The following is a 69,202-nucleotide window of genomic DNA, read 5'->3' on the forward strand; positions in this document are numbered from 1 at the left end:
TAACTTTCTCCGCACACCTCCTGGTTCAAGGGAGGCAGGACGGAGCCAGCTGCCCCCCTCGCCCTTGGGGCTGGAGGCAGGGTTAACCCCTCAGCTGCTGCTCTGCCATGAAGTGAAGACGGGAACGTGACTCTGTCTCTCGGGCCTGGGGGGCGGGTCTGTGCTGGGGGGGTCTGTGGGGCAGGGGCGGGGGGAGTCTGTGGCTCATCGCCTGCTCTGGGATCTGCTGCATCTCCGACTGTTATCGACGGCTCCATCGATCCCTCCCATTTGCACTGCCTGAAGTTCCCAGTGGGGCTCCAGGGGGAGGGGTTGCCAAAGGCTTTTCTTGAAATTAACCCCTCCCCCCCCGACTGACCCCAGGTGCTGGGGGCGGATTCTAGGGGCTGCCTGGATGCTAAGGGCAGAGAAATGATGTGGGGCTCCAGAACTGGGGAGAGAACCCAGGAGTCCTGGCTCCCAGCCCCCCAACCCCCACTCTAACCACTGCACCCCACTCCCCTGCCAGAGCTGAGGTACTGGGGGTAATGTGCTGGCCTTACCGTGGTTACCCAGGATGCAGTTCAGTGTGTGTGTGTGTGTGTGGGGGGGTGAGATTAGAGCCCCCCAGTGGGTCCAGACCCCTTTGCAGTGCTGTGCTAAAGAGACAGGGTAAACAGCACAGGGCAAGGGTGAGAAATTTCACACGGGGGATGAAGAATTTCACAGGCATCAAATTGACCAGCTCAGCAGGTCCCCCAGGACTCCTGGGTCCCGGTCCCAGCGCTGGGGTGAGCTCGCTGGCATGGAGGAGCAGGGCCGGGGAGCCAGGACGCCTGGGTTCTATCCCCAGTTCTGGGAGGGGAGCGGGGTCTCCAGGGCTGGGAGCCAGGACTCCTCCTATCCCTGGCTCTGGGAGGGCAGTGGGGTCTAGGGGGGGAAGTAAGCCAGGATTCCTGGGTTCTATCCCAGGAAGGGGAAGCGGGTGCAGCTCCGTGCCTCAGTTTCCCCAGCAGAAGGGAAGGGAGCGGGGCTGTATCCGTGTCCCAAGCCCCAGGCCGGTTCATTGATCAAGTAGCAGCTGCTTTCCCGGCCTCTGAATAATTCACCAGCTCCCCCACTTCCCATGGGGGGCTCGTTTCACAGCCTGGCTGGTGAATAATGGATGAACGAGTCCTGGCTAATGGGGGCTGCGGACCCCGGGGAGGAGGGGGCAGGGAGCTTCTGCAAACAGCCCCCTGCCAGGAGGACGGGGTGGGGCAGGTGAGTCCATTCCAGGGATGGGGGGATCCAGTGCCAGGTTTTCCTTTAGTCCCCCACCTGCCCCACCCTATCAGGTCTCTCTCTGAAGCCTGGTGGGAGAGAAAACCCGAACTGGATCTGGTAGGAATCCAGAACCTGTCCCCAAGTTCTAGAGCAGGTTCTAGGTGTCCTGATCTGAATGCAGCCCAGGGACCGGTTCGGCGGCCTGGGAGGTGTGTGTTGTGTGGACGTGCAGCCGGCATCTGTCTGCCTCAACATGCACGTGTGTTGCACTGTGTGTGTGTTGCGCTGGGCATCATCTTTGTGACTGTGTATGTTTCTTCCTGCATCGTTGCGGTCCATTGTGCGTCTCTGGGTTGCTCTGGGCTCAGTCTTTGTCTCACGCCACGTTGGTTTCCTTGCATCGCGTGGAGGTGTGATGTGCTGTTGTGTCTTTCCTGGTGCGTCTTTGTGTTGCAGTGTGTGTGTGTGTCTGTGTGTGTGAGAGAGAGTCTGATTCAACCTGAGCAGCAAAACCGGACAAACCAGAAACTTGGGACTGAAAACAGAGGAGGAGAAAGTGACCGAGATGGGGGTTGGGAGAGAAATGATCTCAGCGCTCATGTGTCTGTCTGTCTGTCTGTGTGTCTGTCTGTCTACCTCCATATACCCTCCCCCCAGCCTGTGTCTATATTTAACCGTCTCCAGCAGCCTGGAATCTGGGCAGATAAAAACCCACTTGTCAAGCAGGGCCCCCGGCTGCCTCCTTTTCTCCACGCCCTGTTCAGACTGGGAGCAGCCCAGTAGCCAGGGCTGGCATCGCTGCCCCGGCACCCTGGGAATGGGAGGGGACTGAGGGGCACCCGCAGAGCTGTGCGGGGGGGGCGGGGGAGCAGGGGGCTGCGGGTCAGGACTGAGGAGCGCTGATAGAGCTGCGGGGTAGCTCATTATCTGCCCCCGGGGACACCGCACGGTCATATTTGTCCCCATGGAGATGGGCACAGACGTGCAGAGAAAACTAATGAGCTCCGGGCGGCGCCTGCTGTCTGGGGAGGCTGTGGATCTGCGTGTCTGAGACAGAATCCGCGCTGTCTTCGGCGGCAGGGAACCAGGGCTGTGCGTCCGCCCCGTATCTCTTTCTCCTTTTCTGCTTCAAGGTCTTGCCTTCTGGCTGGGGAAAAAAGAGTTTTAAATCCCCTTGCTGGAAGATTTGCCCCTTGGGCTGAAGGGACGTGGGGTGGGAGCTTCCTTCCCCAAATCTGCGTCACAATCTCCCCCTCCTGTCCTTTATTTAAACATTAAAATCTTGAAGGATTTTCACTCTCTAGTTCCCTCCTCTTTATGTCAGGGTAAAATGAGTTTCAAATCCCCCTTCTTCCTGGGATAAAAGTCAGTTTCAAATATCTTCCTCCCCCTTCTTCCTAGAGAGGAAAGTGAGCTTCAAGTCTTACCCTCATGCTAGGATAAAGTGAGTCGCAAATGCACCCCCCACCCTCCTTCCTGGGTTAAAAGTCAGTTTCAAAGACCCCTTTTCTTGGACGAACACGATGAGTGTCAGAGATCCCCCATTCCTCTTCTGAGGGAGAAAAGGCAGTTTCAAATCCACCCACAGGGAAAATGTGAGTGTCGAATCCCCCCGTGTTAGCCCGGGCTCGGTTCTGCACCTGCCCAAGTCCTCCCTTCCAGTGGGGTGGGGCTGTGTGTTCAAATCCAGCCCCCCACACCGGACTCTCGGCTACCTCAAGCCCTATTTCCCTGCTCCTCGCAGCTGCGCCGCTATGGGGGGGCCTGGAAACAGACCCAGGGTGCTCCCGGCTCTTTTCCACCAGCCCTGCAGCGAGGAGATTGCACCTGCTGGGGATGGGCCCCCACCTGCCTGGCACCGAACCCGGCACTTTCCCTGGCTATGTTGGCAAAGGCGGCCTGGGCAGAGCCGGGACAGGCCCTAAGCAAACAGCTCAGCTGGGGCCTAAATCTTATTAACCTGCTGTGTGCCAGGACCCTTCCTCTCCCGGGGCACCGCCTCCGATCCCATCCCGGGCAGGGACCTCCGGCAAACTGGCCCCGCCAGCGCTTCTCTCGCCTCCGGCTCTGCGCTGGGCCGCAGGGGGATTGTTGGTGCCTCTGCCGCCCACTCCCGACCAGCAGCCCCCTGCTCTCCTAGCCCGGGGCCCCCTCCAGCTCTGCCGGTGCCCCCCACTCCTGACCCACGGCCCCCTGCTCTCCCGGCCCTGGGCGCCCCCCCTTCCCCCGGTCTGCGGGTGCAGCAGATCAACGCTGCCTGCACTATTCATGCGCCTGGTTCTCGCTGACTTCATTGAAATCTCAGCACAAAGCCGCCGTGTCTGAGACACAAAGGACTCCAGCAACCCGCTTTTCATGACTCAGTAGCTAATCCTCCCATCCCCCCCAGAACAAATCCAGCCCTCGCTTGACTCCCCCCATCACCTTATCCCCAACCCCCTCCCCCCCCACACACTCCCAAGGCACTGCCAGAGCCTCCAGATTAACCCTCTGCTCTCTGGGGCAGGCAAGGTTGGTGTTCTAGGGATGTACAGCACCTAGCGCAATGGGATTGGGCAGCCACACATTGCCACTGGCTTGGGGGAGAAGGGGGGATGGCGGGTAGCCCCCAGGGAGCTTGTGGGGAGACTGCCCTGCCTTTGGTTGCAGTGAGCAGAAACTCCAAAGCCTACAACCCTCCCTCAGTAATGTCCCGGCTGGGGCACTTATGGGCCAGAATCCAGGCCCGCCCTAGAGGGCGGAGGGGGGGCTCGCTGGCCGTGGCCCATTCAGCTCTGGGTCTCTGTGCTGAGGATGCTGGCCATGCAGCCGGGGCTTTGAGCTCAGAACTAGCCAACTCGGGTCCCATAAGGTACTGGGGTACAGATGGAATGACAGGTGTCCGACGGAGAACAGATGGGGGCAGGGCTGGGAGCCAGGACTCCTGGGTTCTAGCCGCAGGTCTCGGAAGGGAGCAGCATCTAGTGGTTAGAGCAGAGGTGCTGGGAGCCAGGAATCCTGGGTTCAAATCAGCTCTGGGAGAGGAGCAGGGTCTAGTGGTTAGAGCGGGGGAGCCAGGACTCCTGGGTTCTGATCCTGTTCTCCATTTCCCCGTCTGGCCTGGTGTGCGTAGGGGAAGGATGACCTCCATGGCAACCCACGCTCCTTATCCCAGCCTCCCCCCACTTTTCTTCTCCTTCCCTAGGAATCTCCCCCTTGGTGGGAGACAGAGCAGCCGGGCACCCCGCCGCCAACATGCCCAGACGGGGCCGGGCAGGGGGAATCTCCCCCACGTGGCTGCTTGGGCGGCGTCTCCTGGCAGCTCCGGCGCTGGGCAGAACAAGTCTCAACGCCTCCTTTCCGCTCTTTCTCTCTTTCTTTTCTCTCCCTTTCTCACCCCCTTTTTCTCACTCTCTTCTTTCTTTCTTTCGTTCCATTCCTCCCTGATCGTTCTGCCCGCCAGCCCCCAGTTTTTCCCAGGCCTTGGCCTCCACAGCCTGGGACCGAGATTTTCCCTCCTCGTGGGGTGTGGAAAAACATTGGCCTTGAAAATCATCTCTCCCCCCCCCCGCACCCCCGTGCTTTGCCCCGCTCTGAGTCACCCCAGCAGCAGGTGCCCGGACCTGCCTCAGCAGAGCTGCCTGCTATGAAAGATGCTTCACATCCCTCTGGAGTTCCCAGCACGTCCCCTGGCGCCTGGGTGGGGGCTGGAAAGAAATGTGTCTTCCACCCTGTCGCCTACCCCTGCCTGGGGCTGGATGGGAGCCGGCGTCCCACTAGAGGGGAAAGGCCCCATGCCCCATCCCCCCCAAGCGGGCCCGTTGGGGTCAGAGCTGGTGCCCCCTAGAAGGGAAAGGCCCACACGGCCGCAGGGGAAATCGCATTCCGCAACTGTGGTTGCTGATTCCAACTTTCACTCTTGTTATTTTCCTTTCTCAAAAGTCACGGGCAGTCATGGAGGGTGAATCACTTCACAGCCAAACTGACGGGCTGGCAGGAACCAGCACATCGGAAGATTGACTCCTGCGTGATTCACACCATGCCCGTTAATTCAAGCTCATCTCCCACAAACCTTGACTCCATCCGTTGCCTCACAGGTGGAATAAATGAGTTTTGGTGCCACGCCCAGTTACTGGGACAATGGGCGTTCCATACCCCAGCGCTTGCCTGGGAAAAATGAGTTGTGATAGGAAATGTGAGTTTCAAATCCCCCTTTCTTCCTGGGAGACTTGTCAGTTTCAAATCGCCCATTTCTTCCTGGGGGACATATGAGTTGCAAATCCCCCCATCTTGTTAGGAAAAAATGAGTTTCAAATCACCCCTCTTATGAGGAATAATGACTTTCAGTTCTCCTGTCTTGCCCGGGGGCGGGGGGGAAATGAGTGTTATGTCCTGCTTCTGGCTGAGGGGAAAATGTGAGTTTCCATACACAACTTCCTAGAACTAGGAATAGAACCCAGGAGTCCTGGCTTCCAGCCCCCACCCCCGGCTCTAACTCATTAATGACTGGCCCCAGCTCCCCACCCAGAGCTGGGGCTGCAAGCAAGGAATCCTGAATTCCAATCTTGTGACTCAGAGACACAACAAGGCTGCAATAAAGAGGGGCTTTTTCCCTAATGGGGGCAAAAATTTGGACTGGGGCAGAACCGAGACCTGCGCTAGTGTGCAGGGGTGACTTGAAACTCGCATCTCCCCCCAGGCAGGAGAATTTGAAACTCTTTTTCCAGCACGCGAGGAGGTTTTTACTCACTTGTCCTGTCAAAAGGGGAGATTTGAAACTCACATTTAGGTCCCCTCCGCCCTCGTCCCCAGAGGAGGGACTCGAAACTCATTTTTTCCCAGCGAGAGAGGAAATTTATAACCCACCTTGTTCCTAGCAGGAGGGAAGAGATGAAACTCAGTATTCTTCTCAAAACCCACAATCGTTCAGATAACAAGGGGAGGTATTTGAAACTCACTTTATCCAGGCAAGCCTGTGTGGATTTGAAACTCACTTTATTGAGTATGTGAAGCAAGTGTGTGTGCATGTGTGTACACGTGAGAGAGAGTTGGGGTTGAAACTCACTCCTTTTCCACAACAGGAAGGGGAAGAATTTGCAACTCACTTGATCCTAGCATGGGGTGCTGGTGGGGAATTGAAACTCACTTTATCCTAGCATGAAGGTGGGGGTCAGGATGGGGCAGGGGGAAAACTGAAACTCACTTTATCCTAGCATGGGGTGGAGGGTGGGGAATTGAAACTCTTACCCTCCCAGGAAGCAGGTGAGTCCAGAGAGGAAACCCTTTGCTGCTTTCTCAAAGCAAAGAGGTGGGATTTTGCAAACGGATTTCTTACAGCTGATCTGGGATTTCCCCACCCCCTTTTCCTTTCTTGTGCTGGGGTGGAAAGCCAGACATGCCCCCGCTCCCTGGAGGACTTTCTCCTTCCTTTCAGCCCTCTGCTACCTAGACACACACACAGCCTGGGCCCTTCCCTCTTCCGAGGGGCCCTCTCTTGGGAAACACACCAGCCAACAGCTGAGAAGCGGAGGAGGAGGCGGGGTGTGTTAATTCCAGAGCTGAGAGAGGCGCTGTGTGTGTGTGTCTCTGTGTGTGTCTGTCTGGGGGCGGGGGGGATCTGGGCTTTTTGCCCAGCCTTTGCCAGCGAATCCTGGCCCCTGGAGAAGGCACCAGCCCGTGGCTTTGCATAAACCCCCGATGAGATCAGGCGCGGAGCAGCTGGGAGCTGGAGCCGCGTCAGTTTCACGCCACCAGGAGCTGGGCTCTTTGATTGCGAATCCCCCCCGGCTTGGAGCCGGCGTAGGGGGTTTCACTCCGGATCGGGGCTCCGGGCAGCGCCGCGGACTCCCCCGGAGCTGGATTTACAAAGTGGAATAAAAACCCGGGTGTCTTTTCTTTCTTTCTTCGCCGCCGAGGGATTTTTTCCACCCCCCTCCCCCGGTTTGCGGGTGGATTCGTTTTTCTTGGCGTCTGCTGGGCGGAGGATCGGAGCAGCCGGGGAAGGTAACGTGTTGGGGTTTGACCTTGATCCGGACCGGGGGGAGGGGGTTGATCCGGGTAGATCTGAAGTGGCACCTCAAAACTTCTGCTGCAGTCCCCGTGTAAATGCAGAGTGACCCCCGACAGGCAGTGGAATGAGGACTGGATCCTGCTCTCAATGTGATCCCTGAAGGGCCCCCACATGCGGGGGGGGGGGAAGGGTACACTTTACCGGCCGGCCCAGGCTGCACCCCCATTACGGGAGGGGGCCCTGTTAAAAGTTTGTACTGGGCCCAGAAGCGCTGGATCCCCGGGTAAATCCAGAGTGACACCCCCACGCCCCCGGCAGGCAGCGGAGTCCAGGCTGGTTCTGATCTCAGAGACCCTGGAGCAAACCTGGAGTAACCGAGCTCAGCCCAGGGATATTGCAGTTCCCAGCCCGGGTGTGAAGTTTCCAGACGCTCCGAAAGGGGCGTGTGGGAGACGCCAGGTATAAACTCCGACCTGAGCCATTTTTAAGCAGCGACTTTGAAATGCACTCGCTCTCTGGAAAGGTTCGTCTTCTCCTTTTGCTGCTTCCCATCTCCCCCCTTCCCACGCAGCCCCGCCACAGGCCGCTGGGAGTTTGCAGGGGTTGATCTTTGGGCTAGGTAGATGCAGCCCAGGAAGGAGGAATAATCAATTAACAGCAATTAAAATAGCAATTAAAATCACCTAGGAAGAGTGGAAGAAAATACAGCAACCATGGGCCATGAATGCAAAAGTAGAATCCCAGGAAACTCTACTGTCAGTGTTGGTGGTCAATGGAAAACAATCCAGAGCAGTGATACTTAGTCATTCCTAGAAACAGCAATGATGAGAAACATCCCTGTCATTAAAAGTAAAATAATAGCAATGCTACTTAATAATTAATAGGAAGAAGTGGAAACATTGTTATATTAAAAGTAAGAAAAAAATCAGAGAATGTTAACCAATAGGTTAAAATAAAACAGCTGTAACAATCCAGGTGGAAATAAATCATCATCATATAATCTACTGTTTCTATTACAATAATGCATATACTTATTTATGTATTGCTTTGTATATTAGCCAAAGCTGAGATCAGGACCCGCTGTGCCAGGTGCTGCACAGACATGGCCAGAGACAGTCCCTGTCCCAAAGAGCTCACAGACAAAGGGTGGGAGGGGAAGCTGAAGCCCAGAAAGGCCCACTCGGCTCCGATTATACAGATAACCTCTCATGGTAGCAATTCACAATGATTATAATGAGTTAATAAACTGTGGGATGAAAGATGGTGCTGTGATTATTTTTACAGAAAAATTCCATTTATGACTGGAGGGAAACGGTTTGTATGGATACAATTCTGGGGTGAACGCAAGGTGTGAATTTGTTAAATCTAAGCAACAGTCTCCCTTTGATTTAGCTCAAAACAATTAGCAATTGATTTACGTTTTAGCCAAATGAAGACACGCTTAAAACACGCTCCTGGGTTGGGCACCCAAATAAGACCATTGTTAAAAGGTGACAGATTTGTGGGCAGAGAAAACTGGGGTTTCGGGGTGGGCCTTGAAACTCCCTTTTTCCCCAGCAAGAAGGGGAGGTTTGAAACTGATTTTTTCACAAGCAAAAGGGGAGTTTGAAACTCATTTTTTTCCCCTCAAGCACGAAGCGGGGAGGGTTGAAACTCACTTTTAAAAGGCATCTAAAGGCCCAAATCCCATTTTATTTCAGCAAGAACCTCGGGCTTTCAGAAACCTGACCTGGCCTGTTACGCTGTTTAAACTTTGGTGGTCTTGTTCTTGTTTCTTGTGAATATATTCATTGCATTGTGGTTGTGCATTGCTGCTTAGTGTTGTTTAGAAGTGTGTGTGTGTTGCTATTCTAACTGTCAAGGGGTATTGTGGTCTGTTGTGTATCTAGATGACGTGTTTGGCTGTTGCTACAGTTGACATGTATCATTGTTTACCTCTTGCTGGAAGTAAGGTTGAATGTTGTTACTTCTTGCTACCACTTGTGTGTGTTATTGTAACTGTACATTGTTATTTACTGCATATATATGTATTATTGGTGGCTAGCATTGTGGTCAAGACACTTATTTCTAGTCTTGTGGTTGTGTTGTTGTAATGGTTCAGGTGTGTGATGTATTTGTGCATTGTTGTTTACTGTGTATACAGGTATTAATGCTGGAAAGTGGTGTGATTAATGCACTCATTTCTAGTGTGTTATTGCTTCTTGTCATGGTTCCTGTGTCTTATTCCTGGGATTGTTAAAGCTGGGTGAGAACTGGGGTTTCCAGTTTGCGGGGATTTCCACAATGTTGAATTTATTTTCCTGTTCTGAAGTGGAATAAAACCAAAAATAAAATTAAATTAAAATGTTGACACTTCCTGGGAAATGAAATTCCAAAAAGAATTTTATTTTCCGATCAATCAAAATATTCCATTTCCATGAAAGGAAACATTTCATTCCTGGTAATGTGTTTTAAATTGTGGTGTGTCTGTGTGTGTGTCTGTCTGTCTGTCTCTCTCTCTTTATATATAAAAGAACTTGGTTTCCAAATGAAAACACAAAACCTTCCATTCTGAAAACGGGACGTTTCAACCTTAGCAAAATGCTTCGTTTGGGTTTTTCTTTCCAAAATGAAATTTTGTTGAAACTGACACTTCCCCCCGTCTCTCTTCCCCCCTCCCCCTCCCCCAAATGCTTTGATTTAGACAGTGGTGGGATTTTTTTTTTTAAAAAGTGTAAATGAAAAATTTGCAGCCCATTGTTGATTGTCCTGAAGTGTCAGGATTTATTGGGCACATGTGAATCGCAGCTGGCCCCACGTTTAGCGACAGGGTTGATAAATGTGTGCGTTGGGGTGACATTCTCCACCCAGTGACCTGGTTCGAGATCCTATTTTCCTATTAGCAGTAGCTCATGTCATTGCAAACGCACGGCTGCCTGGAGGACGATACAGAGGTTATTGCTGCTTGTGCTGGCATTCAGAGGTGTGTGGGGCTGCTGACACGGTGAGTTGTGGTTTATTGCGTGTATACATATTGCGGTGGGCGGTGGCTGTTTGTGTTCTTGCTAAATATCTTTCTCCCTGTGTGAATAGTTGGTTGGTGCCAGTATGTGCGTTGTGGTGTCTTTGGTTAGTTGTGGTTAATGTTGCAGGTGGCGGTTCACGTGTTTGCTGTTAGGTGGTTGTTGCGTCTGTGATTTTGATCCAGATCTCTTCTCTCTCCCCATTCGGCCCCATATGCATCTCTCTCTATCTCAACCCAAGCCAGTTTCGCACCCGGGGCTGGCCTCCCCCTGAAGTCTGTGGCCTCGGGTGACCCGATAGCAAGTGTGAAAAATCGCGACGGGGATGGGTGGTAATAGGGTGTAAGGAAAAGCCCTGAGTATCGGGGCTGTCCTTATCAGATCGGGACATCTGGTCGTCCCGCTGTGGCCAGGCGCCAGTTGCCTGACATGGGAGTTGTCTTGAGCCCCTGGCTGGCCCCGCGCCGCGCAGTGCATGACTTGGTGGGCACCACGGTTGGCTGAGCGTGTCTGCTGAGGTTGGCAGGGCTCTGGGGACGTGTGCACGGACCGTGGAATCCCAGCCGGGAGCGAGACCTGGCATGGTGTGTTTCAGGGTGGCCCAGTGTAATCCTGGCTGCTACAGGAATAGGGGCCGGGTGGACGGTTCTGATCCAGGTCTGGGGCTGAGGGGTGGCTGGAGAGTTGGCGTCGGAGGAAAGGGGAAAGCTCTGATCATGTGTTTAGCACTGAGGAGGTGGGAAATGGGTGGCTATAAATGTCTTGCTTAATAGACCATTAATTACTAATTTGTCTAATGCCTCGATGCACATGTTAATTAACACCGATTATTATGACTCTAGGGCCCAGATCAATACATTGATTATTATTATTATTATTATAATCTAGTGATCGATCGATTATTGGTAATACTCACTCTAATGACTAGATCGATAAGTTATGAATTAGTGATGATCATTTAATACTCATTTACTTTAAGTTGATGAGAGAAAGCACAGCCTGAGTGAGAAATACCTAGATGAAGATATTGTTAATTATACCCGATCAATTATTAATAACTTAATGACTAGATCAGTACATTAATAATTGACTTCTGACCAGATGAATGCTTTATTAATGATGTGAATGAGTGCATTGATACTTGATTGATTACTGATCAATACATTAATTGCCCAGTCATTAGTCATCATTATTGATCATTACATATTGGTCTAGGGATTAGAATAATTATTAATAATATGTAATTACTAATGTATTCGTCATTTAGAGCAACCTTTAATATTGCTGCTCTGTCATTAGAGTAATAATGATTAATTAATGTAATGCATTAATTGAGTGATAATTATTAATGTGTGTATGGAGTCAGCCAACCATTACTGTATAATGTATGTCACCAGAGTAGTAATGATTAATTCATGTAATGTCTTGATCCAGTCATTAGTCATAATTATTAATAAATAAATCACATTAATTAATAATTACTCTAACGACTGGAGGGAGCCGTTGTTAATTCTGACCAGAATGACACACATCCGCAGTCGGCAGTTCCCTAGCGTGGGCTGGGTTCCCGAAAGGCTGGTGGCGGGTGAAATCCCAGCCCTAGGGCCCCACTGGCATTCGCAAAACGCTGCTTCAGCTGCCCCCGCAAGCTGGGCTGGGCGTTCCCTTGGCGCCCAGGTTTCTGCGGAGGACGTTCCCTAGGCGTATCTGGCAGAGCGCACGCGCCCTGAAGCTCTGCCCCGCTGGCGTCTGGCCACCTAAGCCCCCGAGAGATGACCGAAGACGCTCATTCCTCCGCCTAATCCACCCGTGGGCCCGAACCGGCCGGCGAGCTCTGAGCACGCTGGCTGGATTGGGCCGCGATCGACGACCTCGCAAGACGCAGCCCTATCTTGGGGGCGCCCGGCTAGATCCCTCCTGTGGGATGTGGGAAAGCTCAGTCCCGTTCCCCTCTCTGCCGAAGAAGAAGGAGGGATTTGAAGAGGTGAGTCTCTAGTCACTGAGCAAGGGGCAGATGTGGCAGGATGTGATTTTCTTTTTTAAAATATGTAACGTCGACGGCTAAAATCAATGTTTATTTTTAAGCATCTCCCGTCCCCAACTTGGGTTGATTTAAGCTGTCACAGTTGAGTGAAATCCTGAGGTTGTCGGCATTTCCCCTCCCCCCGCCCAATTTTTATTGATTTTCAGATGTTCACGGTTGCAGGAGAATGGTGAGCAGATAGCAAGTGTGAAAAATTCGGACAGCGGGATGGGTGGTGGTGGTGATAGGCACCTGTCTAAGAAAAAGCCCTGAATATCGGGACTGTCCCTATAAATTTGGGCCCTCAAATCACCCCACCGTTACTTCTTGTCCTGCCTTTGGTGCACCTGGAGAAAAATCGATCCCCGTCCTCTGCCGAAGAGCCCGTAACAGATTTGAAGACTTTTCTTGCTGTGCCTAGAGTTTGGATAGTTATCAATGGGAACACTTTTGTTCTTGGTTCCGGTGAAATCGATGTTGGCCAATAAAAATCGAATCTTCCCGAGGCTGCGTGGCGTACGGTTCCCGCGGCCTCTGCTGTTGTAACTTTTCCACCGTGGGAAAATATCTTTAAAAAGATGGCTGGAGTGTGTGGGGTGGGGGAGTGGGAATGGATACCCAGTTTCCCGCGTGAGGGCTCGAACCACCGGCTACAGAATCATTCTCCTGCTTGCTCTGTCTTGGACCCAATGATCCTTTCGTTAGTTCATCCCACAGTGGAACAGCTTCAATGAGAGAGAGAGAGATGGAGGGAGGCCCGCTGCAGTGGACTATCCCGTAGGCCGGTGGTTCAGGCACGCCCTTGAGAGGTGGCAGAGTCTAATTCGAAACCATTCCCACAGAGCGAGGGGATTGAACCCGGACCCCCCAGCTGCATGCTGTGACCACGGGCCTAAAAGTTCTGAGAGGGCATCTCTTCCCGCACCCCAGCTTCGCGCCAAGCGAACGGGTTTAAGCGAGATGCCTCCCTCCAGCCCAGACTTCGCCCCTCTCCTCGAGATAGGTGACCGGGCTTAGCTTACGTCCCTCTGGTCGGCATCTCCCATTGGCTAGTTTAGGTGGCTTCCCGCCTAGCATTTTGGCTTTTGTGAATCCCGGTCCCTCCCCGTGCTGCATTGTACAGCGCGTTGGGGCGCTCAGCTCTGACTGGATGGATCCCAGCGATTTTCTAGGTCCCTAAAAGTTAGGCGTTGCAATCCTGAACCTATGTTCCTTTGTGAATTTGGCCCTTTAGACCCTCTGTGCCTCAGTTTTCCCATATAGAGAACAGGGAGAACAGCACGGCCCTGCCTTTCGGAGCTGTTGAGAGGGTAAATACATGAGTTTCTCATCTGGTGATGAAAAGTGCTGCATAAGGGGTTGGTATTCTAATGATACATACATGTGCTCTCATCGTCAATAATCTGAAATCAATATTATCAACAATCAGACCATCAGCCTACAACTATTAATTGTACAGGATCAATAATTAATAGCAGCAGCAGTTAGCCAAACCACGTTATTATAATCATTAATGGTTTGTTATAATGGGAAATCAGCTATTAATATATTCTAACAATAACTTATTAGCAACAACATATTTTTTTTACTGATTAGCATTTAGTAAATTGATATTGTTATATCAGCTACTGGTTGCTAATGACTAAATATAACATTATTATTATTATTATTAACATTGTAATTAGTAAATAGTCAGGATATACATGTCACAATTTGCTGTTAGGAGTATTTGTTAGCACCAGGGAAAATTCTGAACTCGGTGGCAGCGGTGTGAATCTGGATTGACCCCAGAGAGCCGGATTCTGATCTTAGTGATCCTAATGTGAATACAGTGTGACTCCACTGCAGTCAGTGGGTGAGGGCTGGGCGCGGGGTTGTATCTAACCAGGGTGGGGAAGATATCCGGTGCAAAGGGCTGAGGCAGATTTTAGAACAGGACAGAAACTGGTAAATTTGGATTGAGTTGTTGGTACTGATCTGGTTCTGGGGTGAGGGGATCTATGTTCGACTTTCTTTCTTCAGTACCCCAACGCTCCCAACTTCACCTGGAATCGGGAGAGGGGCAGAGTTTGAGAGTTCCCACACAGTGATTAGCTGGGCAGGTGCCAACCCGTGGGCAGGGGTGGGCGTCTTGCACTGGGATGGAGACGGGCAGGAAGTTGGCATGCACAGGAGGCGGTGTTAGAGAGGTGTGGACGTAGGGTAAAGAGATCGCAAGTGTGAAAAATCAAGACAGGGTGGGGAGGTAATAGACGCCCGTATAAGACCAAGCCCTGAGTATCAGGACAATCCCGATATTACCAGGATGTCTGGTCCCCACACGTGCGTGTGTCTGTGCTTGTCTCTCTGCTTTAGGGCTGGTTGGGAATTTGTGGATAAAACCCTTTTTTTCCCTGCCCGAAAAATGTCGATCCATTGAAACTGATCTCTCCTGACTCGAAACCAGGCGGCATTTTCTTCCCGAAACTTTCCAAAACTCCTCTTGTGATGTTTTCAAAATGCGAAGTGTGGTGTAGAACTGATTTTGTGTCTTTTGAAATCGAACGTCATAGAAACGGACGGGTGACACAGAAAGGAAACGTTTTGAAATAATCAAACCATTTCCACGGACCGGTCCTGACATTTTTTTTCAGTTCCAAATTTTTTCTGAGATTTTTTTGACTTTCTGTCCCCGTTTGGGATGGGAAAAATTGTTCAGAATCTCAGGGTTTTTTTTTGTTTTTTTGTGTTTTTGCGTGATGGGGGGGAAAAAAGTGAGACAAGCCCTTTAGTGTGTGTGCATCTCTTTGTCACCCTCGGAGCATGAATGTGTCTGGTTCCGTGTGTGTCTCTCTGTCCCGGGCGCTGACTCACAGCCCAAAGCGTTTGGCTGAAGGTTAACGAGATACCAGAGGTTGTGTTTGCAGGAGCTATTCAGGGAAGCTGGGGGGTGTGTGTGTGTGTGTGTGTGTGTGTGTGTGTGTGAGAGAGAGAGAACCTGTTGTTGTTTCCTCTGAGCATGCTTGCCCTGTCCCCTCCAAGTCTAGGCTTCCTCCCCGACGAGCCAGGCCTTTGTGCCGGTCTGACTAAGGCTGGGGGATCCGTGAGCGGCATGGCAACGAGACGGAGGGAGGGGAAATGTAACACACTGGAGGCACCGCAGCGGACCCACAGTCACACGCCAACGCAGCCCTGCAATCGCATAGACGCCCAGCCCCGCTGCTCTACCCGCTAGCCCTCACTGCCCTCCCAGGGCTGGGGAGAGAACCCAGGAGTCCTGCTCCCAGCCCCCCCCTGTTCTAACCACTAGCCCTCACTGCCCTCCCAGGGCTGGGGAGAGAACCCAGGAGTCCTGGCAAGACGTCGCTGAAGCCAGGAAAGCGGCCTCTGGGCCCCTTGGCCCGCCCCTGCTGTCTGCTGTGGCGGTGGGGCTGAGCCAGGCACATACCCAGCTGCCTCTGACATTCAGCCCAGCCGCCAGCCAGGATACCTCATCTCATAACTGCCTTTGCTTTTAGAAACACCCCCCAATCCGCCCCCCCGGCCAGTCGCCTGCCCTGGGGCTGGATCAGTGCCGGCGCCCCCTAGAGGGGAAAGGCCCCTTGTCCCAGTCCCCCACCCCCAGCCTCAAATGCAGGCTGGGGTCAGGGCCCCCACATGGGGGGGGGAGGGTACACTTTACTGGGGGCCCTGGGGGGCCCGGCCCAGGCTGCAGCCCCCATTGTGTGTGTGTGTGGGAGGGGGCCGTGTACTGGGCCCGAAAGCGTTGTGCTGGGGGCCTGCCTGGGGTGCAGGGGCGTGGAGGGGGGGGGTCTCAGCTGGTGCCTTTGGCAGCTGGAAGATCCCTGCCTTGCTCCTCGTAGCTTCTGTCGTGTAGTGACCCGGTGACCCCCACGGGCCAGCCCCACGCAATGCCCTGCGGGAAAGCCGCACCGCCGGGCCGGGGCCCCTTGCTCCCGACCCGCAGCCCCCTTCGGCCTTGACAGCTCGCTGTGCAAGAACCCATCGCCTGCCCCCCGTGTCCAGGGCTCTGCCCATCCCCCTGTGGGGGGGAGACCCTCCAGCCCCTGCCCGGGGCCCAGCCTGGCTTTGAGCAGCTTCGGGAGAGTGCTCCAGGGATCTGCCCCCTTCGTGGGCACAAAGGGCCCCCACCCTCCATGCCCCGATTCCTCCCCTCCCCCGTCCAACGTGGGGTCCCCCCCCAGCCTGTCAGCTGCTATTTACCCTGCGAGAGCCAGGCAGCTGCTGGCAGAGACATTCCAGCCATGCCTTCGCGCAGCAGCTGGCTGGCGGGCGCCCCACACCCACACGGCCTTCCCCACGGCCGGCCAGGGGGCACCTGCTGCCAGCCAGGGCTGCGTGTGGGGCGCTGGGTTGGGGGCAGGGGTTCAGCAGGGGGGGTACTGCCGAGAGCCCGGCTTTTCCCCAAGGTTCTGACCTTTAATAGACTGAGGCCGGGTGCGAACCCCAGAGTCCTGGTCAGATCCCAGGGCAGGGAGGGCGGGGTCGGGGTGGGGGATCCATTCCTCATTGGGGACGTCCCAGGCATTTCAGTGGGTGTTGGGAGCTGTGTGTGTGTGTGTGTGTGTGTGAGACAGGAGATGTGGGTGGAGGGGTGTTGCAGGTGTGGGGGCCAGAGGTGTGTGTCTATGCAATAGGAGATGGGGTGTGTGTTGCAGTTGAGGGGATGGTGGGGTGTGTGTGTGTGTGTATATATATGCAATAGGAGATGGGGTGTGTGTGTAGCAGCAGGGTGTGTGTCTATGCAATAGGAGATGGTGTGGGGGGGGCAGTGGTATGTTTGTGTGTCTATGCAATAGGACATGGGGTGTGTGTGTGTGTGTGTGTGTGTGTGTGTGTGTGTGTGTGAGAGAGAGAGAAAGAGAAAGTGGTGTGCATGCGTGTGTGTGTAACTCACTGACTGCTCACTGCCCCCGCTCCACGCTGCGCCGGGAAAGCCATGACAATCGCAGGAAGCCGTGATTCCTGACCTCTGCAGCGCGCGTTACTCAGGCCTTGGGGGCACTCGGCGCAGGGACCTGCAGGAAGCGTCCCTGGCTGGGGAGGGGCAGGATTTCCCATTCATCAGTTCCCCAGCCCTCTGCCCCACCCCAGAGTTGGCTGCATTTCACCCCCAGGTGAGCTGCCTCTCAGGGCTGGGCAAACGATCCCTTTGCAGAGACGTTCTGGGGGGCTGTTCCCCCCCAGCTGCCCCACTCCAGAAGCAGCTGCATCTCGGTGCCGGGAGAGCCACACGTGAGTGGCGTCACTGTGCAGCTGGTAACCCAGCTGTTCCACCCCAGAGGTGGCTGCATCTTGGCGCTGGGCGGGCGACGCAAACTGAACTGACCCCGCTCTCTCCCTTTCGCAGGTATGAAGACCCCGTTGCCGGCCTAACCTGGCATGAGCGGCTGAGACCGGCGGCGGAGGGGGGTGGGGGGGAGCACGATGAAACCCATAATCCTTTGCAGCTTCCTCTTGGCATCTGTCCAGGCATCGGAACTGGAGGGGCATTTTGACCTAGGTATCTCCGGGCGAGACCAGCCGTGGGGGGGTGGACAAGGGGAGTCGGACAGGGAGTGTGGGGGTGGGGGGGAACGTGGGAGAAGCGGGGGATGGGTGAGAGGGGAGCAGGTCATTACCCCCCCACCAGGGGGCACCACACACACACCCCCACATACACAGAACAGGGACACACAGACACACACAGAGTGAGACCCGCCTGCAGCCCCTGTGGGCCCCCCCCTCCCCGTTCCTCACCCTGGGGGCGGCCGGGCAGGCAATTCCTGACATCCCCTCCCCCCCCCCCCAGCCTGGAGTCCAGTCCCCCACATCTGCCCCTCCAGCCATGCCCCGTGGGGAGGGGTGAGCAGTTTGGGGTGGGGGGTGCCCCCAGGTGGGAGATGGGCTGTGTGTGAGCCGGGAAGGGGGAGGAGGGGGTGAGTGTGAAAGGATGAGTGTGCAAGACTGTGTGTGCCTGGCCAATGACCAGCTGGCTTGGCTCATGTGTGGGGCCGGGGCGCCCCCTGGTGGCCAGACCCAGGCTCTCCCCTTTCTGCTCCCCCTACTGATGCTAGAAGGGGCCCCCCCTTCCCTCCCTGCTGGGCAGTGTCCCACCCCCCCCCCACGGTCTGTCTGCCCTGGGGTGGGGGGCTGGATGTGTAAGGGGGCTGGAGGGCGGGGGGAGGAGGCTATAGGGGCCATGTGGAAGGGATGAATAGGATACAAAGGAGAATGTATAGGAGATGGGTGCCTTATTGGGGAATATTTGGGGTGGGTGGGGTTTATAGGGGGCTATATGGGCCAGGTAGGGTGAAGCTATAGGGGGCGGGCTATAGGCGGGTGTGTAGGGGCTGGGCGGGCTATAGGCCGGCGTGTAGGACCACTCCCCATTCTCTCCCTGTCTGCAGCCAAGTGTCGCTATGCGCTGGGCATGCAGGATCGAACCATCCCTGACGAGGATTTGTCGGCCTCCAGTGCCTGGTCCGACTCCACGGCCGCCAAGCACAGCCGGTGAGAGCCCTCCCAACTGTGATAACACACGAGTCCCAGCGCTCCAGGGAGACTCTACAATAACAAAGCACCCCTGGTTCTTATGCAAGATGCTCCAATAACAAATGAGCCTACCTAACCCTGCAGGGTGTCCCTACAATAACAAACCAGCCCCAGATCCCCTGAGAGACCCTACAGCAACAAACTGGCCCCAGACAGCCCCAGCCTTTCCGAGAGACCCTACAATAACACACGGCCTAATTCCTCCCCCTCCCCCTGTGTTTGTCATGTCCCCCTGGGATGCAGGCTGGACACGAGCGACGGGGATGGGGCGTGGTGCCCGGCGGGACCTGTTTACCCCAACGATGCTGAGTTCCTGGAGGTCGACCTGCGGCGCCTGCACTTCCTGACCTTGGTGGGCACCCAGGGGCGCCACGCGGGAGGCCATGGGAAGGAGTTCGCCCGCACCTACCGCCTGCACTACAGCCGTGACCGGCACCACTGGCTCGCCTGGCGTGACCGCTGGGGCAATGAGGTAGGGGCAGGAGGGGGCAGGGGCAAAGGCCGTGGGGAGGGGGCGGTGACGGGAGGGGTGTCAATGGAGGGAGGGGGCTGTGAGTTGGGGTAGGTAGGTTTCATGCCCGAGCTCTGTCATGCTGGACTTCCCCCTTCTATCGCCCCCCCCCTGTGACATCGTAATGGTCTCCTTGTGATGTCACAGCTCCATGTGACATCACTGTCCGTGACCTCATGACCCCTCCCGTGACATCTTCACAATGTGACTACGGCATCAGAGCTCCTGTGACACTGTGGCCCCTTTGTGATGTCATGACTTGTCTGTAACATCACAGCCCCTTGTGTGTGACATCACGATTGCCTGTGACATCACAGCCATGTCTGATGTCATTGCCCCATCAATATACTCACTGTACAGCAGTCTGTAACTTCCTCATGTCACATGACTCTGATGTCACCAGTGGTGGTGTGGGGCGCAACATTACGGGACTCTTGAGGTTATAACGAGGGCGATGACATCACTCTAGGCCGTGATGTCACAAGCAGACAACAATGGCATCAGCTGGGGGGAGTGGCCACACTGTGGTGTCACATGATGTTGCACTGTGATGTGATAGGACCCAGGGCCGTGACGTCCAGCGGGAGAGGCGGTCCAATCAGGGTGGGCGGGGCTGGCATGGTGGGCGGGGCGATGGCCCTGGGCGTGATTAACACCCCCTCCTCCACCCGCCCAGGTGATCTCTGGGAATTTGAACACCAACGAGGTGGTTCTGAAGGATCTGGGGCCACCCGTCATCGCCCGCTACGTGCGCTTCTACCCCCGCGCCGACCGTGTCATGAGCGTCTGCCTGCGCGTGGAGCTGTACGGCTGCATCTGGCGGGGTGAGGTGCTCCGCCCCCTACTTCCCTCTGCCTCCCCCCATCCCCCTGCCCAGCCTGCGGGTCCCGGGTGCTGATGCACGCCCCTCTGCGTCTCCCCCTTTGCAGACGGGCTGCAGTCCTACACCGCCCCGCTGGGCCAGACCATGGAGCTCCTGTCGGAGCCTGTCTACCTCAACGACTCCACCTACGACGGCTACAGCGTCAGCAAGTGAGTTCCCTTTCCCCGGCCCCCACCATCTCCCCCCACCTCTGACCCACCCCTCCCCACTTTACTCCATTCTCGCTGGCCATCCCCCGTTGTCACCTCGTCCCCACCGACCCCACCCCCGAAACAACTGCTCTGCCAGCCCCACACCCCTGCCTGGTCCCCTCCACAACCCCTTTGCCCTTTAGCTGGATCTGAGAATGGGTGAGTAAATGGGTAGAGAGTCAGAGAATGGGGGGGATGGATGGATCTGTTGATAGGTAGACCTGAAGATGGATCGACGGCTGAATGGGGGGAGAGATCTGGTGGGCGAATGGAACTGTAGGTGGAAGGATGGGTAAATGGATGGGTGGATGGATAGACTGGAAGATGCGTGGATGGGTAGGTAGATGGATGGGTGGATCTGGGGGTGGTGGATGGATAGATTGGAAGAGGGTGGATCTGGTGGGTGGGTGGGTAGATGGATGGGTGGATCTGGTGGGTGGATGGATAGACTGGAAGGTGAATGGATTGGCCTCTCCTGTAGGTCCCAGCTCACACTGCCCAGTGTGCCAGCCTGATACACTGGTCTCCCCCATCTCACTCCCCCAGTGCAAGAACCCAGGAGTCCCAGCCTGCCCCACTCCCCTGAGTCTGGAGGCATCCTTGGGTGTGGAGACCCCTCCCAGTGCAGCACCTGACTCAGGGTGGGCAGGGAGCTGGCAGGACCCCTGTCCATGATGCTGTCTCCTCCTGGCAGGCTGCAGTTTGGGGGGCTGGGACAGCTGACGGACGGCGTGGTGGGGTTGGACGACTTCACCCAAAGCAAGGAGCTGAGGGTCTGGCCGGGCTACGACTACGTGGGCTGGAGAAACGACTCCTTCCCCAAAGGCTACGTGGAGATGGAGTTTGAGTTCGACAGCCTGCGGGCCTTCACCTACATGAAGGTAGAGGGACATGGGGCCTTTCCCTTCCAGGGGGCGCTGGCTGCGGTCCGACCCCAGGATGGGAGGAACTGGCTGGCTCTGGTGCGGGGAATGGGACATTGGGAACTTGCCTTCTAGGGTGCGCTGGCATCCCCTCGATGGCTGACCCTCCTTCTTCCCCCAGGTCCACTGCAATAACATGCACACGCGGGGGGTGAGCATCTTCCGGCAGGTGGATTGCCGGTTCAAACGCAACCTCGCCACTGCCTGGGAGCCTGAGTTCGTCTCCCACGTGCTGGCTGTGGATGTCAAGGACCCCAGCGCCCGGTCAGTCACCGTGCCCCTGGGAGGGCACCTGGGGCGTTTCCTGCAGTGCCACTTCCACTTCTCCGGGGCTTGGCTGCTCTTCAGTGAGATCGCCTTCCTCTCGGGTGAGTGGGGTCTTCCGTTACTTCACTCGTTAATCAGTCGCTTGCTTCGGTGGCTCATTTGTTCATTCAAGTGAGTTGGTGAATTTTTTTCGTCCATCGCCCGTTATTTTGTTTCATGAATTCTTTCATTCATTAGTCCGCTCTCTTGGGCCTTTGTCTTTCCATGGTGAGTTTTTCTGAGTGTTCACTCATTAGTTGGTTGGTTTGTTGGCTTTTGCCTGGTTGGTTGGTTGACTGGTTCATCTGGCTGCTTGGTCGGCTAGTTTGTTGCTTAGCTGTTTGGTAAATTTGTTGATCGGCTAGATTGTTGGTTGGTACGGTGGTTGTTTGGGTCTTTAGTTCATTTGTTGGGTTCGTGGGTTGATCAATTACTTAGTTTGCTGATGGGTTTCCCGGTTGGTTGGCTTGTGCTTTGGTTGGTTGGTTATTCCATTGTTCAATTTGTTGGTTAGTGATTTGGTTCATTTGTGGATTTGTTGGGTTGGTTGGCGGATTAGTTTGTTGAGTTGTTTGATGGATTGGTTGGTTGGTTCATTGTTTAATTTATTGGTTGGTTGGTTGACTGTTAATTTATTGGTTGGTAGATTGGTTCATTGGTTTGTTAGTACATTAGATCTTAATTTTATTTGTTAGTTCTCTCACCAATTAATTAATTGTTGCTACTGTTCATTAACTCGTTGGTTCTCCTCCCACCTTTCTTTAGTTGGTTCATTTTTAGTTCATTCTTTCCTTTGCCATCCATTCACTCACTCACTCTCTTTCCCCAGATGTGGTGGACGACGCCTCTGTCTCCGGAACAAGCCGCTGGCCCCCGATGGCTGGCCCCCGGCCCTCAGGCAGGGGTGCTGCAGCCCCCCCTCTCTTGGAGGACCCTGGCTCCTCCCTGCACGAAGACACTGGGGCCACATCCAATCTCACACTCCAGGGTAAATCACAGCCGGGGGGTGGGACTGTGGCCTAGTTCCCTGGGATCCACCCACTGAGAGGCTGGTCCCAGATCTTCCCCTTGTCTCTGCCTGTTTCAGACCTCGAGGTCCAAGGAGAGTCCAAATCCGGCCAGCCAGTCGCCAAGGATGACAACAGCAATACCTCCATTCTGATTGGCTGCTTGGTGGCCATTATCCTGCTTCTATTGGTCGTCATCTTCCTCATTCTTTGGAGGCAATATTGGAAGAAGATCCTGGGGAAAGTAAGTGAGATGGGATGAGGGGGGAAGGCAGACTGGGACTGAGAGGCACCAGCAGAGGGGGTGGGTGTGTGTGTGTGTGTGTGTGTGTGTGTGTGTGTGTGTGTGTGTGTGTGTGTTTGCCATTCAGTGGCATTACAGAGCATATCCCTATAAATTCCCTAACATACCCAACCTACATAGCTTGCTGCTCCTCTGTCTCGTGGGGCAGACAATGATCAGGACACCTGGGTTCATTCCCAACCCTTGGGGAGGAGGGAGCGAGGTGTTGTCATCAGTGCAGGGGGCCGGCGTGATCTCTCTGCCTTCGCCCTCAGGCCCAGCGGCGAATCTCCGACGACGACCTGACCGTGCATTTGTCGGTCCCAGGCGACACCATCGTCATCAACAACACCATGGGCTCCCAGCGCCACTCGAACCGCTACGAGCGCATCCACTCGGGGGAGACGGAGTACCAGGAGCCCAGCCGCGCCCGCATGAAACTGCCTGAGCTGCCCCATGGTGCCGAAAACTCTGGTGAGGGGCAGGGGATTGGAGAGCGGGCACCAGCCACGCCATGGGGAGAGAGAGGCGCCATCGAGGCATGGCCAAGGGGACGGGGTGGAACAGGAGGGTAGAAGGAAGGGAGAAAGAGGTGGATGGGTTGACGGGCAGATGGACAGATGGATGGACTGGCGGATGGAGAGATGGACAGGTGGGTGGATGGATGGATGGAGGAATAGGAGGACTGATAGATGGATGATGGCCATGCAAATGGATGATGACCATGTAGATGAATGGACTGGCGGATGGATGGTCATATAGACAGATGGGCAGATGGAAGGATGGACAGATAGATAGAAGGATGGACCGATAGGTAGACTGACTGACAGAGGGAGAAGTGGATCGCACAGGGAAGGAAAGGCAGAGACACAGCGGTGGAGCGATGAAGGGATTTGAGTGAGTAGAGGAGGAAGAAAGAGAAATGAGAGAGAGAGAGAAGGACATGGAGAGCGTGAATGAGGTAGGGCCAGGTGACCCCTTCTCCGGCACTACCCCTCCCCACTCAGTGGCAGATTTGAGACCCACTCCCCCGTCCTGCTGTGTTTACCCCTCCCCTCACATCTCATCTTGTGTGTCTCCCCCCACCCCTGGCCATAGAGATTCAGCTCTGGGAGGGGGGATCTAGTGGGTTAGAGTGGGGGTGGGGGGGCCCCAGGACTCCTGGGTTCTATTGCCCTGAAGAAGGGGCCTCACTCTATGACCCTTGTGTGTCAGGAATGTCCGTCTCCCTTCCATTTGTCTCGGGAACGATGGGGGCAAAAGGGGAGGAGCATACTGCAGCCCCGCCCCCTGCCCCACCCCTCTCGTGTGCGTCCGTCAGTCCGTTCTCATCCATCCACTTGTCTCTCCCTCCCATCCCCGCCCCACATCCCCTTCTCCCGACAGCTCTGCTGCTCAACAACCCGGCCTATCGGCTCTTCCTGGCCACATACGCCCAGCCAATGGGAGGGCTCGCTCGCCCGCCAGCCGACGGGGCTAAGCCAATCAACACGGATGGTAAGGAGGGCGCCACCTGGCGGCCCGACCTGGGAGCGCAGCAGCTCCTGGGCTGCATTCCTCTGTCCTCCTCTAGGGGGCGCGCTCTGCTTCCTGCCTGTCTGATCTTCTACCCCGTCTGCATGCGTAACCCAGACTGGCAGGGACCCGTGGCCCTCTGCTCCCATGAACCTCTCTGCTTCGGCTTATGGGACCGGGAGGGGTCGGGGCTGCGACAGGAGATAACATTGTACCTTCAGCTCTGTAGGATTCCTTGTCCTGGTGCCAAGATGCAGCTGGCTCTGGGGTGGGGCACATTCACATATAACAGCACTGCAGAAGGATGCCTCGCCTGATACGCAACCGCTTCTGGACTGGGGTGGCTGTTTATACAGGGACCCCAGCACCAAGATGTTGCTGCCTCTGGGCTGGGGCGGCTGTTTATACAGGATCCTTCATTTGGCACTGAGTTGCAGCCACCGCAGGAGTGGGGCTGCTGTTTATACATGGATCCCTTGCTTGGTGTTGAGATGCACCTGCTTCTGGGGTGGGACGGCTGTTTATACAGGGATCCCAGCACCGAGATGCAGCCAGCTCTAGGGTGGAGCACATCAGAGCCTCTGGGCTGACAGGAACATCCCCACTAACTCAGGCTCTTTGCCCCCCTCAGCCTGCGGTGGGGACTACATGGAACCAGACCCCGCAGGGGCTCCGGCCGCAGCACAGAACAACGTCCCGCACTACGCCGAGGCTGACATTATCAACCTGCAGGGGGTGACGGGCGGGAACACCTACGCCGTGCCCGCTGTGGCTGTGGATGCGCTGGCCGGCAAGGACATGGCCCTGGGGGAGTTCCCCCGGGGGCGCCTCCTCTTCAAGGAGAAGCTGGGGGAGGGACAGTTTGGAGAGGTGTGTTCCTGAATCCCCCCTGCCCCTCCCCAGCCCCTCCCACCTCCGCCCTCCCAGCTCTCTGCCCGCTTTCACTTTGGCTCATTCCTCCATTCGTTCATTGCGCCCTTCCTTTGGGCTTTCACCCGTTCGTTCCTCCTCCACCTGTCCCTCCTTTCATTCTCCCGCTCGGTCCATCTGTCGGTTTTGCCACTCATCAGCTGCGCCTTTCCTTGGGTCTCGTGTTCGCTCATTTCTTCTTTCACCCATTCAGTCCTTCCTTTCTTCATTTGTGCGTTCCTGGATTCATTCATTCTTCCTGTCGTCTGGTCATTCATTGACAAGTTTGCACAGTCATTGCTGGCTTCATTCATTCATTCATTACGTCCTTTGATCCACTTGTGCTTTCGTTTGTTTTCCTTCATTCTTTTGTTCGTTCTTTTGGTTCAGTTTTTCATGTTATTTCATAATAAACTTTTATTCTTCTCCATTCCTCTTTCCCTCTATCCATCCGCCCAATTCAGGGCTGCCCCACCTGGCGTTTTAGTTTGTACTGACACGAAGATCTGAAGTTGGGTTTTGTTTCGTTGTTTTTTTTACTGACACAGCAAACTTCTTACTGACGTTACTAAAAATACCATAAACAATACAGTAATGTCACACAGGTGTGTGCTCCCTCGCGCTGTTCCGCACACAGGAATTCGGAAGGACGCGATTGTTTTAGCTGCAGTGAATCGATCAGTCGGGTTCTTCGGGCGGGTGCAAATAATAGAAAACGGGAAATTGTCAGTCATGGTCGGTGTCGTTTTCTGACCCAAGAAAAGATTCTGAGCGATGACAACCCACGTCAAAATACAACATGTTTTGTGTCTCCTAGGGCTGTGTGTGTGTGTGTGTGGGGGGGGGGGAGGTGTGCAGCCCAGCGCCGGGGTAGCTGTAACTGGGCTTGCTGTGGGTGGGGGAGATGCAGAGCCCAGTTGCGACCCCCCCCCACGTTTAAACGGTCTATTTTTAGAACGTTTTACATGGATTTTTAATTAAACTAATTTTTCCATCCCTAATTTCTACCCAGGTTCACGGACGTTTTCATTTCTGTACGGCTTTACGGGCAGTGGTGACGCTTTTTTTTGACTGACTGTCCGTAAATTTACGGCCTGTGGGCAACCCTGCGTCCGTTCTCCCTCCACCCAGCCTCCGCTCATCTTTTCTCTCCTTCCCTTTCACTCTCACTTTCTCTCCATCTCTTTCCCCAACCCCCCCCTTTTTCCCATCTGTCTGTCTGTCTTTCTGTGTAGACCTGTTTCCCTCCACATCTTCCTCCCCCTCTTTCTCTTCCGTCCCATCCCGCTCTCTGCTCTGAGGAAGTGGGGGACTATTTTATAGGCGGAAGGATCAGGGAGGCGGCGCTTAGTGCAGGGGAGGGTGAATTAGCGGGTGGGTGACGTGGCTGGCCCTGCCAGGTGCTGATTGGCTGCTGCTCTTGGCCCGCCTTCCCTCCCCAAGGTGCATCTCTGCGAGGTGGAAAGTCCCCAGGACCTGCCCAGCCTGGAGTTCCCGTTCAACGTGCGCAAGGGACGCCCCCTGCTGGTGGCCGTGAAAATCCTGCGCTCCGATGCCACCAAGAACGCCAGGTGTGAGCACGAGGGCCGGGGACGGGGCCGGGGGGGGAGGGAGGGAGGAGGGGGTTGATGCTTGTGCAAATGTGGAGCATCTCATTGCACATGGGGGGGAGTGATCATGGAAACACAACGCCCCCACTGAGCCTGGAGAGTTCCTGGTGAGTGCACAAGGAAGGGCACACGTGCAAACGAGGCACGTCTTGTTGCACAATGACGGATGCTTCTGCGACCTCAAACCATCTGTTGTGAATGCACGGGGAGGGGGCACTTGTGCAAACACGGAACGTCCCATTGTGAGTGCACAAGAAGGGAATACTTGTGCAAACTCAGAACATCTTGTTGCACCAGGGGAGATGGGTGTGTCACTGGAGAACTTCCTTTGCCCAAGGCTTTTGGTGGTTTCACCATGGCTCGCTGGATGTGAGTGCACGAGGAAGTAGTTCATGCCCCCTTGGACTGTCCTATTGTCAGCGTGCAACAGGGATGCTTGTGCAACACTGGAGTGTTGCACGAGGGGGATACTTCTGCAGCTGTGGGCCATTCCCTGGGGAGTGCCCCCCGGTGCTGATGAGACCTTTTCCCCCCCTCCCCAAGGAACGACTTCCTGAAGGAGGTGAAGATCATGTCACGGCTCAAGGACCCCAACATCGTGCGGCTGCTGGGCGTGTGCGTGCGCGAAGACCCCCTGTGCATGATCACGGAGTACATGGAGAACGGGGACCTCAACCAGTTCCTCAGCGCCCACGAGCTGGAGGACAAGCTGGGGGGCAGCACCAGCGACGCCCCCACCATCAGGTATCCCCCCACCGGCCAGGCCAGGGCCTGCTGGGAATAGCTGATGGCCCCTCCCATTCTTGACTCTGGTGCATGCTGGGAATATCTCTGGCATCTCCTCCTCCTTGGCTCAGCTGCCCCAGTGCATGCTGGGAGTATTTGTAATAACCTCCCTCTTCTCAACTGCCCCAGTGCATGCTGGGAATAGCTGATGTTCCCTCCTTTCTCTATCCTGGTGCATGCTGGGAATATCTCTGGCATCTGCTCCTCCTTTGCTCAGCTGCCCCAGTGCATGCATCTCTGATGCTCCTCCTCTGCTCAGCTGCCCCAGTGCATGCTGGGAGTATCGTTGACATCCCGTCCCCCTCTGTGCAGCTACCCCACGCTGGTCCACGTGGCGGCTCAGATTGCTTCTGGGATGAAGTTCCTGGCCTCTCTCAACTTTGTGCACCGGGACCTGGCCACGCGCAATTGCCTGGTGGGCGAGGGTTTCACCATCAAGATTGCCGACTTCGGCATGAGCCGCAACCTCTACTCGGGGGACTATTACCGCATCCAGGGGCGCGCCGTGCTGCCCATCCGCTGGATGGCCTGGGAGTGCATCCTCATGGTGAGACATCCCCTGGGGGAAGGAGGGGGCTATGGGGAAACGGGCAGAGTGGGGAAGTGGGGAATGGATGGGGAGCGGGAAAAGGGAAGGGGGGACAGTGGAAGGGGGAGAAAAAGGGGGCATGTGGGATCACCCCCCACCAGATTTCTGCCTTCCATTTGGCCCCCCCAGTTTGAAAACCTCTGTGCTAAATGGAAGGCAGAAATCTGAGGGGGGGGGGACGGGCACATGATGACCCCCCCATGCGTCCCCTCTAGGGGGTGCAAATACGCCTGCTCGCCCCAGGCGCTAGAATACCTCCTTATGGCTCAGAGGAGGAGACGATTTGGGTAGGGAAAGGGGGGAGTGTGGCAGAGGAAGTGGAGGAGAGGGCAGGAGGAGGGAGTGGGGGGCAGGGTTCTGTCTTGGGGGGTTGCCCCCCCCAGTCCCCGACACTCACCCTGCCCCCCCGACGCAGGGAAAGTTCACCACGGCCAGCGACGTCTGGGCCTTCGGGGTGACGCTCTGGGAGGTGCTGATGCTGTGCCAGGAGCAGCCCTACAGCCAGCTCACGGACGAGCAGGTCATCGAGAACGCCGGGCAGTTCTTCCGGGACCAGGGAGAGCAGGTACCGGACCCGGGGGGCCTTTCCCCTCTAGGGGGCACCCCCTCCCATCCAGCCCTGGGGCGGGGGACTGGCTGACTCAGTGGGGCAGGGAATGGGACACGGGGCCTTTCCCCTCTAGGGAGTTGTGACATCCCACCCCAGGGCATAATCCGGGCTGTGGATTCGCCGTGCGCCCTTAATTCTCCGGCTCAGGATACCTCTCACACAGCAAAGTTCGATAAACACTTCCCCAGCCATGCATACAGGGAGATGTCCGCAACTTCCCCCCCCCCCAACCTTGCACCCCAGAAATGTGCATCTCCTGCTGCTCGAGACCTATCCCTCCAGGAACTGATCTAGTTCTTTCTTGAACCCCGTTTTATAGTCTTGGCCTTCACAACATCCTGAGGCAAGAAGTTCCACAGGTTAACCGTGCATAATGTGAAGAAATACTTCCTTTTAAACCTGCTGCCTATTAATTTCATTTGGTGACTCCTAGTTCTTGTGTTATGAGAAGGAGTCACTAACACTTCCTTATTTACTTTCTCCACACCAGGCATGATTTGATAGACCTCTATCATAGCCCCCTTAATCATCTCTTTTCCAAGTGGAAAAGTCTGTCTTAGTAATCTCTCCTCATAACGAAGCTGTTCCAGCCCCCTCATCGTTTTTGTTGCCCTCCCCTGGACTCCAACTTGTCCACATCCTTTTTGCAGTGGGGGGCCCAAAACTGGACACAGGACTCCAAAATCTCTCCCTTTCCTAATGATTCCCAACATCCTCTTAGCTTTTCTGGCTGCTGCTGCACATTGAGTGGATGTTTTCAGAGAACGATCCACAGTGACGCCAAGATTTTTCTGGAGTGCTAACAGCTAATCTAGGTCCCATCATGTTGTATCTATAGTTAGGGTTATGATGTTTTCCAGTGTCCATCAGTTTGTATTTATCGCCGCTGAATTCCACCTGCCACGTCTTGCTCGTACCTTCTGCGTACGGGACGTTTGGGTGGGGTTCAACGATAACTCGCCAGGCGTACTTTGTGCAAAATCTATCGCACCCCTATCCCAGGGGTGAATATGGGGGTGCAGGGTGTCACAGGGTTGCTGGCTCTGATCTGGCCTTAGGACTGGGGCGGCTGGCTTGGGAGATGGGCACACACTGACCGCTCTCTGCCCCTCCAGGTATACCTGTCCCGCCCCCCGGCCTGCCCGCTGGCTCTCTATGAGGTGATGGTGCGTTGCTGGGCCCGTGAGTCCAAGGACCGTCCCTCCTTTCAGCACATCCACCGCTTCCTGGCCGAGGACGCCCTCAACATGGTGTGAGCTGGGCCGGGCAGAGAGAGGGGGCCAGCCCATGGCGGCCCCCCAGACATAGTCTTCTACTCTGCATCTCGCCAGCTACCGCGAGACGTCTGCACAGGAGCTTGCGGGGGGAGCTGGATCTGGGAACTGGAAGCTTCTCTTCTGGGGCGTCTGCAGGGCATTGGCCCTTATGTCTGGCTCTACCTCTGTCTGTCCATCCCTGGCCAGCTGGCCGGCCTGCCAATCTAGCTAGCTCCCATCTTTCTCCAGGCATTCCTGACCCTTCCTATGAATCACTTTCTTCTTCTCTCTGTCTGTCTATTCATCCTTTTTCCATTCTCTCTCTCTCTGTCTCCCCAACACACTCTCCATATCCCTCTATCCCCAGCTCTGTCTGTCAACCTCTATCATCCCCTCTACGCCTCTCTATCTCTTTCACCCCTTCATTTCCCATCTACCTTTCACTGATCCCTTTTCCTCTTTCCCCCTCTTTTCCTCTTCCCCTCTATATCCCCTGGAGGGGGTTTCTTTCCTCCCCACGGCCGCCCTGCAGTGGGGATGACTCCAAACGGGCCTTGACAGAACTGGCTTTTGGGATTGGGCTTCTGTATAATTTGAATTTCACTTGGACTGGACTAACACTGGGGAAAATAGTGCCGTGGTCTCATGGCACTAGGGGTCACTGAACACTGGATATAAAAGTTGCTACTGACATGGACATGGGACGGTCGGGGTGGGGTGAAGGTACGAGACAACAATGAAATAGCCAGGATTGGCCACCCTTACAGGAGGGAGACTGGTCTAGAGGGGTCTGCTCTGATGGAGAAGAGACACTGCTCTTTCTAAGAGAGCCAGATGCCCAACGGATGCCAACCTCCTTCAGTGCAACCACTGCTGGTTGTCACCAGCTGGGGATCTGTAATTTAATTTTTCCTTCCTTCTGGATCTTGGAGTGAAGGATTGTACAAACCGTGCTGTAGAGTCTGGGGACAGCAAGATTTTTGCCGGTGACTCGTGGTTTCAGGTGCATTCATTTTTGTAGGGGGAAAGAGGTACAAACTTGGGAAACCCTAAAGGGCCTTTTCAGAAAATCAAGTGCCTTTAAGATGTGAATTCAATAATCACTTTGCAAGTCTGGAGGAGATGAAGGGGAGTTAAGGGCTAATAGAAATGAATTAGCTTTTGACTACTCCATTTCCTTAGACTTTTACGAAAACCCCTGTCATATTTTTGTTTCCAAGGAGTAAATATTGGTGGCTGTGATATAGATTTAATGATTCTGATGTCTACGTTTTGTCTCTCTCCACCCACACACAACCCTGTCAAATGCCATTATTCATTTTTGTTTCCTCCTTTGCTAATCTTTGTAGTTTGTTTTCTTTTTTTACTATTATTATTTGGAAACAGGATCTGTACATATTTGGCGAGTAGAGAAAAAAGATTTTTACACTAATATATAGATTTTTGTTGCTGTTGTTTTTTAGTTGTTTCCCTTTATGTGGTGAATAAAAGCTTTGCATTTTCTATACATGTCTCCTTCCTCATCAAAAGTTGTGGGAATTAGGTTGTAAAGTTTTGTCAGACTAATTGGATATATTTTTTTTGATGATTTCACAACTCAGGTTGACTGTTGTATATACTCAATGTTGAGAAAGGTAACTGTTGACAAAATACAGTTCTGGAAGGCATTTAAGTTAGTAACACACAACATCCCAATTAAAAAAAAAATAGCACTCTGAAAAGATCAATGCAGCCCATATGAAATTGGTAAAAACTGGCATACTGATAGATCTCAACAAGGAATTTTCAATGGGGAATCCTCATTGAATGAGGGTGTTTCTAGTGGGATCTGTTCTTGGCCTTATGCCAGTCAATATTTTTATCAATGATATGGCCGAAAACATAAAATAATTGCCGGGAAACTTTGTGGATGACACAGAAATTGGCCGAGTGGGAAATAACGATGGAGACACGTCCATTACACAGAGTGACCTGGATCGGTTGGTAAGCGGATCTCCTTGGAACAACATGTATTAATACAGCCATACGCAAGGTTGCACATCGAAGAACCAAGAACGTTGGTCACAATTTTAGGGTGGGGGGGCTGTACACTGGAAAGCAGTGACACTAAAAGGGACGATTCAGGGTGTGGTGGAAACCAGCTGACAATGAGCTTTCGGTGCAATGCTGGAGCCAAGGGGCCAATGCAAATATCAAATTGAGGAAAGGATGTGGTATCCCCTCTGGATATGGCAAGGGTGAACCATGACTTGATGCTGTATCCAGTTGGCGTGTCCACACTCCAAAAAAATGACTATAGAAAGGTGGGATCTCTTCTGGATCACTGCGCACAGTTCTGGTCCCCCGTGTTTACGAAAGATGGATTCAAACTGGAAGAGGTGCAGAGAAGAGCTGCTAGGATGATCCGAGGAATGGAAAACCTGCCTTCTCAGAGGAGACTCAAAGAGCTTGGCTTGTTTAGCTTAACCAAAAGAAGGCGGAGGGGAGACAGGATTGCTCTCTCTAAATACACCAGAGGGATACATACCAGGGAGGGACAGGGTGTTATTTAAGTTCAGCACCAACGTGGACACAAGAACTAATGGATATAAACTGGCCGTCAGGAAGTTTAGACTTGAAATTAGACGCAGGTTTCTAACCATCAGAGGAATGAAGCTCTGGAACAGCCTTCCCAGGGGAGCAGTGGGGGCAAGAAACTTGGCTGGCTTCAAGACTGAGCTTGGTAAGTTTATGGAGGGGATGCTGTGATGGCACAGCCTAGTTTGGCAACTGGCTGATCTTTGACTGCTCATAGTAAATATGCCCAGTGGCCTGTGATGGGACGTTTAGATGGGGTGGGCTCTGAGTTACTACAGAGAATTGTTTCTTGGGTGTCTGGCTGGTGAGTCTTGCCCACATGCTCAGGGTTTAGCTGATCGCCATATTTGGGGTCAGGAAGGAATTTTCCCCCAGGGCAGATTGGCAGAGGCCCTGGGGGTTTTTCACCTTCCTCTGCAGCATGGGGCATGGCTCACTGGCGGATTCTGTGTACCTTGAAGTCTTTAAACCATAATTTGAGGATGTCAGTGACTCAGCCAGAAATTAGGGGTTTATTACAGGAGCGGGTGGGGGAGGTTCTGTGGCCGGCGTTGTGCAGGAGGTCAGACCAGATGATCGGCATGGTCCCTTCTGACCTTAGTCTGAGTAAAGATCCACAAGGGTGATTTCAGGTTGGAAAACCTGCCTCGTAGTGAGAGACCAAAGAAACGCCCTCTATTTGGTTTATCCAGGAGAAGGCTGAGATGATTTCGATCATGGTCTACATGGGGTGAAAGCTGAGAGCAGATGGCCGTTTAATCTGGCAGACAAAGGCAGGATGAAATCCAATGGCTGGAATTTGAAGCTAGACACATTCAGGTTACAAAAACCGGTGCAGTTATTTAGCAGGGAGGTAGTTAATGAATGGAGCAGCTTCCATAGGGACCTGGTGGGTTTCCAGCCATCTGGAGTCTGCAAATCAAGATTGGATTGGTTTGATCTAAAGTACATTGCAGCTCAACCTCCAGATGTGGGCTGGATGCGGGAATTGTTGGGTGAGATGATCTGGCGGCGGCCGGGGGGGGGGGGGGTAGAAATGAAAGAAGGAATGGTGCTCCGGGGGGGAGGGGACCTGTGTCCAGCCTGGGGAAGAAGAGACGTGGATATTTCAAAAAGAAAGAAGCAAGCCGTGAAAAATGGAGTGAAAACCATGAGACCGTGAAAGAGGAGAGAGACTGGAAGTTGAGGTGGGTTTGGTATTACAGGCTACACAGTGGGGGAAGGAGGGGAAAACAAAAGAACAAAGGAATGGAGGAGCAAGAAGAGAGAAAATGAAAGTTGCTGGGGCCTGGCGAACCGGTTACAAACAGAAAAGAGGGCTGGCGAGACAAGAAAGAAAAAGAGCAAGAGAAGACAAGACAAGGAAAGAAAGAATGAAGGAGCACATGAATGGGAGCAGAAATGAGAAGTTGCTGCAGGTTGGTAGGACCCGGTTACAAACTGGGGGGGCAAGGGGGGCTGGAGAGAAAGAGAAAGAACAAGAGACACGTAAGCGACAGCCGGCTGGGGGGGGACTCAGTCATAACATTGAGGAAAGAGGGATGGAGGCAGGAGAAGGAAGAAAAAAGAAAGTTGCTGCCAGGGGGTTGGACCTAGCTCCACGCTGGGCACGGGTTCCGGACAGCGGAGCGAGGGGGGGGCGGTTATCTTGCGGGGGGCAGGAATTAATTGCAAAGGGTGGCGAAAGCTGGTGGTGTCCTCTGCTGGGGAGTGGAAGCTTTGATCCCTTGTTTCCTGCCCCCCCCCCTCCACACCTGTAGGTTTAGGGGGAACTGGGGGGAGAGGTTGGACCAATGGGGGAAGGGATGGAGCCAGGACTCCTGGGTTCTCTCCCCTGCTCTGGACAGTGCCTCTGACTCATCAGAACAAGTTGAGCTTTGCCCAGCAGCGGGAACATGTGATGCAGTGACACGGCCCCGGGCTCTCCCTTTCCTCTGCTCCGGGGGCAGTGTGTGGAAAACGAAAGCAAAAGCCCGTGCCCACGTATCTCCAGCCGGGGACGTTTCGGGGTGTGGGGCTGGGATGGCGTCGGCTCTGCAGGGCTCCGGCCTGGCCGAGGACCTGCTGTGTCCCATCTGCCTCTCGCTGTTCCGGGATCCCCGCGTGCTGGCGTGCGGGCACAGCTTCTGCGCCCCCTGCCTGGAGCCCTGCGTCCCCAGCGGGCAGGGCCGGGGGCTGTGCCCCAAGTGCCGGCGCCCCTTCACCCTGCGCAGCGTGGCGGTCAACTGGGCCCTGAGCAGCCTGGCGGAGAAAGCCCGGCTGCTCAGGCTGGACGAGGAGGCCCAGCCGGGAGGAGTCGGGCCTGGATGGGCCATCTGCACGGAGCACGAAGAGCCCCTCAAACTCTTCTGCCGCCAGGACGAGGCGCTCGCCTGCGTGATCTGCCGGGACCTGCCCCAGCACCGGGGCCACGACTTCCTGCCCCTCAAAAACGCCGTCCAGGCCTGTCAGGTGAAGGCCCGGACTCCTGGGTTCTCTGGGAGGGGAATGGGATCCCCTGGGGTAGAAGGCGGAGGCTGGGAGCTGGCTGACGTGTGGCTTTCTTGACGGCTCAGGACAAGCTGAAGGCGTCTCTGGTCCCCCTGAGGAAGCGTCTGAACTCAGCCACGGAGAACCAGCGCCGCCAGCAGGAGAACATCGCGGAGCTGGAGGTAAAATGAAGAAACCCCTTGTAGAGCCCAGTGCTGGGGTCAGACTTTTAACCCAGGGTTACAGTATGGCTCTGTCGCCTCCTCGTGGCTGGACCACATATAGCGGTCTAGGGGAGTGATGCCTAGTGGCTATAGCACGGGCCAGGGTCTCAGGACACCTGGGGTTCTATTCCTGGCTCTGCTGGTTGACTTTGGGTCAGTCCGTTCCCTGCTCCGTACCTCAGTTTCCCCAGTCGCACAGGGATAATGACCCTGACCCCCTTTTGAAAAAAACAGCGGGAGGGAAATTCTGGTTTTCGACCCGTGCTAGTTAACAACGGGCCAGGGGCGCGGACTCATGAGTACGGCACCGAACCAGAGGTTTGCAGACCCAGGAGAACTTGTAATGGGATCCCAGCTCTGAGGATGAAAAGCGCTGGATGTTATTATTGGTAGGAGTCCGTGACGGTCCCTAAGTTAATAGGACCTGCCTCTTTAACTCACCTTTTCTCCCCCTCAAACTTTTCCTGAGTGAGGAGATTTGTTGTAACCAGCAACAGTTTCTATTATTTTGAATTTTTCTATGGAAAAAAAAAACTCAAACGTTTGGTCAAAAAATTCCCACCCGGCTCCATTGTCACGTGTGTGATGCTCCCGAATCTCCTGTGAGGTAAGGACGTGCTGTTACCTCCACTGTGCTGGTGGGGAAACTGAGGCACCAATGCTCCGTCGGAGGTGGGGGGGTATTTTGGAGCAGAACCTCCCGCTGCTTTCTCCGCCCTCCACAGAGCCGCGTCCAGGACCTTTCGGGCTATATCTCCAAGGAGTTTGAGGTCCTCCACCAGATCCTGCATGAGAAGGAGGAGGGCATGAAGCAAGAGGTGGAGAGGATGAAGAAGGAGAACCGTGAGGAGATGGAGGAGATGCTGAAGGAGCTGGATGAAGAAGTGACTTCTTGTAGCCAGACCCTGTCCAGGGTCCAGGCGGGGCTAGACACGGCAGATCACACAGCCTTCCTCAGGGTGAGGCGGGATTTCACTGGCCCGGAGGAGGTGGGACTAGGAAGGGGAGGCGCTGTATAGCAGAGCCGTGGGATGGGAGATTGTCTGTCTAATGGGTCTGGGAGCCAGGACTCCTGGGTTCTATCCCCATGTCTGGGAGGGGAGGGGGGTGTCTAGTGGTTAGAGCTGGGGGGTCTGGGAGCCAGGACTCCTGGGTTCTCTGGGAGGGGAATAGACTGCAGAGGCAGAAGCAGGTTAGGGGTGGTGGGTGAATATCTGCGGAACATCCTGCAGAAGGGGTATGGAAGGAAAGCAGCTGAAGACAATAGGGCTGGGCGAGGCAGGGATGGGAAAGGGCTGGCATCTCCCCCGTGAGGGGACATGGAGGGTTACTGTGGTGGGTAGTTCCAGGGGCTAATCGTGTCTCTTTCTCTCTTATCCAGGGCATCAAGGAGCTGATGAGAAGGTGTGTGTATGTACGTGTGCCCCCACATTTAACATGTAGGGCTGTTGTCCCTTGTCCGCTGTTCCTCTCTTTGTTTTACACACACACACACACACACACACACACGGCTGATCTAGTCAGATTTCTCTCTCTGTAGCGTCCGGGAGGAAGATAGAGATGATGAAGGGTGCAGCGGTGATGAAGATGAAGATGTGGCTAATGGTGAGGAGGCTGAAGAGGAGGAAGAGACAGATGATGAAGGGTGCAGTGGTGATGAAGACGAAGATGTGGCTAATGGCGAGGAGGCGGAAGAGGAGGAAGAGGAAGATAGAGATGATGAAGGGTGCAGCGGTGATGAAGATGAAGATGTGGCTGATGGCGAGGAGGAGGAAGAGGAGGCAGAGGAAGATAGAGATGATGAAGGGTGCAGCGGTGATGAAGATGAAGATGTGGCTGATGGCGAGGGGGAGGAGGCAGAAGAGGAGGAAGAGGAAGATAGCGATGATGAGGATGAGGAGGACTGGAATATTGTTGCTGTGGACTCATCTCTTGAGGCATTCAAGGACTCGCTGGACTTTGAGGCCTGGCAGAAAATGCTGGAGACCATCCAAGCAGGTCAGGCTGGTTTCTTACCCTGGTCCTACGTTTAGCAGACAGCGGGGTGTAGCCGAGACCCACCCCCAGAGTTAGCTGCATCCTAGCGCTGGGCGAGCCATCCTCATGCGGCATTGCTGTGCGGCTGTTACCCCACTGCCCCACCCCAGAGCTAGCTGCATCTCTGCAAAGCATCCATGTCCAATTATTTTTCTTTTCTAGGCCCCATCCACCAGGGGATCTGAGGTCACCTCTGTGACAGTGGTGCTGACACCCAGCTGGGGTGAAGCTGGGTGGTTAATCCCGGCCCTCAGAGATTTGGATTCAGAGGAAATGTCAGCTGAGGAACCGGACAGCAGACAGGGCTGCATTAGGAGGAGCGTTGCCAGCAGATCGCGGGAAGTGATTATTCCCCTCTATTCAGCATTGGTGAGGCCGCATTTGGACTATTGTGTCCAGTTTTGGGCCCCCCACTACAAAAAGGATGTGGAGAAGTTGGAGAGAGTCCAGCGAAGGGCAACAAAAATGATGAGGGGGCTGGAGCACAAGACTTATGAGGAGAGGCTGAGAGAACTAGGCTTGTTTAGCCTGCAGAAGAGAAGAATGAGGGGGGATTTGATAGCAGCCTTCAACTACCTGAAAGGGGGTCCCAGGGAGGATGGGGCTAGGCTGTTCTCGGTGGTGGCAGATGACAGAACAAGGAGCAATGGTCTCAAGTTGCAGTGGGGGAGGTCTAGGTTGGACATTAGGAAAAAGTTTTTCCCTAGGCGGGTGGAGAAGCACTGGAATGGGTTACCTAGGGACGTGGTGGAATCTCCATCTTTAGAGGTTTTTAAGCTGCGGCTTGACAAAGCCCTGGCTGGGATGGTTTAGTTGGGGTTGGTCCTGCTTTGAGCAGGGGGTTGAACTAGATACCTCCTGAGGTCCCTTCCAACCCTCCTCTTCTATGATTCTATGATCTCTCTACCATGTCATCAGGGACGGGTGTGATATATTAACCCGAAGTGTACAGCACATGTATGCACATCTATCGCATGTGTCGTTAAAACAAGACCGTAAGCCTAGCCATCATCCACTGGATTATTCAGTTGTCTATCAGTCTATGCTACCTCAATAAAAGTCTGTAAAACTACACCCACGCGGTGTGACTGTTCCTGTCGGGCAGCCTGGGGATCCCCCTAAAAGTCTGGGTAGCCTGATTCCAGGACTAGACCCTCATTATCTTCTGATCAGATCTCTTGGCGAGCCTAGACCCCCACTCAGTTACAAACACACCGCATCAGGCAGCAACGCAGGACGTGGGCATGTCACTGGACACTGCTTTCGGAGTGGTAGATTATAGGGAGCCTGTGGACTGTATAAACAGGTTACAAGGACATTTCCACTGCATCTGAATCAAGAACCCAGGAGTCCTGGCTGTCAGCCCCCCTCTGCTCTAACCCACTAGACCCCATTCCCAGAGCCGGGGATAGAACCTGTGACTCCTGGCTCCCAAGTTCTAACCAGGGATAAGAGGGGAGTGGACTAACTCAATGCTCACAGGGAGTGGGGGAGTGGGGGGTGGAGTGACCCATTGTTCACAGGAGGGGTGTAGGGGAGAGAGGACTGACCCCTTGCTCATAGTAGGGTTGACTGGGGGTGGGGTGGAAATGGATTGAACCATTGTTCCCAGGCCAGGAAGGGAGGGGGAGGAGGCAGTAGACTGACCCATTGTTCATGGTGGGGGGGGTGGAGTGATCAATGGATTATGGAGGGGAGGGCGGGGTTGGAGGTGGGAGCAGTCTGACCCATTGCTCACAGTGAGAGGGAGAAGTGGACTGATCCATTGTGCACGGGAGGGGAAGTGGATTGACCCATTGCTCACAGTGAGAGGGGGAAAGTGGACTGATCCATTGCGCATGGGAGGGGAGGGGGGATTGACCCATTGCTCACAAGAGGGGGAGGGGGGTGGACTGACTCACTGCTCACAGGAAGGGAGGGGGAGTGGCGCTGTCCTGAGCTTCTAGGCTCTTTCTGCTCCCTCCTCCCCTACCTGAAAACGCTTCTTCGCTCTTGGTGGGGGGATGGGAGGGTAAGAGGGGGAGCACACTCCACCTGCCAACTGCCATGACTCTGATTGGCTGCCCATCCCTGGGAGGTGGGGAAATGGAGAAGGGCAGCCAATGGCTAGAGCCGGGCAGGGCCAAAATTCCCAGGAGGGAGCTGGGGCTGAAATCCCATTGCCGGGCTGGGATTCTCTAGGGAGTGGCCGCATGTTTCCCCCCCCCCCCCTCTTCCTGTGACCCCAGGATCGCTGCTTCCCAGGAACAGCTCAAGGCATCGCTGGCGCCCCCGGAGGAACGTTTCAAAGGGCTGATGTGGAGCCGGTGCCGCCAGCAGGAGAACAGAACAGAGCTGCGGGTAGGAGGCGGGATACCGGGTCAGATGGGCATGTGGGTCCGACCCATGGGTTCTATCCCCGGCTCTGGGAGGGGAGTGGGGTCTAGTGATCAGAGGGGGTGGGGCTGGAAGCCTGGACTCCTGGGTTCGGTCCCTAGCACAGTGCAGGGAGTGGTGTCTCGTGGTTAGACTGGGGGGGAAGACAGGGAGAGCTGGGAGCCTGGACTCCTGGGTTCTGTCCTCAGCTCTGCAATGGGCCTTGCTGCAGAAGTGGGTCTGGTGCCCTCTCCAGTCTCCATCCTGCCCCTTCCCCTTCCCGCCTAGAGCTGCTCCGAGACCCTCTTGGACCACATCTGGGGGGAGTTCAAGAAGATGCACCAGCTGCTGAGCCTGCAGGAGCTGGGCCTGAAGAAGGTGCTGGACGGAGGAGAAGCTCCAGGAGCTGAGTGGGAAAGTGGCCTCCTGGACCAAGCCCTTCTCCAGGATGCGCATGGGGCTGGAGCGCAAGGACAACATCCGCTTCCTCAAGGTGAGGGGGAAATGGCCAGACCTTGTGGGATGTAGGTCCAGGGGGAAACAAGGGGTCCTGCTGACTGGGCTGATGCAGCAGACAGCAGTTATGGGGCCGGAGAACAGAGTTTCTCCCATGGCCAGAGATGGGGGGAGGCAGAGGTAGCTACTGGGGGGGTTGACTTAGCTCTCACCCTCTTTTCTTTCCTCACCCCAGATGCCAAGGAGTTAATGGAGAGGTGAGCAACTTCGGGGTTTGTCCCCCCCCCCCCCCCAAATTTCCATTAGAAAGCGTTAGTTCATAGGTCACCTTCTGGGTTCAATCTAGGGTCCACTGTGTGAGCTACAGGACTGACTCCCTCTAGCTGGTAGCAGTAATAAGCTGTTCTCTCACGAGGACCAGACTACACTGAACTTGGCCATGTGCGCTCCAGGAGCACCACCCTTAACTGGTAGCAACAGTAGGCTGTTACCCTCTCACGAGCACACCACACGCTCTGTGCGCTACCACGTGACATACAGGAGCACCACGATTGACTAGTAGCTATAGTAGCTAGTTGTCTTCTTCTGTGGGCCAGCTCACCCACCGCGCACACACCCACTGAATGTTACACCTGAGCTAAAGGAGTAACTCCCCTAATGCGGTGGTACATAGGCCAAGATCCTCACAACATCATTGGTTGATCCCATTGGTAGGTAATTAGTTAGCCTCATGACCCTGTTGGCTGCGGCAGTACGTAGGCTGTTGTCTTCACGACGCCATTGGCTGGCGGCCGTAGGTAGGCCGTGAGCCTGACGACACCATTGGCTGGCGGCTGTAGGTTGGCCGTGAGCCTGCAAAACCACAGTAGGGCCACTCACACCAAACCCTGAGAGTCTTCACAGGGTCCGTGCAGGGCAGGGAGCCCAGGGGAAGGAGATGGCGAAACTGGAGGCGATGGAGATGGCAGAGACGTGGAGAACCAGAGACGACGACACCGACAACTGTGAGAAAGAGGCGGAAGGAGAAGAGGATGAGGAAGACGATGGGGTGGTGCCCATGGACCTGAATCTGGGGGAGTTTAAGGGACTCCTGCAGTTCTGCGTCTAAAAGGAGCTATTGGGGATAGTCCACCAGGTAAGGTGCCCGCGCTCGGCTCTGTGATGTGGGGAGTGGGGCGGGGGATCAGCGGGGGATGCTGGAGGCTGAGGAAGAAGAGGCTATGGAAGAGGAAGACGAAGGAGTGAACCTGGAGTAATCCCATTGAATTTGCAGGACTTTCCGCTCCAGTGTAAGTCACAAGAACTATATGGTCTCACTCTCCAGAGACACAGTGGTATAAACTTGGAGTAACCTCACTGAAGTCATTAGCACTACCTGTCAGTTACTGCAGTGTAAACGTGAGCAACTTCATTGAAGGTGTTGGTGTTAGTCCCCATTTACACAGTGGTGTAAAGCTGGAGTGGCTCCATTCCTGTCACTGGAATTTATCCCCAAGTTCCACACTAGTGTAAAGTTGGAGTAATTCCATTGTAGTCACTGGCCTTCCGCCCGGCTATTCCCTGGTGTAGAGTAGCTCTGCTGAACGGCCCTGGAGTTGCTCCCTTTACACCAAGATAAATCCATTGAAGTTCATGAATTTACTCCTCCAATGCATGAGCATACCTTGCGTGATGTCACTAATTGGAGTTACGGATGTAGACCAGCAGAACACGGTTGCAGTCAGCAGAGTTACTCTGCAGTCACACCAGCATAAATCAGGTGTGGTTACTGGATTGGCTCCTCAATTACACACCAGTGTAAACCTGGCGTAACCATGTTGGCCTTTCTGGAGTTATTCCCCAATTCCATCCCAATAAATCCATTGAAGGCCATTGGTTTACTACTCCAGTACACGGGTGTGTGTTGTCGGCTGTTAGTTGTTTGTCAGCATAGGCTGCGTGTGTGTGTCCCGTGTTTAGGTGCTGTCTTAGCTCTGCAGATAGCCAAGCCAGCACTCACGATTGAATGAATCGACACAGCCACGGATTAGCTGAGCAGCGAAGACACCCGGGCCGGGTTTACTGCAGCTGAAGCACAGTGAGACGCGACCTATAGAATAACTACCAGTGCACTTCCAGTCTGAGTGCTCCGTTACCATGGACTCGGCACAACTTAATGGCGGGACTTTCCATTATCCCCTGGGCCGGACCAACCCATTCCCTCTGACACCCTCTTTTAGACACTGTTACAGACAATTTCACTCGACCCCCTCCTTGACGTAGGAAGTTACCATCCTCTTGACGTAGTCTAATACCACCTTTTACTGTAAATTGGATGACTTGGGCAAACCAACTCCATTTATCACCTTATTAGACATTTCCATCCATCAAAGTGTCATTTCAGGAAGTCAGGGTGCCCTGGCTATCTCTTTGGTGTCAGAACGTCCCGATACCTTCTGCACTTACTCTGTAATTTGTAGTCATGTTTTGGCATTAGGAATGGTTTGAATATACGTGTGTTTGCGGTATCAGCATTTTCTCCGTGCCGGTTTGTCAGGTCGTAAGTTCACAGCCTGATTTCTGTTAACTTGGCTTTCTCCACTCATGCCTTAGCCTCTTCTGCTAGGCTGCAGGCCTTAAGCTCTCACTTCTTACTACAGTTGAACCTGGAATAATTTGACTGAGTCAACCTCTCTTACTGTGGGTTTACAAGCGTGTAAATCTGTTGAAGTTGCTGGACTTACTCCAGCTTTACATCAGCATACTTCGAAAGTAAACACTTCTGACTGAAGTGGAGTCACTCTGGATTTACAGTGGGGGGTCACTGAGCCTCAGGCTCCTGCACTGATTCCATTGAGTCTGTTGGGGGTCATTCTGGATGTACGCATCACACTCCGGATCTGTGATTCTATAGGTTCAAACCCCACCAGGGTTATGTATCTTCTCTTGTTCCCTGGGGCAGAAAGTGCTCTCTCTGCCATCTGACCATTTGGGCATCTGTTTGGATGAGATGTTGAAAACTAAAGTCTTGCCCCTCTGAGTGAGTTTTGAGGTTCCCAGTGTAGCCCATAGGACTAGCCTGCTTGCTTGTATCATAGAGATACCTTTTCTTATCGATTTCAGTATGATTGTTTAATTAATAGAGTTATACATTGTATATTTTGCTGTAATGCAAGACATCTTACAGGTCACATCCTGTATGAAACACAGCTAGCATACATATATTTAGAACCTTTACCCTAGATAAGTCAGGAGACATTAAACAGGGGAGGGGGCTGTCACAGGTTACGCCCCAGGAAACTTTACAAGTCCACCACAGAACCCACAAAGGGCCAGAAATAATAAAGGTGAGCTAAAAAGACCACCTGGAAAGGATGTGGATACGTCAATAATACGCATGGACCTGCCAGCCTATAGAATGTGTGTACCCCAATAGTTTGGAGGGAGAAAATCCAAGTATGGACTTAGAAGGAGGACCCATATTTTGGGGGTATAAGAAGGGGCAGATTGTGCTGTTAGTGTGTCGACCATCTGCTACTCCTGTTTGATGTTTCTTTGGTTAGTGTTAAGATTTTCTTTCATTTATACTTAGTATTATTTGTAGGGTTAGTCTTAATCTTATAGTTCTTAGCTCGAGCATTGCCTGCTACACCCCTCTGCTCAAGAGTTGAGGACCCAGACATCTCTCTCAACCCAATCAGCAGGGAAGGGTGTGAGTATATTAATCCGAAATATATATACCATATAAGTCTCTAAAATTAAGATTGTATTATCCATTATCCATTTGATTGTTCATTTTCTCTATATCAATTATTTGTCTATCATTTTGTTATTTTAATAACATTTATACAATTATACAAATTTGGTTATCATTAAGAATCTTCCTGTTGTACACCCCGGGGGTCCCTATAAAACTCTTCTGGAGCCTGATTCAGGGACAAAAACCTTCTAATCCAAGCAATCGGCCTATAACCCTACTAAATAATTAATACACGAAAAATCAGGCTACACCAGGGAAACGGGAAATGAGTCCCATGCGGTCTTTTGGGAATGAAAGCTGAAGATGTGCTGGGAGGGAAGTCAAAGGGGCCAGATGGCCCACTTGGTATAACCAGGTGGAGCATAGTTGAATCCAGAACTGATTTGCACTAGTTGGGGCTCTAGCCCCATGGACTCCAGTTTATTTATTGAAACACACGACTAAATAAGGTACAAGCGTGGGAACGTCTTTTCGTGGGACGTCAGAGCCAGGTGAATCCCCCGTGTAAGTGGCTTTAATTCTGTTGCATCATGGGGCGGGAATTTGGCCCAGAATCTGTAACATGTTGCAACATGCAGCAGTAATAAATACCAAACAAAGAGACTCTGGTGCCTTGTGTTTGTTGCCCATCAACCTGATGTCTTGGAAAATAGGTTGTGTCAGACAAACTCAGTATTGTGGTTTTTTTTTAATGAGCTCGCAAGTCAGGTAAATCAAGGTAACTGTGTTGACTTAAAGGAAAGTTGATGTTGTACACGTAGACTTCTGGAAGGCATTTGTCTTAGTCCTGCACGACACCCTGGTGTGAACCTGGCGTAATCTCATTGAATGTGCAGGCGTTTCTGCTGCAGTGTAAGTCACAAGCACGATATGGTCCCACTCTTCAGTGACACAGTAGTGTAAACTTGGAGTAACCTCACTGAAGTCATTAGCACGACCTGTCAGTTACTGCAATGTAAATGTGAGGCAACGTCATTGAAGGTGTTGGTGTTAGTCCCCATTTACACAGTGGTGTAAACCTGGAGTGGCTCCATTCCCATCACTGGAATTTATCCCCAAGTTACACACTAGTGTAAAGTTGGAGTAATTCCATTGTAGTCACTGGCCTTCCTCCCGACTATTCCCTGGTGTAGAGTAGCTCTGCTGAACGGCCCTGGAGTTTCTCCCTTTACACCAAGGTAAATCCACTGAAGTTCATGAATTTACTCCTCAGATGCATGAGCATACCTGGCGTGATGTCACTAATGGAGTTACGAATGTACACCAGTAGAACATGGTTGCAATCAGCAAAGTTACTCTGCAGTCACACCAGCATAAATCAGGTGTGGTTACTGGACTGGCTCCTCAATTACACACCAGTGTAAACCTGGAGTAACCATGTTGGCCCTTCTGGAGTTCAGTGCGAGGGGGACTCCTCTGTTAACTGAAGCAGGCCAGCTCTGTGCTTCAGCAGCTGAAAGGCCCAGGGTTCAAATCCTCCTTCCTTCACATCCTGTGTGGCGCCCTCTAGTGGCAGTACCACAGGGCTCCCTGCTGTTGTACCCGCCCTGTGTTAGGGCAATCAAAGTTCAAAGTCCAGTTCTCCAGGGGCGGGTGGGTGTGTGCGCTGACTAGTCAGTGCAGTTGTTATCTCCTGCTGGGAAAGATGCCAACAATTGTTAAGGGCCCTGGTTGGAGAAATATGTCAGGGAGGGGGAAATGGGACCTGTTGACACACGAGAGGTTGGAGGAGAGCCAAATGGACGGGTACTTTAACCGACTGCCTCAGCTCAGGGCCAGGCAGAGAGCGAAAGAAACCACTGTGCTGGGTGTCGGTGCATAGAGGTAAGTTTTCCACCTGCCCCGGAATCTGGGGTCGGAGAGTCTCGGAGAGCCGGAGGAAGCAATAACTAGGGGGCTAGACCAAGGGGTGACTCGGAGCCAGGACTCTTGGGTTCTGCGCTCTGCTCCGGGAGAGGAATGGGGTCTAATGGTGAGAGGTAGTGGGGCCCAGGACTCCTGGGTTCTGTCTCCAGCTCTGGGAGGGGAGTGGGGATCTAGGGGGTTAGAGAAGCAGGGCTGGGAGTCAGGACTGCTGGGGTCTATTCCGAGTTCGGGGACAGAGGAGGCACCTAGCGGCTGGAGCACGGGACTTGGGGGAGGCGGGAGAGATGGGGTCTAATCTTCGGCCCGAGACCGCCCTGTTCTCTCATCGTGCCCCTCGGTCCACCGTGGCGCGCGGTCCTTTTGAGCCTTATTGCATGCATGTTTCTAAAGAGATTGGAGATTTTCCGGAAGAGTTGTTACCAGATTTGCCCAGCTCATTTCTTAGGGTTACGCTCTGCGGTCTCTGTAAGTGCATCAAGGTGCTGCTTGGGTCACGTGAGTTTCTATTTGGAGCTCTATTTCCCTCTTCTGCAAGTCCCTGCTGTCCAGCGGAGCTACCCTGAGCAGGCAGGGTACGTCTGAGCAGGCAGGGTACGTCTGAGCAGGCAGGGTCAATCAGCACTTCCAAGCTGACACCCTCATGCGCCACAGACTCAACACACTCCCCCCGGGTTTTATGTCACACTTGTCCTAGCAGTAACTCCTTTGATAAGCAGACCCTACAGGATTTTGGGGCGTTACAGGGACTTTTGAAGCTTGGCCATAAAAGGTATTTTGTTGCCAGATATATAAAACTTATGATATTAGTTGTAGTAGCCAGACAAGGCGAGACAAGCAAACCAGACAGTTACAATACGACACGGTTTCCATTGGGGTATTGGGGAAATCTAGCCCAAGTTTAATCACAAAAGTCAGGTTTAGAAAGTTATACCTGGAGTAAGAGAGTGAGATCAAATTAAAACTCAGGGGTAAAAGCGGGCTTAACCACACAGAAAGAGTTGGCGGTCTCACCACTCAGCGCCGCGTGAACCGGTCAGAGGTTCCCAGGTAGACAGACTGTCCAGCTTAGGATCCGGAGTGCCTGAGACAGGCAGGGCCCTCAACACGATCAGCGAAGGTATTTCCATCAGGCAATGCTGACGTCCCGGTGGAACTGGTGCCGCGTTCGGCTCCAAGCACCAGAACAGAGTTTTGAATGTGGGTAGGGATTTTTGTAGGGAAGCAACCATGGTTCAAGGGAGAACACTAGATCTGTTCATGGGCAAACGATGGCTCAAGGGAGTCTATCAGAGCGGTTTTGTTTAGGCTGGTTACTAGGAATGGATCGTTCCTGGCTGTGGGCGACGTTACTCGAAGGCGGCTCACAATGCAAGCAGGCAGATTCCGGATTTTGGATCCCAGTAAGGAGCGATGCCTAGAATTGGGCTGATAACTGCTGAGCTGGGTGTGTGCAGGCGTGGGTTCATTAAAATCAGGAGCCGAGATCCCCCGTCATGCCATATCTCCCTGCTTCTCTGGTCCCAGAGTTCAGTGCGGTCCCTGCCTTGGAATCAATGTTCTCCGCTGTGAATGCTAATGGAGATGCCTCCCTGATCCATCTCTGATGCAAACAAGACTAGGGGAGTTGCCTTAATCCTGTCACCCTTGTCCAGCGGGGTTTGAGTGCATCTCCCACTGCATATTCATTGCTTTCTGTAAGTCTTTTTTCGGATCAGTTCTGGTTCAGGCAGAGGTGGTGGTGGGGAGAAGTCCTGCGTGAGTCAGGCTGGGTACGGTGCTAGGGTTCCCCAGGAACACGGAGCTGACAGGTCACAGAGCGGAGAAAAAGACAGCGGAAGGGTGGCAGATAAATTGCACAATTCAGAATATTTGCCTTAGTGATCACAGAGTCGCGGAGTGCAGGACCGGATAGAAATCACCTCGGCCAGTCCTCTGTGCCGACACAGGACCACGTATTCTCTAGCCCATCCCTGACCGCGTTCGTTTAACGTGCTCCTAAAAACCTCTAACGACAGAGATTCCACAACCTCCCTTGGCAATTTATTCCAGTGCGTCACCACCCCGACAGGCAGGAAGTTTTTCCTCATGTCCAACCTAAACCTCCCTTGCTGCAGTTTAATTCCATTGCTTCTTGGCCTGTCCTCCGAGGTTAACGAGAACAACTTTATCACCCTCCTTTTTATAACACCCTTTTGCATACTTGCAAACTGTTATCGTGTCCGCCCTCAGTCGTCTCTCCTGCAGCCTAAACAAACCCAGTTTTCTTCAATCTTCCCTCATAGGTCACAATTTCTAGACCTTTAATCATTTTTGTTGCTCTTCTCCAGACTTTCTCCAATTTGTCCCCATCTTTCCTGAATTGTGGCACCGGGAAGTGGACACGATTCTCCTTATCAGTGTGGAGTAGAGCAGCAGAATTACTTTTCTCTTCCCGCTTACAACAATCCCGCTACTGCATCCCAGAATGATGTTGGCTTTTTTGTTTTGTTTTGTTTTTGTTTTGCACTGCTGATGCGTATTTAGTTTGTGATGCATTAGAACGCCCCCAGCTCCCTTTCTGCAGTACTCCTTCCTGGGCACTCATTTCCCAGTTTGTACGTGCGCAGTTGGCTATTTCTGTCCAAGTGGTGTACTTTGCGTTTGTCCTCCGTGAATTTCACCCGGTTTCCTTCAGACCCTGTCTCCGGTTTGTCCAGATCATTGTGAATTTTAATCCTATTCTCCGAACCACATGCAACCCCTGCCAGCTTGGTGCCATCCGCACACTTGCCAAGTGTACTCTTCCTTCCATCAGTCATAGCGTTTATGAAGCTATTGCAAATAGAACCAGACCCAAAACTGATCCTTGTGGGACCCCACTTGATATGCTCTTCCAGCTTGACTGTGTATCGATCTATTGATCTATCTATCCCCATACATACCTAATCTAATCTAATCTAATCTAATGTTGTCTGTCTGTCTGTCCCCATACCTGCTCTGTCTGTCTGTCCTGTAGGAAGGCACAGTGGCCTTCCTCCAAGCCTAGGTCCGAGGAAGGGCCGCAAGGACCAGATCAGGCCCTGAACAGGCCGGCAGCTGCCTGGCAACGGGGAGACGGCTAGCGATAGGTTCCGCCAGCCGGCCGCCCCGGCAGCAGGAGGGCGGCGCCTCAGCCAGGGCTGTGACTACAAAAAGCCGAGCCCGTTGCTCAGTGCGGGGAGAGCAGCCGCCGGAGGCAGACGTGCCGTGCCGCCGGCTGTAGCCAAGGCCTGAACCAGGCTGGGCCTCCGCCCAAGGGGACACCTCCCAGCACAGAGACCCTGGGAGCGAGCCCAGCTGGATAGGGCCTCCGGGCCCCCTAGACTGAGGGCTGGGAGCTGCCCCCTGAAGCCAGCCCCGACCTTGAAGAGCTGCTGGATGCTGAGTCCCCGGAGACGGGACCGGACCTGGAGGAGCTGCCTGAGACTGAGCCCTGGAGGAGCTGCCCCCCGCCGAGGAGCTCCCCGCCTTGCCGCCCGTGGACGAGGAGGGACTGGCGGGTCTACCCCGGCCCGTGCACCCCGGCGACCCCGAGGACCCGGCGGACGCAGGTACCGGGGGATCCGGGCAGGAAGTGGCCCAGGACGGCCGTAGCCGTGGCTGAGACAGGGGCCAGCCCGTCGGCGTGTCACGGCGGGAGCTCGGCCGACTGAGTGACAGCGTCTTTGTCACTGCGAGGCCCTGCGCTGGGACGCAGTGCAGACGGGTGGGCTGCGTCCCCCTCCTCTCCCCCTTCTCCTCGCCACCCAGGGAGCGAGTACCGGCCTCTGCCCTCCTGACCCGAGGACACTGCTCGCCCGCCCGCCCTGCGATAGCCTGCGGGGCCGCCCGCCGGCCGGAGGCCCTACGACGCTAACATCCCCTGGGGTTGGCAGGCGCAGGCCCTTCCTCCCAGCCCTGCCACAAGGACAGACCGGCCAGGAGCCCGTGCTACACGCCCCATACGTGCTCTGTCTGTCTGTCTGTCTGTCCATCCATCCCCGGACCTGCTCTGACTGTCTGTCTGTCTGTCCATCCATCCCCATACCTGCTCTGACTGTCTGTCTGTCTGTCCATCCATCCCCGGACCTGCTCTGTCTGTCTGTCTGTCCATCCCCGTACCTGCTTTGTCTGTCTGTCTGTCCATCCCCGTACCTGCTCTGTCCGTCTGTCTGTCTGATCGCACACTCGAGCAGGTCCGGCTCTCTCCAGCAGAGGCGCTGTTTCACAAGCAGCTATTCCCCCACCGAGGTTGGGGCATGGGTCCCCAGCCGAGGTCTCTGGGGCTGGCCGGACCCTAAGGCCGGCGTCTGCCTTTGCTTCGCAGGTAGCAGGAAGGCGGCAGAGATGGCCGGGCAGGACTCTGCTCTGGAGAAGGGGCTCCACGCCATAGTGGACAGCTTCTACAAGTACGCCAAGGGCCCGTCCGGACAGAAGCAGCTGGACGGACAGGCTTTCCAGATGTTGCTCAAGAATGAGCTGAGTCATCAACTCACGGTGAGACCCGGCTACTGGTGCCCCCCCCTCTCCCCCCCGGCCCCAAGGCACCAGGAGACGCCAGCCGCCCACTGCTGGCAAAGGGGGCTCTGCCGGTGCCCCTCAGTCCCGACCCACAGCCCCCTGCTAGCCCAGCCCCAGGACCCCCCTTTCCTTCCACCAGCTCTGAGGGGGCCCCTTAATTCTGAATTGTATCTCACCACGCCTTGACCCACATCTGGCGCTAGAGTGTAGCTCAGCAGCACACACACACATACACACACACGTGCGCACACAGAGCAAGTGTGATTCCCTCCAGCAGGGGGCACCACACACACACACACACACTCCCAGCAGCAGACACCTTCAGCGTCACTTGCCGGATGCTTCCCCATTGAGGAATTGGCGTTTCTTGGCCTTGTGTTTCAGAACGTACAGTCCACAGAGGCAGGGAAGAAGCTGCTGAAGGATCTGGATGTTGACAATAATAAGCAACTCTCCTTCAACGAGTACTGGGCACTGATCGCGCAGATTTGCCAAGCCATCAGTCATAAACATGGCAGCTACTAGTGATCATCAATGTCCACTGGGGAAACTGAGGCAGACGCCTACCCGGGCAACTCCCATAAATCCTTCACCTCCAAACGTTAAAGCAAAGCTGTCCCTCCCAAAGACAGCGGAGCCCGTAAACCTGGCCCTCAAATTCACCAGCTCTATGGGAGACTGGAATCTGTGTGACCACTCCCTCACCCGAGTCTGTACGTCCCACCGCTCCCGCTGCTGGGGGTCTCAACCCCGGCCTGCGCGCCCCATGCCACCCCGCCTCGCCCGCTGTCACTGGGGAACGTTGCTTGAATAAAGAAACCAATTTCTCTCTCTTACTGCAGTCAAAAGATGTTTTTTGACATACAAGGCTCAGCATTGCACCGGGGCAGTGCTGGAGGGAATCAGGGGTGTGTGTGTGTGTGTGTGTGTGTGTGTGTGTGTGTGTGTGTTACCCCTTGCTGGAGGGAATCAGACCTGCTCTGTGTGTATAACCCTTCTGCCAGACCGCGTCAGTAGCAGCAAGGGCCGGGTTCTATATCTAGGGGTCCCTTTCAATGATACAACACCAAACTGGCTCGAGCCCCCACCCAGTCACCTGGGAAATTACACACTATCCCCTGGGCGCCCCCAAAGGGCAATACTTCCCCTCTCGCAAGCACAGAGTCTGGGTGTAGAAAGAAACCTTTTAATAGCAAACAGAGATAACGCCGCACTGGTTTGGGGAACAGTGCAAACAGAGTTCATGAACTCAATGAACCAAACCCATCCCAGAGTACGGGGCGTGTCCTTCGCCTCCCTTCCTTCTTCCCCCTGTACTGACCGGGATGGTTGCAATGTCCACCTCTTGGGGGTGGCTCCACCCCCTATGCCACTTCTGTCCGACACGGGCTTGACCAGGCCCCCTCTGCTGCTGTCTCCTACCGCCTTCGGGCCTCGCTGAGTCCCCGACCGCTGGCAGCGACCACGCCTGTTTCCCACCGACCGCTGGCTCCGATCGCACCTGGCTCCCGCTGACTGCATCAGTCTGGCACCGACTGTGCCGACCTCTCCACCGACCCTGACCGCCCCAGGCTGGAATCAGTCGGTGCCAGCCTCTCACCAGGGTAGCCTGGTGCTCACTCAGCTCTCTTAGTTGTCAGACAAGGTTTCCCAGATCCTCTACTGCTTCAGCTCTTAGTGATTTCAGCTCATGGGTAAACCTTCTGCTGACATACAGGCAATGTCCCTGCTTTCAAGAAACAAAAGACTCCAAGATGAGTCATTAATTCTATCTTTTAACAATGGGGAGAGAGAATCACTCCATGCCTGGGAGCAGCCCTTTACCGGGGCCAGTGTGTTCCCCATAGGAGACTGCTCTACTTCCCCCGCCCTCACCCATTGGCTGAAACATCTGTCTGCCACCCTTGTGGAGCTTTGTTTAGTTTAGGGTGCAGATTCTATCAGAACAGACTAAGCACAGTTGTGCTGACATCTGTTCATACAACTGAAGGACACATTTCATTATCCCAGCAGTTAACGCAAAAGTGGTTTGTAGCCCAAAACCAGCCCTGCTAACCATTTCCCATCATGCTCAGCACCTAGGTAAGTTATGCTAAATACTTCATTGTACTCATGCAGATACAAAGCCCATGCAGATAAAGTGCCCCCCTTTCAGCTGCTGAGCAGGGAGGGTCACTGAGACACTCAGACCTGCTCTGTGTGTGTTTGCTGAGCCACACCCTAGGCACAGAAGTAGACAAAAGAAAGGTGAGATACGACGAAGCATCAGGGGTGTCGTGCTCCGGTGCCAGCCAAACCGTCATGCTGTTGTAGGGGAGAATTGGACACGCTGGCTCTGTGACCGTCCCACCCATGGGCCACTTCCCACCGGCTCTTCATTCATGTCTAGCGAGACAGGCAAAAATCCAAGCACGCGGCAAAAAATAGAGAAAACATTTTTTTAAATCCTGGCAGATGTCGCTTTTACTTCCAAAACGTATCTATCCAGCCACCAGCATCCCCCCTGTTCCTCCGGCCATCCGTCGGCATATATACCCTCCCTATCCCTCCAGTCTCATCCTTAGACATCCAGCCCCACAGATATCTCTCAGTCCATCCATCCATCCATACCTCGCTAGCCATCCCTCCCAACCCGTATCCCGCCATCCATCTGTGCTCAGCATACACACCCCTCTCTCTAATCCAGATACAGCCCTTTTCATCCAGCCAGTCAATTTCGCCAAATCCATCTGTTGATCTAATCCTGTGGCAAGGAGTTCCACCGGTACAAAATTTTTACAATCTCTTATTTTTTCCCCCCTGGTTTTATTTTTTAATTTTAAAAATGAAGCGTTTCTTGGTCCAATTATTTTTTTTAAATAAATTGTTTTTAAATAAACAGCCAAACAAATTACTGAATCAGTCTTTTTTAAACAAATCAAACTATCCTAGCAATTTACAAGTCGAGATATTTACAAGCGACTGAACATGGGACGGAAGAGGGAGGTGGTAGGATCCTAGTCTGCATCCTGAGAGAGGTCTCTGACTGGATGCAGGGTGGGATCAGCCCTATATTAGCTGGCTGGACTGGTGTTTTCCATGGAGACGTCCTGCTGGGGTTATGGCCAGCTACGAGTCAGAGATCACTGGCCCGTGTCTTTGCCCCTCAGCGGTGGATGGATGAACCCGGACCTTTATGAGCCAGTCCCACATCAGTACCAGCACAACCACGATCAGCAGGCCAGGGAGGAGGAGGAGAAAGCGGTAGAAAAACAGCGGCCCTGGAATTGAAAGAGCAGGGGATTCGTGGCTGGGTCACCTTGCCCAGCTCTAGCTCGGTGTGTGTTTGTCACCCTCTGTGGCCAGTTGGGGTATTGTGATTACAAGCACCGTTACAGTCAACATTAAACTCGATGTTCAACCATTGTAGGGTCAGCAGATGGGCAGATTTTCTTCTAAAACACCCTTACCCAAAATTCCCCAGGTGACCCCCCCCTCTGCAGGAGTGGGTTGGTTTCCTTTGGGCCAGCCTGGGAACTAGCTGTTGTCCGGGTACCATGGCACTGAAGTCAGATTCCCCTGCCCACCCCCCAAGTGCTGTCACACCTCTTTGTGTCACTGCTGGATCTGGGGCCGGCTCAGAGTTGGTTGCGCCCTAGACACAGACTCACCCACAGCCGTTAACAGGATCTGGGCCAAGCAGGTTCTGTTCTGCCCCGAGAGGACCCGGTACGCCCCCGCCAAGTCGTCCGTCAGCTCCTGCACCACGAGGCCCGCCGGGTGGAGGGCGACGCGGCCCTTGAAGGCCCGGCGGAAGAAGTACGGGCGCCCCCGGACCAGCACCGCGACCCAGTCGCAGTGGGAGCGGCGGGCGTCCACTCTGCACAAGGCCACGCTCTCCTGGGGCAGCCGGAGCGGGATCACGGCCGTCGCGCCCCGGGCCACAAAGCGATGCAGCCGGGGGCAGGCGCTGAGGACTGAGGGGAGACGCGGGGTGAGTAAGGCAGCGGGCCCAGCGCGGGTGACGGGTTCGTGCCATCGAAGCCACTAGGGGGCGGTAGTGTCCTATATACCCCAGCGGGGTGGGCGGGCTGGTGTCACCAGCGGAGGATACGTGATTAGAATTGGTTAGTGGGGAAAAGCCCGGTGTCTCATTCCCCCACCCCCGAGCCAGCCAGTCCCCCACCCTGGGGCTGGAGCAGAGCCAGCACCCCCTAGAGGGGAAAGGCCCCATGTCCCAATCTCCTTTATATCCTAATACATTCGCTGTAGACGCCCCATAGCACTGACTTCCCCCAGGCTATTCCCAGCACACCCCAATAAACTGCCTCTAGCCCCTAAGATAGCCCCATACACCCACCCCCTTACCTGCTGTCTCCTCAGTATAGGGCAGAGCCCGTGCCTCTGTGCCCCTGCCTGGGTAAAGCCCGCCCAGAATGAGAAGCATGACTCCATAACCCCCATTCCACTGCACCCAGTGCTCCCTAGAGCCCCACTGCAGCTGTGTCCCACACCGCCACATTCTTCAGGCCCGGGCACACCACACCCAGCGCTATGAGTGGGGGGGGGGTGTCATAATGGCTGGGCTCATCAGGTTCTATGCTCTGCACAGGACAGATGTGGCAGCAGGTTCCAACCGCTGGATCTCGCCCCCCCGCAGTGGTATTTGGGATGAGGCCTATCTGGGGCAGAAGCAGAGGCAGGGACTATCCTGAGTGAGAGAGGGCGGGGGAATGGGATATGGGTGGTCGTTCCCCTCTAGGGGGGTGCCAGCTCTCAGCCAGGCCCCCCAGGGTGGGGGGAGACTGGCTAGCTCATAGGGGTGTGATGGGATACAAGGTCTTTCCCCTCAGGGGGAGGAGGGGGGCAGGTCTCAGTTTCGGACCCTTTATGGGAAGGTGGAGGGATATCAGACCCATGCGGGCGGGTGGGTGCACACACCTGCTACCCTGCTGCCCCCTAGTGGCTGCAGCTGAAGGTGGCTCACCCAGGCAGCTCCCCACCTCTGCCACCAATGACGGGCCCATCATACTGGAAGCAGAACGTGCCTCATTGGCTGAGGTCGTTGTTGCCTCTTGAACCCGGGTTGCTTCCCCCCAGAGACCAGTCGGTGCAACCGTCCGGTCAGGGAGAGCGACGCATGAGAAGGGAGGCCATGGGATGGCGAAGAGACGCCCAGCGGAAGCCTTGGCTCCGTCCAGCCTGCCCCGGCTCCAGGCGTCTCCTCGTGCCTGTGGGGATGTGAGAGCAGAGGAGGGGTTTGCAGAGCGGCGAGGAGACGGGGAAGGTTCGTGGCGTTGTTGGGTCGGGAGGGTGTCGAGATGGTCAGGATGTTCCTGGTCTGGAGCTTTGTGGGTGAGCAAAAGGGGGTTTTGGAGGGGGGAGTGCCATGGGGGGGGGGGGGGCGGGACAGGCGGCTGTGGGGAGGGGATGGGAGAAGATATGTGAAAGAGAAAATATTTTGGTTCCTTCAAGAAAGATGGGGGGGGGATGTGGGGGTCAGAGGGCCAGTGAGGGTGGGAATGGGTGTGGGGGCACAGTGTGTGTGGATGGGGATGGGTGGGCCATAGGGGCACAGTGTGGGGGGTGTGGGTGGGACAGCAGGGAACTGGCTGGGGGAGAACGTGGGGGGCAGAGCGTGAGGCTGCAGGTGGGGCAGCAGGGGGCTGGATGTGAAGCACATGGGGGTAGAGTGTGAGGGTGCGGGTGGGGCAGCGGGGGGCTGGCTGTGGGGGATGTGGGAGGGGCAGAGTGTGAGGCTGCAGGTGGGGCAGCAGGGGGCTGGATGTGAAGCACATGGGGGTAGAGTGTGAGGGTGCGGGTGGGGCAGCGGGGGGCTGGCTGTGGGGCACATGGGGGGCACAGGGTGCACGCCCACTCCCTCTCTCCGCAGGCCTCTGCTCCCCGCTGTCGGTGGCCGTGCCCGCTGGCCCGGTGGCCGTGGCTCCAGGGGGCACGGCCCTGCTCCCGGCCGCCCTGCACCTGCCGGCCCCGCCGCCCCCTTTCTTCCAGGTGCGCTGGCGCTTCCTGCCCACCGGCCGCCTGGTCCTGCTGCTGGCGGCCCAGGGCTGCGGCGGGGCGGCCCCCTGGCGCGAGTCCTGCCGCCTGGGCCTGGAGCGGGGCCGGGGCTACGAGCACCGGGCCGGCCTGGGCCCCCACGAGGCCTCGCTGCTCCTGCAGGGCGCCCGCCCCGAGGACGCCGGCACCTACCGCATCAGCCTGCTGGGCCTGGACGTGCAGGTCTGGGCCGAACTCAACCTGACCCTCGCCCCCACCGACACCCCCACCCCCGCCCCCGCCCCCGCTGCAGGTAAGGGGGCCAAGGCGGGGATAGCCAGTGGGGAGGGGAACCCACAGCCCATCCCCCATGGGATCCCACCTCCCATCCCCCGCAGATTCCCGCGCCCCGTCCCCCGTGGGATCACCCGCCCCATCCCCCATGGATTCCCCCGCCCCATCCCACGCAGGATCCCATCTCCCGTCCCCCACGAGACGCCATGTCCCATCCCCAGCCCCCAACCCCCCTGCCCCGCTCTCCTCTCCTGCCCCATGGCGTCGCCTCCATGCACCGGCCTCAATTCTGCCCTAGGGCCCCCCTGCAGCCGATCCCCTCACCCCCCTGTGCTGGCTTCTCTCCTGGCAGATCCCACCAGCCCCCCGGCTCCCACCCCGGCGGTGCCTACGAACAGCAGCAGTGAGCAGCAGGGTGAGGGCACAGCACGGCCGGGGGGGGCGGGGCTTGAGGGGGGGGGTCGGTTAAAGCACCGGGCTGGGACTCAGGGGATTTTGGATCTATTCCCGGCTCTGGGTCACGTCATCTCTGCAGGCCTCCGGTCCCCAGCTTCACCTGCGTCGCCTCAGGCCCCTCCCGCCCCGCTTAGGTACGTTTACACTGCCCCGCAAAGCCGGGTTGGGGGGCTCCAGGCTTGCAGACTGGGTGTATCCAAGCCCGAAACGGAGCCTCTGCGCTTCACGGTCAACCTGGCCTGCCAACGGCTGGGCGCGGGTCCCCCAGTCGTGCTCATGCGTCCGCACTGCACTGATGCTTGAGCCGCGGCCACGCTGCAAAAACGACAGGGCTCGGACCTGAGTCCCAGTGGAACTGGAGCGCCGCCCTCCCCCCACTCCCCAGCAGGGTCCTGGGTCCCAGACAGATCTGTGTGCCGCAGAGTGCTGTGTTGTGGAGCAGGGCCCTGAAATCGGTTTCCTCTCTGCAGAGGGCACAGAGCCGCCCCTCGCCCCGGTCAGGGCCGCGGAGGATGGAGGGCGAGTTGTGGTGTCCAACGCCGTCCGGCTGGGACTCGCCGGCCTGGTTCTCTGCCTCCTGGTGCTGATAGTGGGCGAGGTGAGGACGTTCGCCCCGTCCCCTTCCCAGTGCAGACTGGAACGTGGGGCTGTGTCGGGGCTGGGGAGTTTAGGGGGGTGGAGGGGTTATGGGATGAAGAGAGCTCTGTGTGTGTGTGTGTGTGTGTGTGTGTGTGTGTGTGTGTGTGTGTGTGTAAATGCTGCCCCCTGCTGGACGTAATGCATCGTACACCCTAGTATTCCTGTGAAGTGTGTGTGTGTGTGCATGTATGTGTGTGTAAATACTTCCCCCTGCTGGAGGAAATATATTGCACACCCTAGTAATCTCAGGGTGTGGGTATGTGTGTGTGTGTGTGTAAATGCTGCCCCTTCTGGAGGGAATATGTTAACCACACCTTGAATGCCGTTTGTGTGTGTGTGTGTGTGTGAGCAAGAGACAGAGAGAGCGAGAACAAGCACCACACCCCACCGGAGGGACTGTCGCACGTCTCCATTTGCTGTTATGAATCGCGCTGGATTCTCTGTGCGTGTGTCTGTCCCTGTATCTGTTGGTGGAAAGGCCGCTTAACACAGCCTCCGCCCCTCCCCACACCCACCGACTCGGCTCCTCCTGGGAAATACTCCCTGTCACACACTGAATGACCTAACTCCACTTCGGCTCGTGATTCCCTTCCCAGGACATTCTGTCGGCGAGAAACAAGGACACCCCGGAGACAGATTCACCCCCGGATGCTGCTGCCACCAATGCTACATTGTCTACGATATATGTCCTCCAGGAGATGCCCGTACCAGATGGCTCAGAGGAACTATATGCTGTCCTAAGTTACTGATCCTGCTCTACGATTACAGTCACATGATGCCATTTCTGCTCTCAGACCTGCATGTGCCACCATTCACCATCCTCACTAGCTGGAATTCTGCTCCCGAGTAACTCCTGCAGCGGTGAGTTCCGCAGGTCGCTGCCACGTTACTTAGTAACCTGAGTTCCAGTGCAAGCCCCCGTGCTCCCTGCCTGACTGGTCTTTCATTTAAGAGGATGACGAGAGGAGAAAGAACAGACGTTCCCAGGTTAGAGCCTCAGACCATGTAACCGGGCTTCGCTTTGTTGGAGTCAGTGGAGCGAGCTGGGGTGACTCAGCCGTCACTCCTTTGCGATCAATGGGGCCAGCTCCCTAGCTGATGCAACTCAATATTGTTTCATTAAAGTCAAAGGCACCCAATTCCCAGCTGGTGCTACTTGGTGTCAGGTCGTTGAGGCTAGATCAGACTGCTGGATCCTCCCTATCTGGAATTTCCCCGCTTCTCCTTTATCACAGAAGGGAAGAGCATGATGTATTAGCTAATTCTTTCTTCCTCGTTTTCATTTCCCTCTCACATTTCCCATTGCAGACAAAAGCCGCCCAAGTTCCATGTCAAATGGGACCGCCTAGCATTTTCATAGTTACCCCCACACCCTGCTTGGGTCACCAGATTTAGACCCAGGAACCTTTGGTACTAAATGCACAGACAAAACAAAAACAAAAAATCCTTTCTGGTCTTAAAATCTATGGGTCTCCCACCCCTTGTGGTGTCATTTACATTAGAGCTGGGCAAACAATGACTTTTTCTGGTTGGTGGCAAGTCAGAAAATTGGGGGGGAGGGGAAATAATTTAGAATCAACCCGAAAATTATTTTTTTGACATTTTCGGTGAATCCAAAAGTTGGAAAAAAAGTCACTTGAGGCTGAACAAAATGTTTCATTGGACCAGAAACAACACATTTTATTTTGAGCCCTCCCTCCCCCTTTTTTACATTAAAAATAAATAATGAAAATGAAAGGTAATTTCCAATTATTGGCAATTTTAAAAGCCAGGCTGGATGGTTTTTCTCAAATATTTGCTCTGGTTCAAACAGGAATTAATTCCGGGACATTCTCAACTCTGTGTTACGCAGGAGGTCGGATTAAATTATCCCAACAGTTTCTCCTTGCCTTAAAATCTCTATGAAAATGTTGCAATGAAACAGAATTTTTTTTTCATTTTCTTTTTCTGACCAAAAAAAAATTGGCTGAAATTGACACAAATTCATAAAATGTTTTGGCTGAACTAATGCTGCATTTTTCGCTGAAAAAAAAAAGTGAAATTTTTTGCCTGGCACTAATTTACAAGCAGCAAGCGTAACACTGTGCCATTCTTAGCATTTCACCCTCATGTTGCACTAGTATAAATAACAACACAAGGGACAAATCTAAATGAACATTCATTGCCTAAGCTAAAGCTGTAGCTCCACAGGCTGGTTGCAGTAGTAGGCTTTTATCTCCTACTAATCACCAATTGAGAACAACGTTACACCGTGATCTAGTCAGTGCGAGTCGCACAGGCACAACGAGAGGTGGCCGTTTTTTTGAATGACAAATGTTTTCACTGCACATTGGCCTTTTTAAAAGAAAATGACCCTTTTGGCCACAAATTGTTTGTATTTGGCAACATTTTCCCTAGCCCTTTTCACCGATATTTTCACTGAAATTTAGTTGAGGTTTGAATCAAAAGTATTCTAGAAATGCTTTGAAAAGTGGGTTTTCTGCCCATGATAGTAACCATCAGCACTGAAATCATGCACCACTGGCCATCAGTAATCAAGCTAATTAATTGCACTTCAGCATAAACTGGTTAGGGTGGGTTGAAAATTGTCCATTGAGGTTGTTGTCTGGAGGGAAATTGGGCTTTCAATTAAATGAGTTTTTCCTTGAACAGCGTCTGCTTTCTGCCAAGAATGTAATTAGCTCAGATAATAATGCACTTTAACGAGGATAATCTGCAGCCTCTTTTGAAGCATCCCTGTGTTTTACACGGGTTGAAACATACAGGTTCACGGTCATAACTGGAAGCGTGTGTGGTATCTTTAATCCACTGGCAGCAAAGCATTCCTTCTTTAATGTGTTTTGCGTCACAGGCTGATCTGAGGAGGGCAGGTGACCACGCCCCAGTTAGAGGCAATTTGCATCTTCTGTGACTACACTTTTCTCTATCCCTTATGATTTTATATTATAATCATGCCAACCAAGATCCAGCGTATCGGGCACTGGACAACCTTATAGATAGGCTTCACCGTGCAAGACTTATAATCTAAATACACAAAAGGCTTATTATCTTTATTTTACAGATGGGGAAACTGAGGCACAGAGTGATGCAGTGACAGCCCATAGTTACACATGAGTCTGTAGCAGAGCTGGGGTTACACCACAGTCCTGTAACCACAAGGCCAGCCTCCCTTTCCATTGAAGTCAATCAACCCCTTAAAAATGTTGACATTTCAAGTGTCATCATTAGTGTTCAGCGTCAACATCCCCAAAGAGGTATTTTGGCTTGTAAAGCTCCAAAGATCACCACCACCCATGGGTGCCCCGCTATGCCAAGCACTGGTTTACTGTTTCAGCAACACCAGGGTCTCCACGTTCAGAGGTCAGTTTGGAAGTGGCGTGGGTACCAGGCGAATTCTGGGATGGGGGAGGGCTAGCTACCCACAATGCAATGTGCCACACAGGGAGGTGTGGCTCAGAGACCAGGCAGTTTGCACCCGCGCTACCGGAACGGTGCGCCTACGTACCGCTGGGTTTTCCCCATGTATGGTCCTCAGACAGAACCACTAATGAAAGCAGCCGTCAGCACTGCAGGATTAAGGGAGCTGAGGGGAGACCGCCATGTCGCAAACGCACACACACAGTGACAGGCCGATGACGGGGATCCCAGGGCTCCATCTTCTCGGTGGCCGCTGCTATCCCCGCTGACACAAACATTTTCCCTTCCACCCCACAATGGCTAGAACCACCAAAACTGGAAGGAGGAGAAGGAAAAGCAGGTACCAATTCGAACTGCCAGCATCTGCAATTAAAGAGAAGAAAGTTTGTCTCAAGGCTGGTTACTAGAGCGGTGAGTGGGATAATAGGAGAGGGGGGGTTTTTGGTGGAAAAAATTGACAAAAATGAAAAATGTTGATTTTCCTTACATTTTCCCATGGAAAGTTTGGACTTTAATGGGGGGAAAAAAGTTCATTTTTGTTGAATTTTCTGCCATAGAAAATTTGAACGTCAATGGGGAAAAAAAAGTTCATCTTCATGGACTATTTCCATGATAAATTTTGACTTTAACTAACCAAAGGTAATTTTTGTTGAATTTTTCCATGGAAAATTTGGACTTGGATGAAAAAAAAAAAATCATTTTCATGGACTTTTCCCATGGAACGTTTTGACTTTAAGAAGAAGTTTGCTTGCATCCGATATTTCCACAGAAAATGTTGAGCTGAATGAAAAAAAGTTATTTTTTGTCAAAATTGTCTATGAAAAATTGCATGTTTTCATCACACACACAAAAACCAACCCCAAACCCAAAAGTTTTGATTCAGAAATGTCAAAATAATTCATTGTGGCATTCCTGCTATAAATTAGTTGTAAATGTAGCCTTAAGACAGAGCATGAAGCAAATGGATAAGAAGTGAACATGAGCTCTCATTGCTTGCCTGAGAAGCAATTCAAAACGGATTAGTGGAAATACTTTTTTGTGATTAGCTTGTGGAACTCACTGCCACTGGATGCTCATTGCGGCCAAGAACTTTAGTGAGACTGGACAGTTAGAATGGATCGTGCTAGAAAGAGTTTTGGAAGAGATATAAACGCTCAGGTTTAAAGAGATATTAAGCTAATGTCTAACTATTAGGAGCTAGAAGGATGAAATTAAATGTGTGCATGGGGAAGGTAATTATCTGAAAACTGCTGCTTTGGGGTTTCACCCTTCCTGCTGAGACAGGATAATCTGAGCCGCCCTCGAGATTCCCCTGTTTCTATCCAACAACTAACGCTGGTTGAGAAATACCATTTCTCCGTGTTTTCATCGTGAATTGTGATGAAAAGTTAAAAAAAAAAAATAATCTCTAAATATTTTGTGGAAGAGAAATTCTGAAATATTTTGTTTCAGCAACATCAGAACAACCTTTAGAGAAATATTTTGTTTTGACAATGTCAAAACATTTTCATTAGCTATTATATATGTTAAACCATTAAATATAATACCCATCAATAAAATATCAAAGGTAATTACAGTTTACAAAGTCAACAAAGCGAAAAGTTGAACCGACGTGAGAAAGACGGAGCCAAATGCCCCGCTTTGAGCTCAGATTGGTTCTGATCTTCTTCTATGGAAAATGGCCAAAATCGACATGGTCCCATGAAGTGTTTAGATTTAGATGAAACCCGGTTTTCAGTGGGAAACTGTCGCTTGCATTCTTTTTGACCATCGGATGCCTCCAATCCATGGTTAGAATTGGGATAATGGGTGTGATTGGGCGATTTCTGGGTCACACCCAGGGCTGGCCAGAAGAAAAAGCAAAAATTAAATTTCACAAAAACTGTCAAGGTTTTGGGATTTGGTTTGGTTCCCACGTGGAAGGAAAACCAAGACCTTTCTAATTTTTTCACGAAAAACAGAAAAGAGCATCCAGAATCACCGGTACCTAATGGTCAGGATGTGGGAAATTCAAGGTTCATGTCCTTGTGCCTGATTTGGTTATGGGCTTGAACCTGAGGCCTTGTCAACAGGAACAATGTGTTTGTGGCAAGCCAGAGTGTGAAACCAGCATGCCGCGGCCCAGCTGTTTGCTGCTGGATGTTAACCGTTCGCTAAAATGCTTTTGTGGGCGTCCCGTTTCAAAGAGGACTGGAGCAAAGCATTCTCTCAAGCACCAGCTGGGTCTCTTGGGTTGAGACCCCTCGTTCCTGGTCAAAGGTTTGTCCATGGAGACATTTCTCTGAAAAGATTTGAGGGGATCGGCAGTTTCCGACGGAAAACCGTTTCATCCAAATGAAATGGGTCCAGGGGCGTGCGTTGGATTGCTCTGTCCCTGCCTGAGCTGGAAAATTCACCTCCTCCCTCACTAAACCCACTGATCAAAGAATGGCTTGGAGCCGTCCCCTGGGAGGAATTTACCCAGCACCGTCAGATGGAGCCACGCCAGGCACGCCCCGTCCAGCTCTTGGAACTTGTAGACTCCCCCGTCCTGGCTGCCCACGCGCTGCGCTGTGAAATCATCCCCGGACACCGAGACCGGCCCTTGGAAGCATCTCATCAGCTGGTGCGACGACCCATTGAGGAAGCTGTAGACGTGGTCCCATTCCAGTGTGGCGTTGCGCCACTTGTAAAGATCCAGGGTGCCGGGCAGGCGAAGTGGGACGTGCAAGCTGCTCCCATTGGATACAGAGCAGTGGATGTGGGGACAGTCTCCAGCACCTGGAAGGGGGGGCAGGTAAGGACCAGCATCTGAGTCACTTGTGAGACAGCAGGGATCGAGGTGGCGGGTCTCTGAATGGGAACGTGATGTAGACAGGGCACTGGACTTACACGTAGAATAGCCAGGTTCTGTCCCCAGTTCTGGGTGGGGAGCAGGGTCTAGTGGTTAGAACAAGAAGGGCTTGGGAGTTCTGGGTTCAATCCCTAGCTCGGGGGAGGGAGTGGGCTATAGTTGTTAGAGAAGGGGCTATTGTGTGTCAGGACTCCTGGGTTCTCTCCCCAGCTCTGTGGAGAGCATGCCTGCACCAAAAAAGCCATCTGTGTTAACCCAAAGCCTGTAGCTGACTTAACAACCTCTATGCGGGTCAACCACTAGAGGGAAGCACACTGGGTTATCCTAAGCTTCAGTGTGCATGTCCCATATAAAGGATAAAAACCTACTACTGCTGCTATCAAATGGAGTGGCCCTTTTAGCTCAAGTGGTAGAAGGCTCTGTTGGAGGTCAAATCCTGCCGCTGACCCATATTGATGGGGACAGTTACATTCATAATACATTTGCTGGAAGAAGATGGGGAGTTTCAATGGCGCAACAGGCTTCTCTGTTACCTGATGGCTCACGTTGGCATTGGGTGGAGATAGCAGCCCTGGAAACCAGCAGGATGAGAAAGCAACCGCGTCCCACTGTCTTCCAGAGGTGTCCCAGGAGCCTGGGAGCCATTGCGGCATGGAGGGTCAGCATGTTTGCAGAGGCTAAACCTGGGAGAGGAAACACAGTGAGCTGTGTGGCATTCGAGGGTGATAAAGAGAGAGACGGGGCGTGTGGCAGATAGAGCGAAGGAGTGTGTGTGGGAGCCGGAGATTGTTGTAAGAGAGACGGAGTGAGCGCTCCAGGCAGAGAGGGATGGAAAGCGGTGATAGATAATAGAGGGAAGCACAGAAAAAAAATCAAGCAGGGAAGTGCCGTGTTGGAGGGAGATAGTGTCACTCCTGGGGATGCTGGAATCAGAATCGATCCCTGACTCCATTGGGCATCACTCCAGATCTACACCAGAATCACCGAGATCCGAATATAGCCCAGATGTCACTGGCGTCTGTCTGGATTCACACTGGGGTCACCGAGATCAGAATTTGGTCCTGATTCCACTGACATCAGCAGAGCTGGTCGGGCTTGGGAAATTTCCACTCCCTGGGGAAATGCCGACATTTTGTGGGGAAATCGTTCTGGACTGGAACAAAAAGCCAAAATTTCCCGTGGAATGAAAATGCCGAGATATTTCACGGACCATCGAGTTACTTTGTTTCAAACGTCTCCAAAGGAGACCTGGACAAATAATGGATTTTTCAGCTGGCTGGACAATTCTGAAAAAACCGGAGGGGAGGGAAATTCATTTTGGGGTGAATGAAAAATGTTTTTTAATTTCCGGCAAATCATACAGTAAATATTAATGACGCTAATTGTTTTGAGCCAAGCAAAATGTTATGTTGGGTCTGAGCTGAAATGTTTCGTTCCAGTTTTGACCATTTTTCAAGGGTTTCGGTTTCTCAAAATGAAATCACAAGGACTTCCTGGAGAGAACAGGACGTTCAGATGCAAAGCAGGAATCGGAGCGAGCTTTGCTTACCAAGCTGCTTCTCTAGAATCAGCGGCGGAGAGGCAAGGCACACAAAGCCAGCCCTGGGATCTGGAAGCAAATAGAAGCAGCCTTGAAGCCAGGAGTTGAAAGACGCCTTCATCAAAGCGATGCCTTGGATTTGAGCCAGGGAGATGAACGCTGCATAGCTAACCAGCGGAGGACAGGACCCTTCCATGCCATCCCCAGATAGGGAAGGCGCATACAGGTAATGCCTGAGAGCAGGGGCAATAAACTCCCTGGATTCTGTATGGGATGCCCCAGCTCCATCCCAGTTCCCCTCTGAGAAGGACCTAGCAGTAGAACGAGTGGAAAGGCAAACTGATCTCCAAAGACCCTCCCCTGTGTATCTCCTCACCTGCTCCGGGATCCAGCTACTCAGCACCTTCCCTTCCCTCGCTGCCGACGGAGGCTAGCTCCCAACCCCTGGCCTGCCGGAACACTTCTGAGTCCAGGTCCCGAGTCGCAGCTGAGCTGCCTCCGCTCCTGCAGCTGCTTTTCCCCTTTGCCACATTGACGCTCTGCTCATGAACTGCAGCTCCGTCGCCAGCCCTGTAATGAGCAGGCATTGCAAAACCACCGCGCGCTGGGGGAGAGAGAGATCAAAGCTCTCCAAAACCACAGAGCTCAGGGTTGCTCAATGCACCACACGGTGCCCAGATGACTTGTCTGTGACAGGGTGCTCACCCCAGGCCAGCCGGGAGGGGGTAAAGGGAGGCTGAGAAGGGGGCTGATTAACCTGAGGGGGTTGAGGTGAGATAAGCGACCCCGGATTTGGGAATACAGCACAGTTGAGAAGAAACTGGCGGGGCTATGGCAAAGCCAGGAAGCCGGCAGCAGAAAAGGCTGCAGCACAGAGGCCTTTGGCGACACTGGCCATAGAGAGGCAGACGAGGAAACCAGGGGGAGAAGAGAAGCCCTGGGGTCCCAGCCCCGAGGGAAGGGCGTACCCAGAGGAGGGTGGAGAAAGTCTGATGGAGGCGCAGTAGGGAGCAGCCTGGCGGGCCGAGTCGCTACCTAGCGAAAGGCGGACGGCCTCCGTGGAGAAGTGATTGATGGCGAGGAATGCCGGAGACAGGGGCGAGCTGGGACCCAGTGACCTAACCACTAGGCGGCGGTACCGCTACGCCCATCACCCGTCACAGGGCGATTAGCCATTGGCACGACCGGCCTAAAGACATGGCGGATTCGCCGTGAGCTGGAAACGTTCAGTCCAGCTCGGACTGCTCTTTCGACAAGAGATGCTGGAGCTCCAAGGGGAGTGAATCCAGAAACGATCAGGGGAAATTCTCTGGCCTGCGGTACACAAGAGCTCCGAGTAGCTGGTCAGACGGATCCCGCCAGTCAGACTGGGGTTACTCTCTGGCTCTCTCCAGCTGGAGGCTGGTGCTACCAGAAGCTGGTTGTGGAGAAGTGACACACAGACAAGAGATCCACTCACAAAGGGCGGGTGGTCTTGAGGAGTCTCCCAACCCTGAGTGCCCGGGAAAAGTCTCAATGGGGGGCTGGATGAGATGACCCCTCAAAGTCCCGGGCCAGCCCTACACTTCCTGGTTCCATCAGACGTCTCCTCGGTCTCATATTATCAGGCCGGGGCACTCTACCATCTCAGTCCCAGGCCTTATTTTGTCTCCTCTGTCCTGACTGAGACGGGCTTAGTCATTTCTCAGCTGTTTGGCCTCTCCCATTGAGAGCGTTGCGGCAGGAGGTGACACTTGGTGGCCACGTTCTCAAGATTTCCTCGGTCACCACACCACCGGAAGCCTGGTCCTTTAAAAAAAGATAAGAAAGAGGAGATTCTGGAGCATGAGTCGGCATCTTGAGAGAGCTGAGGGGCTGGGTCCGAGGTGACTAGGCACAGCAAACTCCTCCACGATCAGCTCTGCCCACTCGGCCACACTGCCGTGTGAAAACAGGGATCATTCGTTTCGAGTAGGGGCAAATGCCACGTCAGAGGGATGCAAAATAATAGGTGTGATGGGAGGGGAGGTGTCATGCTTCACCGTGGCCTGTGGCACAAGAACCAGGGGGACGGACAATGGAGTAGAAAAACGGCCAGTTGAAAGGGGGTGAAAGACAGGATACTTTCTCTCACAAAACGCTACGGGAGACGCTCTCCTGGGAGCAGCTCTGGAAAAAATGTGGGGGTCATGTTGGCTAGCTGGCTGACCGTGAGTTCCCAGCATGATGCTGTGGCCAGGGGAGCTAATGTGATCCTGGGCTGCATAAACAGAGGAATCTGGAGTAGGTGTAGACAGGTTATTTTACCTCTGTAGCTGGCACTCGGGCAACCACTGTTGTGTCCCAGTTCTGCTGTCCACAACTGAGGAAGGATGTTGATAAATTGCAGAGGGTTCAGAGCAGAGTCCTGAGAATGATTCAAGGAAGGGAAAACCTGCCCTGTAGTGAGAGACTCATGGACTTCCACCTGTTTTAGCGTAACAAAGAACAGGTTGACTTGACTACAGTGTATAGGTATCTATGTGGGGGAACAAATATCTAATAATGGGCTTTTCAGCCTAGCAGAGAAAGGTCTAACATGATCCAATGGCTGGGTGTTGAAGCTAGACAAATTCAAGCTGGAAGTAGGGCGTCAATTTCTGTGGCGAGAGAAATTAACCATTGGAAGAATTTACCAAGGATCATGGTGGATTCTCCATCAGTGACAAGTTTTAAATCGAGACAGGGTGTTTTTCTATAGGATCTGCTGTAGGGATTATTTTGGGCACATTCTCTGGCCTGTGTTATACAGGAGGTTGGACTAGATGGTCGCAATGGTCCCTTCTAGGCTTAGAATCTGTGGAGCGGCAGGTGGCCTGTGGAACTCTCTGCCACACGATTTCACTGGGACAACGAGCTAGCAGCGTTTCGAGGCAGAGCGCACCCTGATTTGGAGAAGGAGCCTCTCCCGAGGTATAATATTAAGCAGTTGACAATCAAGGCGATTGGCAGGGCTATACACTTCCCAGCATGAGGGCAGAAAGCGACCTAGGATTGAGAGGTGTCCGGCTGCTGGCCCGTAACACACAGCCACTTATTTCGACTCACGCTGCCTGGCTTTTCATCTCCCATCACATTTTCTCTCCCGCCCTCATTCCTTCCACTCTCTCTCCCTGCCCCACCAAAAAAGGTAGGAAAAGCCAAAATAACCTCCAGAAAAGTGAGCAGAGGCCAAAATAAAATAAAATAAAATAAAAAATGACAAGAGAACCCCAGAAAAATAAAATATGATGTCACAAAAAAAAAAAAAAAAAATAGAAGAACGCAGGAAAAAAACGGGAAGAGAAACCAACCGAAAACTCAATTAAAAAAGCATGGGCATGCTTTTTTGCAGGGCCGGCTGGCAGCTGAGATCTCAGTGTGCAAAGAGCTCTGCAGGAAGGAGGCCTGGGTTCCCCGAACCACCGGTGCCTGGCTTGAAAGGCTGCGTCTTGTGACTGAGGGTGTCAAACCTCCACCCTCCGTCACATGCTGGGCCACTGCGCCTGTGTAATCAGTCAGCACTTGGCTGGCCACGCCGCGTGTCTGCACCTGGCTCGGGGCTGGTGACCTGGGCAAGTTCTGGTTTCCCTGTACCACATCCCCAGCTGGTGCCAGTCAGCCGTAGCTCTAGCGG

At 53.9% G+C, this 69,202-nt stretch overlaps 3 protein-coding genes and 1 pseudogene across 5 annotated transcripts; all 4 read left to right on the plus strand.

The window, feature by feature from the left end:
* The first annotated feature begins 6,795 nt into the window (after nucleotides 1–6,795).
* Nucleotides 6,796–31,677, plus strand: DDR1 (discoidin domain receptor tyrosine kinase 1). 3 transcript variants are annotated; one of them, XM_067543603.1, is made up of 18 exons: nucleotides 6,796–7,227; nucleotides 17,610–17,762; nucleotides 18,649–18,751; nucleotides 19,037–19,265; nucleotides 19,981–20,128; nucleotides 20,234–20,336; nucleotides 21,073–21,259; nucleotides 21,423–21,669; nucleotides 22,437–22,595; nucleotides 22,695–22,858; nucleotides 23,173–23,371; nucleotides 24,284–24,394; nucleotides 25,044–25,282; nucleotides 26,765–26,892; nucleotides 27,475–27,675; nucleotides 28,030–28,264; nucleotides 28,722–28,871; nucleotides 30,032–31,677. In XM_067543603.1, exons 2-18 carry the CDS (start codon nucleotides 17,687–17,689, stop codon nucleotides 30,170–30,172), a joined length of 2,820 nt encoding a protein of 939 aa, XP_067399704.1. In that variant the 5' UTR covers nucleotides 6,796–7,227; nucleotides 17,610–17,686; the 3' UTR covers nucleotides 30,173–31,677. The 3 variants fall into 3 exon arrangements, with proteins under 3 accessions (XP_067399704.1, XP_067399719.1, XP_067399711.1); XM_067543610.1 differs by lacking the exon at nucleotides 6,796–7,227 and adding an exon at nucleotides 10,201–10,217; XM_067543618.1 differs by lacking the exon at nucleotides 24,284–24,394.
* Nucleotides 31,678–34,767: 3,090 nt separating this feature from the next.
* On the plus strand, nucleotides 34,768–42,944 carry LOC137149914 (zinc-binding protein A33-like; annotated as a pseudogene).
* Nucleotides 35,237–38,142, plus strand: LOC137149973 (neurofilament medium polypeptide-like). Its single transcript, XM_067543629.1, has 6 exons — nucleotides 35,237–35,251; nucleotides 35,305–35,400; nucleotides 36,168–36,401; nucleotides 36,824–36,961; nucleotides 36,993–37,440; nucleotides 37,642–38,142. Exons 1-6 carry the CDS (start codon nucleotides 35,237–35,239, stop codon nucleotides 37,662–37,664), a joined length of 954 nt encoding a protein of 317 aa, XP_067399730.1. The 3' UTR covers nucleotides 37,665–38,142.
* A 2,840-nt stretch (nucleotides 42,945–45,784) lies between the features above and the next one.
* On the plus strand, nucleotides 45,785–51,249 carry LOC137149941 (protein S100-A16-like). Its single transcript, XM_067543593.1, has 3 exons — nucleotides 45,785–45,853; nucleotides 50,220–50,389; nucleotides 50,798–51,249. Exons 2-3 carry the CDS (start codon nucleotides 50,240–50,242, stop codon nucleotides 50,936–50,938), a joined length of 291 nt encoding a protein of 96 aa, XP_067399694.1. The 5' UTR covers nucleotides 45,785–45,853; nucleotides 50,220–50,239; the 3' UTR covers nucleotides 50,939–51,249.
* Nucleotides 51,250–69,202: the final 17,953 nt, after the last annotated feature.

Source organism: Emydura macquarii, unplaced genomic scaffold (genome assembly GCF_026122565.2).
Source record: "Emydura macquarii macquarii isolate MOO-44397 ecotype Brisbane River unplaced genomic scaffold, CSIRO-AGI_Emac_v2 contig_105, whole genome shotgun sequence".
Classification (NCBI taxonomy): Eukaryota; Metazoa; Chordata; order Testudines; family Chelidae; genus Emydura; species Emydura macquarii.

Bases quoted from the DNA above. Each gene is read 5' to 3' on its own strand.
- LOC137149973 (XM_067543629.1), top strand. The intron at 36,962-36,992 runs GTCAGATTTCTC...AGCGTCCGGGAG, and splicing joins ACACACACACGGCTGATCTA to GAAGATAGAGATGATGAAGG. The intron at 37,441-37,641 runs GTCAGGCTGGTT...TTTCTTTTCTAG, and splicing joins GCTGGAGACCATCCAAGCAG to GCCCCATCCACCAGGGGATC.
- DDR1 (XM_067543603.1), top strand. From the start codon at position 17,687: ATGAAACCCATAATCCTTTGCAGCTTCCTCTTGGCATCTGTCCAGGCA. The intron at 25,283-26,764 runs GTGTGTTCCTGA...TCCCTCCCCAAG, and splicing joins GGGAGGGACAGTTTGGAGAG to GTGCATCTCTGCGAGGTGGA. The intron at 26,893-27,474 runs GTGTGAGCACGA...CCCCTCCCCAAG, and splicing joins GATGCCACCAAGAACGCCAG to GAACGACTTCCTGAAGGAGG.
- LOC137149941 (XM_067543593.1), top strand. From the start codon at position 50,240: ATGGCCGGGCAGGACTCTGCTCTGGAGAAGGGGCTCCACGCCATAGTG. The intron at 50,390-50,797 runs GTGAGACCCGGC...CTTGTGTTTCAG, and splicing joins AGCTGAGTCATCAACTCACG to AACGTACAGTCCACAGAGGC.